The sequence below is a fragment of the Suncus etruscus genome, chromosome 11, assembly GCF_024139225.1.
Source record: "Suncus etruscus isolate mSunEtr1 chromosome 11, mSunEtr1.pri.cur, whole genome shotgun sequence".
NCBI lineage: Eukaryota > Metazoa > Chordata > Mammalia > Eulipotyphla > Soricidae > Suncus > Suncus etruscus.
In genome coordinates this window covers 63,783,176-63,855,264 of record NC_064858.1, presented here as the reverse complement: position 1 = coordinate 63,855,264, position 72,089 = coordinate 63,783,176, and the positions used below count along the sequence as shown (strand labels likewise).

Genomic DNA, 72,089 nt, shown 5'->3' with positions numbered 1-72,089 from the left:
AAAACTATAAAACTCTGCTCCAAGAAATAAGAGAGGACACATGGAAGAGGAAACGTATACCCTGCTCATGGATTGACAGGATTAACATAATCAAAATGGCAATACTCCACTAGGCATTATACAGATTTAATTCTATCCCTCTAAAGATACCCATGACATTCTTGAAAGAAGTGGATCAGGCACTTTTGAAATTCATTTGGAACAAAAAACACCTTAGAATAGCTAAAGCAATCATTGGGAAAAAGAATATGGGAGGAATTACTTTCCCCAACTTTAATCTGTACTACAAAGCAATAGTTATCAAAACAGCATGGTATTGGAATAAGGACAGGTCCTCAGATCAGTGGAATAGGCTTGAATACTCAGAAAATGTTCCCGAGACATACAATCACCTAATTTTTGATAAAGGAGCAGGAAATCCTAAATGGAACAGGGAAAGCCTCTTCAACAAGTGGTGTTGGCACAATTGGATAGTCACTTGCAAAAAATTGAACATAGACCCCCAGTTAACATCATGTATGAAGGTAAAATCCAAATGGATTAAAGACCTCGATATCAGCCCCAAAACTATAAGATATATAGAACAGCACATAGACAAAACACTGCAGGACATTACAGGCATCTTCAAGGAGGAAACTGCACTCTCCAAGCAAGTGAAAGCAGAGATTAACAGATGGGAACATCTGAGAAGCTGAGAAGCTTCTGCACCTCAAAGGAAATAGTGCCCAGGATACAAGAGCCACTCACTGAGTGGGAGAAACTATTCACCCAATACCCATCAGATAAGGGGCTAATCTCCAAAATATACAAGGAACTGACAGAACTTTACAAGAAAAAACATCTAAACCCCTCAAAAAATGGGGAGAAGAAATGAACAGACACTTTGACAAAGAAGAAATACAAATGGCCAAAAGAGACATAAAAAAGTGCTCCACATCACTAATCATCAGGGAGATGCAAATCAAAACAAGGATGAGATACCACCTCACACCACAGAGAATGGCACACATCACAAAGAATGAGAATAAACAGTGTTGGTGGGGATGTGGAGAGAAAGGAACACTTATCCACTGCTGGTGGGAATGCCATCTAGTTCAACCTTTATGGAAAGCGATATGGAGATTCCTCCAAAAACTGGAAATCGAGCTCCCATACGATCCAGCTATACCACTCTTTGGAATATACCCTAGGAACACAAAAATACAATACAAAAACCCCTTCCTTACACCTATATTCATTGCAGCACTATTTACCATAGCAAGACTCTGGCAACAACCAAGATGCCCTTCAACAGACGAATGGCTAAAGACACAGTGGTACATATACACAATGGAATATTATGCAGCTGTCAGGAGAGATGAAGTCATGAAATTTTCCTATACATGGATGTACACGGAATCTATTATGCTGAGTGAAATAAGTCAGAGAGAGAGAAAAACACAGAATGGTCTCACTCATCTATGGGTTTTAAGAAAAATGAAAAACATTCTTGCAATAATAATTTTCAGACACAAAAAAGAGCTGGAAGTTCCAGCTCACCTCAGGAAGCTCACCACAAAAAGTGATGAGTTTACTTAGAGAAATAACTACATTTTGAACTGTCCTAATAATGAGAATGTATGAGGGAAATGGAGAGCCTGTTTAGAGTACAGGCGGGGGTCGGTTGGGGAGGAGGGAGACTTGGGACACTGGTGATGGGAATGTTGCACTGGTGATGGGTGGTGTTCTTTACATAACTGAAACCCAACCACAATCATGTATGTAATCAAGGTGTTTAAATAAAAAAAAAAAAAGAAGTAGATTGCCTGCTTGGAATATGGGTGTGAGGAGAAGAGGAAAATGGGTGACATTGATGATGGGAATGTTGCACTCATGAAGGGGGTGTTCTTTTTATGACTGAACCCCAATTACAATCATATTTATAATAATGCTTAAATAAAGATATTAAAATTAAAAAATAAAACATTAAATTAAAAAATGCTTAATATGATGGCTAATCTGCCTTTGTTTTATGCTTCATTATAATTATTTGCCCTTAAATATTATGAATAAAATTAAAGATTTAATTTACTTAATTTCCTGTGATTTGACTATTTCATGTAGTTTTCAATCAATTGATATATAATTTGCAATTAGTAGCCATCAAATTTTGAAACTTGAGTGATCACTTAATATATTTCATAAATATCATATGCCTTGTAATGTCATATCACCATACAGTTATAAATTGCAATAATATTTTTCATTTATTTATGAAAATGAGAAAAATGGTGACTATGTTTAAAATAATCTTAATTATTTATAACTATAAAATTTATATAATGACATAAGAAACCTGATAATGCAACAGACATGAACATAAATTGATAGATTCACTGTTCTAGAGGAAAAAGCACTCATCAGTGCTAGGATGATACTGCAGGAATATGATGTATAGTTAAACTAAGGATTACATCAGATCAACTCTTACAAATGGTGCTCCATTGTATTTGATAATAAATAGGTTTTATTATCTACATTAAATTGCTCAGGTCAGTTCAGATATTTTGGAGAATAAAATATTACAAAGTATTTTTTGCTTCTTAGAGATGATAATGTTAGGTTATTTTTAACTATAAGGGAACTTTCATTTTATCATCTTAATGGGAAACACATAATAGATGATCATTGTTCATATATACAACACTTAAAATAATTTCATGGCCAAGATGTGACCATGAAACCTGGAAGGATGATATTGAAGCTCACCACAAAGAGTGTTGAGTGAAGTTAGAGAAATACCTATGCTGACAACTGTTGTGATGTCAATGAGTCAGAGAAGTAGAATGCCTGCTTGGAATACAGGTGTATTTTATTTATTTTATTAATAAATTTTATTTGTTTCGTAAATTTTATTTATTTAGTAAAATAAGTAATTTATTTTTGACACCCTAATATTTACACTTGTTTTATCTTTGACACCTCTGATTCACTTGAATAATCATTTAAGGAAACTATAGTTTTAAAACAATGAATCAAGTTGATTTGTTTTGTTAAGAGAAAAGACATAAGTTGTTTGAGGTAAGATCAGAAAGTAAGAGGCCAGAGTGCTAACACAGAGGTAGAGTGTTTGCCTTGCACGTGGGTGACCCAAGACAGACCCAAGTTTAATCCCCAAGGTCCTATATAGTCCCCCAGCCAGGAGCAATTTCTCTGCACATAGCCAGAAGTAAACTGCTGAGTGTCACTGGGTGTGGCCCAACCCCTGACACTCCAAAAATAAAAAAAAAAAAGATAAGGAAGTAAAAACTGTTCTTTTTGATTCCTTCAACTAATGGATATGTCACATTCTGTTGAAAATTTTGTTCTCCCTGGATATGGCGAAAATAAACTATTTACAAGAAGTAGCTTGTTGGTAGAATGTTTGCTTTGCACACTGCACACCTGGTAGTCTCTAGAGCCTGCCTGGAGCTATTTCTGAGAGCAGAGCCAAGAGCAATGCAGGCTGTGGCCCAAAAACAGACAAACAAAATGAGAGAAATGAGTAGTTCATAAATTCAGAACTAAATGAGAGATACAAAGCTCCATATCTTCAGTGATTCAATATGGTAGACAATATTTAAAATAAATATTGTTTGTTTATTATTTGGCTATGATAAACCAACAGAAACTCTGAGGGTAGAAATAATACTTTGTTTATAAAACACATACTTTGGTTTACCTGAAAACATTCAAACTTTGAATTACTGATATTTAAAATATATACCTAAATATAGAAACTATTATTTTTGGTAATGTTTTCAATTGTTTTCAAAAATGATTAATTTTTAAGCAAAATTACATAATATTAGAGAATGGTAACACCAGCTATGATAAATAATTTTAGTCCAGTACATATAATTTGGAGTTCATTAAATTAAATTAAATTAAATTTAGAATGCATTAGCAGAATTTAATAGTATGTCATTCAAAATTTTTGAACGTTTTATAGTCACTCCCCATTGAAAATCTTTTTCATTATAATTTTATACAAAACTACTGTAGTAATTTAGCTTCTGGAAAACCTAACTTACTTTATTTTACAATTAAGTTTAACTTTTTGAAGATCACTGTACTAAGATGATTAAAAACCAAATAAATTTTTTGGAATTAAATTTTCATTTATAATTTACTAATATATTAATTGTAGGTAAATTATAATTTAATATCATATGAAAAGAAAAAATATTACCCTAAATAAATTACTATTATTATTTTCTTAAGTGTAAATGTACTTAAGTTACTGGGTTTATTTTCAAAAATAGTGAATAATCTCTTTCTACTCTCCTGTACTTCTATAGTCACCAAAAACACATATCTATATTATTACTAGATGTAACTTTAATAAAAATCCGATAGCCTTAAAATAATGACAAATTAATCAAGATAGGTATTTTCGTTTTTGGAAAATGTATTCATTTTTTACTGACAACATAAATAAAAAGTAGAGTAACAATACTTAAATGTGGCATAATATAGTTATATTCAAAATGAGGAGGGACATATATATGTAGAGTATTTAAGGAGAAGAAAAAGAATATTTATTTAAATTGTGCAGAATTTGTGATATACATTGGAAACATGCAGAGATATCTGTGTAATATTTTAAAATATTTTTTTATAAAAAGGAGTATGCAATTAAAGTATGGATGGTCTAATATGGAAAGGACATTCATGGCATCTCTTCATTTGCAGTATTAGAAACTACAAAGTCACAAAAGAAAAAATGGGGAGGGGCTTGAAAAAGTGAGCAAGAGAGACAGAAAGAGACAGAGAAAATGACAGAGATTGAGTGAGTGAGTGAGTGAGTGAGTGAGTGAGTGAGTGAGTGAGTGAGTGAGTGAGTGAGTGAGTAAATAAAGTAAAATTCCTTCCTCAGAGACATGTGGGAGAGGGTTAATGGGAAGGAAGAGGACATCAGGGATTTTGAGAGGGAAACTGTTGACATTAGTGGCAGGAAATACACACTAATGAAGTTGTTATTCATTGTATGACTGTAATTCAATCATAAACAAATTTATCTGTAAAAAAACTATTACAAATAATCTTGTCACATAATAAATTCAAATTTTAGATGAATCATTGAAGAGATGACAGAATGAAATGTAATGGCAAAATAAGTTTAAATGAGAAATACTTTATTCTCAAATATTTACTTCTTTTATTTTTTATTTATTTTTTGGGGGGCCACACCTGGCAGCACTCGGGTTTCTCCTGGCTCTCTGCTCAGAAATCGCACTGACTGAGATGCAAATCAAAACAACTATGAGGTAACATCTCACACTACAGAGATTGGTACACATCACAAAGAATGAGAACAAGCAGTACTAGCGAGTATGTGGAGAGAAAGAAACTCTTATCCTCTGCTGGTGGGAATGCCTCCTAGTCCAACCTTTATGGAAAGTGATATGGAGATTCCTCCAAAAACTGAAAATTGAGTTCCCATACAATCCAGCTATAACACTCCTAGGAATATACCCTAGGAACACAAAAATGCAATACAAAAATCATTGCAACACTATTTACAATAGCCAGACTTTGGAAACAACCAAGATGCTCTTCAACAGAAGAATGGCTAAAGAAACTGTGGTACATATACACAATGGAATATTATGCATCCATCAGGAGAGATGAAGTCATGAAATTCTCCTATACATGGATGTACATGGAATTTACTATGTTGAGTGAAATAAGTCAGAGGGAGAGAGACAGATGCAGAATAGTCTCACTCATCTATGGGTTTTAAAGAAAAATGAAAGACATTCTTGCAATAGTTTTCAGAGACAAAAGAGAGGAGGGCTGGAAGTTCTAGCTCACGACATAAAGCTCACCACAGAGAGTGATGAGTGCAGTTAGATAAATAACTACATTGAGAACTATCATAACAATGTGAATGAATAAGGGAAGTAGAAAGACTGTCTAGAGTACAAGCTGGAGTGGTGTGGGGAGGAGGGCGATTTGGGACACTGGTGATAGGAATGTTGCACCGGTGAAGGGGAGTGTTCTTTACATGACTGAAACCCAACCACAATCATTTTTGTTATCAAGGTGTTTAAATAAATATATTAATTTAAAAAAAAAAGAAATCGCTCCTTGCAGGCATGGGAGACCATATAGGATGCCGGGATTGGAATATCTTTGGTCCAGGGTCTGCCGCTTGCAAAGCAAATGCCCTTTCACTGTGCTATCTCTCAGGCCCCATGTTTACTTCTTTTGATATGATTTTCTGATCCAATAATCAAAAAAAAAAGCCTTAAGTCTACATTTCGATGTCAATGCTCAAAATATATTTGTTAAACATCCTAGGGGATTGTGCAATTAATTCATTTTGTTCTACTTTAGATTTGAATTAGAGTAGTCTTGTGTTATGTGTCTATGTTTTAGAAGGTACAAGACTTTTGGTAAGTTGTGATTACCTTTATACCAGCAAGACAATAGATGTTTTATTCATATTTTAAACTTCAAATAGTAATATTCAAATTAAAAGTACAAACTTGAAGTTTTAAATGGCAAGTCATTTTATGTGTTTGTGATATGGAAGTCATAGCAGGCACTTCCTTGGAACTACTATTAGCTTCAGCAGTATTGGAGATCAATTTGTGCACAAATGAAAACCAGACCTCCAGATGCAAAGCATGTGCTTCAACTCTTTGAACCAGCAACCAGACAAATTCACTTTTGAGAGACCAGTGAAATCCCCAAGCAAACGATTAAACAATTCACAAGTTAAATAATATACACAGTTGCACAGAAACATCTGAGATCTATGAGTCTTATTAGCATTATGAATTTCAGAGTATATAAATATCTGATAAAAAACAGGTAAGAAGGAAACTGTAACTAAGAAGTAGTTTGTTAAGAAAGAGAAAAAAAAAAGGGGCCGGAGAGATAGCACAGGGTTAGAGCATTTGCCTTGCACGCAGCTGACTCTAGATGGACCTGGGTTTGATTCCAGTATCCCAGAGCCTGGAGCAGTTTCTGAGTGCAGAACCAGGAGTAACCCCTGAGCACAGCCATAAGTGCCCCTGCCCACACCCAAAACAAAAAACAAAAAACAAAAACAAAAAAATGAAAATAAGTTAAAAATGTATATATTACAAGTAATGAAAATGATACACATCTCTGGGTAAATAGATGATACAGACATGAAAAAGATTTGCTTCAAAAATGTAAAATGAAGTACTTTTGTTTCATACATTCTACTTGTATTGCATATAAAGTTAGATCATATATATATATTATAAGTATAAGTAATATATCTAGTACATAGATATCTTATTTATAGATCTATTTGAAGTTTTATTTAGGTACATAAATATGATTATAGCATATAACAAAAAGCAAAAAAGGCATTTTCTTTGAGATATTAAAATATTAAAAGCAATTAATCAAACAAAAGAAAGAAAGAAACAAACCATATTTTTTTGTTCTACCTAGCAGTGCTCAGGATCCACTCCTGGCTCTATGCTCAGAAATCACCCCCGGCAGGCTTGGGGGACCATATGGGAAACCGGGATTCGAACCACCGTCCTTCTGTATACAAGGCAAATGCCTTACCACTTTGCTATCTCTCCGGCCCCAACAAACCATATTTTTTTCCAGACTTTTTACTCATGAAAATTTCCCCAAAGTAGTAGCCAGATATTTATAGTATAGTGGGTAGGGCACTTGTCTTGCATGCAGCCCACCTTGCTTCAATCTCTGGCACTCCATATCATCCTCAGAAGCTTTGCCAGAGTGACTCCTGAATACAGAGCCAGCTAGGAGTAATCCCTGAGCATCACTTAGTGCTCCGCCAAAGTAAAAAAACTAAGTAGATTAAAAATTACCCTGAAGTAATAATCAGAGTAGAAATTTTTAAAGTTTCAAAATGTGAGCACTTTGAAAATTAGACTATAACAAGAGCTATAGATACTCTCTATTTTCTAATGAAAACATCACAGCATTGGTACATATTTTGGGTGAGTTCAATGGCAATTTTTGATAGTAATAGAAAACAGTAAACAGAAAATTAATAATAATTTCAAAAAATTCTAGGGACTGGAAATATAATTTTAAAGACTAAAGATCATACCCCGCATGCATGAGATTTGATACCCCTCAACATGAATGCACCCAAGAAACATTCAGTACTTAGAACCAAACATTGATCTGGCCTGACTGGTTGTAACATATGTGGCTCTCAGTTCTCTTGACCATTAGTTGGGGTCTTTCTGAAAATAAATAAAAATGATCATTAAATTTACTTAAAATTCTAAAAGTGAAGCTTATGGATTTAATGTCTATCTGTGTTAGTTTATAAATTATAACATGACTCTAGTTTCCTTTTACTTTCAAAAAATTTAGACTTTGTGAGAAAATAAATGTCCATTAGTTATTGCAATAGGAGAATTAGAAAAATCTATATTTCTAGAAAAAAATTAAAATGATTAAATTAGAATATTGTAGGTAATTTTTGGATGCTATCAAACATTTTTGGATGATATTAAAAAGATGGGTTAGATGGTATAATTAATGTGTAGCAATGTTTATCATTGTTACCAATCAAGAAACAGGACTTACATAGTTTTTGAGGAACTCCACCCTATTATGTTTTTATTAGATAACCAGCCTAAAAAGAAAGAAATATCTCTTGAATGTTATTTCAACTCTTATAGTCTAAAAGCAAAATAATTCCAATTTTACAGAAAAGGGACATAAGTTTCAAAGAGGTTCAATAATTCTTCATATCTGGAGACTGGTAATTACAGATTGTGGTTCCAACTCAAACCTGCTTGACTCCTCCTCTCCCAGTATATTTCATTTGAAGACCAAAAAGATACAAAACAAAATTTGTGTCATAAAATGTAGGCAGACTACTTGAACAATGCAACATTCTCTTCACATTGTTAGAAAATAATTAGTCCAGTATGAAAGAACTTATACAGGAATTTAAATCTTGTTTTATCAATAAACAAAGAATGTACATCACAGTCTCTGTGTTAACTGTCAGTAGCAAGAAATAAACAAGTGCAAACAGCCTTTAAGAATGGGTATTTTAGGCAAAGAAAGTTATACTCTTCTTAACTGTATTGATTAAAAGACATTAATGCTGAGTGTCATCTTCTAAAGAAGATGTTGGTGAATATAGTCATATTATTGGCAAATTTTGGGTAAATTCTATCATGTGTACATAGAAAACATAATGTTTTACTTACCATATATTTATGTTATAATAAATATATAATTACTTAATTTTCCATCATTATTTGACAACTATTTTACTTTATAAAAATTCTTGAGTAATTTCCCCATATCTTAGTAAGAAATGGAATATTCCTATTTCTGAAATATACCTACATGAAAGTAATAGTTCTAAATAACACATTGGAATTAAAATTGCATTTTATACCTGCAAAAAAATCTGCTTATAAATTTTCCAACATTATAGTTTTCTGAGGAGAATGCAAAAGTGCTTGCATTAGCAATTTTATGCCTTTTTATATTCACATTTGCTATTGCTACTAAGATATATAATATCTAAAATATCTATTATTATATTTTATTGTGCTTTGATGCTTTTTTTGATGTCCATACATTTTAAAGGCTTTATAGGAGAAAATATTAAAAGGAAAGAATATTTTAGCCAGTGTAAATTACATATATCATATATAGATCAAAATATTACCTAAGATCCATGCTGTATTTATGCTTAAAATCTGTCAAAACCCATTTCCATTGCAATAAAATAACTTGATTATATAGGATATATTTCATTCTCTTTTACAATGCAAGTATGAAAATAACATACAATTTACAAATGTTACTTTAAAGAACTAAATAAAATAACTAAATAACTAAATAAAATAAAAATTTATGACATTTTGTTCTTTGCTTCTAAAATAAGATCAATGGAACATTTTTCAAAAATAGATATATGAAATACAACCCTTAAACATGTTTTGTGACTATACTTTTTCTTTAGAAAAACATTTTATATATACTATAATATACAAATGTGTAAAGACATTTAAAAATTAAATATCGCAGAATGGTCTCTCTCATCTATGGGTTTTAAGAAAAATAAAAGACATTCTTGCAATAATTTTCAGAGACAAAAGGGAGGAGGGCTGGAAGTTACAGCCCTCTTCATGAACCTCACCACAAAGAGTAATGAGTTTAGTTAGGGAAATAACTACATTGCAAACTAGCCTAACAATGAGAATGTATGAAGGAAATAGAAAGCCTGTCTAGAGTACAGGAGGGGGTGGGATGGGGAGGACGGATATTTGGGACATTGGTGGTGGGGACTGGTGCTGGGGGTGTCCTCTTATATGACTGAAACACAATCACAATCATGTTTGTAACCAAGGTGTTTAAATAAAAAATATCATTAAAAAATTAAATATCAATGATCCTTTTTAAATTCTATTGGTGAATCTTCATTAAAATTTTTTAGAAAGTTGACTGACTTTCTATAAACTATAAAGAAACCAATTGACATCCTTGTAACTAATCAGCTCATTTATATCTAGTTTTAATAAGGAAAGGATCACATTTAAACTGAAGTGTGATCTGTTTGTATCATCTTTTCATTATTAATCCTTTAGAAAATATTTATTTTTTATTCTAAGCAATATTAAAATTACTTTAGCTTATGCCAGTGTTTTCAATTAGAGATAAAAGAATAGAAAAATAGGCCATTTTCTATATTTACCTCAATAGATACTGTCTTAATAATATATGATGTTTTTGTCTACCTTTTATCATTTAAAGGACTGAAAGGTTATGATTAACAATTTCTGTGGTAATGTATTAATATACAGAGCCACTCTTAAGAGGTAAAAAATTGCCAAGTGAACTGAAAATCTTTAGGTGTTTATCAAATAGCTTTTAACTGAAGACAAATATAACTTAGTGTTACTGTTATTGATGATTTCTTTTGCCTTTAAGACTTAGATTGACTCCAAAACATTAATATTTGTAAATTTGCACATAATACATTATAGCAACTGAATTCAAAAGTTAAATGCAATTGAAGTTATGATAATAAAAGAAAATATTTAAGATTTTAAATTTTCTTTCAAGTATAGCTGATCTTATGGAATAAATAAAATAATTGTAAATGTTTATTGAACAATAGCATAAAAATAAGTCCTAATGATTTTTGTTTCATTAGAATAAACCAGGAGAAATTTATTATTCCTTTATATCATTACAACTTTAGTCTTCACACAAATATAAATATGCACATATATTCATCAATATAAACATATAGTCGAGTGTCTGCATAAGAAGCCATGGATACTCATCTTCATAATTACCTTCTTTGTTGTTTTCATAAAAAATAGGACCGATGAGGCAAACTCAGTATATTATTAAAAAAATCAATAACTTTATGGTTCACTTATGTGGCCTAACTGCTTTAATAAAGAGTGTACACTATTATCTGACATCAATTGAAAATTAGGCATTTACTTATTATTTGGTTGTACGTATTCCAAGAAAACTAATTATGGCATTTGAGGATTTTTAAAGTATATTATAACTGTGAATACATATCTTCACTATTTAAAGATAGCTAAATTTATTAACTGAGATTTATATAGAAGAGAACAGAAAACATACAAGTATGAGTACTGATTATTGCACAATGAAAATACATGATCTTGATATAAAAATATGGTATCTTATTCTGTCTGTGAACTACTTCTGGATGTATAAAAGTCAATTACTTTATGTATTTTTATCTCTCATATGTCCCTTTAAAATATAAAAAATGTTTATGATAAATTACAAGTTCAATCACATACATTTTAATAAAAACATATAAAATCAATTAAAATTTTGTATATACTAAAATGTTTCTATGAATGAACTAATTTTAGGACTCCTTTCAATTTTCTTCATTACTTATAGGTACCAATATAAGAGTATAACTACTCTTTTTTGTTTGTTTGATTTTGGGGCCATACGCAGTGACTCTCAGGGGTTACTCCTGGCTATGCACTCAGAAATCACTCCTGGCTTGGGGGACCATATGCAATTCTGGGAATTGAAACTAAGCCCATCCTGTGTCAGCTGCGTGCAAGGCAAACTCCCTACCACTGTGCTATTGCACCAGACCCATAATCCTTTTCTTTTTAAACAGAGCCTAAAAAATTAATGCATCTCACAAAAAATTTGTTACAATATGTGTTCAATTAAATGTTCTCATACAATGAAAAATGTCCCTTATAAAGGAGAGCTATTTTTAAGTATTATTTTTCTTTTTGTTGCCCACATCTACTAACCAAACTTTTGCAAAGACATAACTTTTATGAAGAATTGCTCATTTGAGAAGTACATAAGTATATAAAACCTAAGTTAGTAAGAAAAACACACAGATTATCATTATATTCAACTGCATATTCACACTAATGAGTAATAAAAGTGAATTGTATAATAAGTAGTAGTACTTGATAAAATATATGCAGATGGCACTCATTTTTAAGACTCATTCAAGAAAGTAATATTTCTCATCTTATGCCTTCATATCACACTTTTGATATTCAATATAAAATTTTAAACTAATAAATTATATGAAAAATATAAATGGCATTAGTATAAACTACTGTGTCATAATAAATTTATAAATTAAAATAAATACAAATGTGTATCAGAGTAAAATTGTATTGACAATGTATAAATCAAAAGTACCCAGATGACTGACATTTCTTTTAAATATCCATCTATTGTTGGGCAAAGGTAGCCAAACACAAAGGTTCCATGAATAGGACCTATTCAGTGATTTTAGTTGGCTAAGTAGTCCAAATGCTAATACTCCTAATAATCAGCCATTCCTTTTGTGTTTTGGTAACATATATTCTAATACATTGTATATCAAATGGAACTTTCTGATTTACATCTGACAACTCAAAGTTTCCATTTTTGAACTCTCCTAGTCTTATGATATTAAGACAATGTTTCATTTGTTTAACTGACAAACTACTTTCTCCAACATCTAAGGCTCCATGATGTAAGATGTCATTTTGTCGATCTTCTGTTCCAGTACTTACTTTAATTTTCTTAATTATAATTGGATTTTCAAATGCTACCACGAAAACATCACCTGTTAAAGGCGATTTTCCCCAAAAGTATTCATCAACACTACTATAAGCTTTGCTTGCCTCATAATTTTCAAAAACATTGATGTTAGTATAAAAACTTGCAGGTGGGTTATCGGGGATGTCAAATGACTCATCCTCAAAATCGTCATCTTTCAACTTATTCTCAGTGCCTTTATATGAAGAATAATACCCCATATGCTGAAAGAGAGATGGTTTAAAACGGATGACATTTTTCTGAGCCAACAGTCCTCGGAAATGTGTCAATAGCCAATCACAAGGCATTTCTTGATAAAACATTAATAAAAAATGTGCCAAGCGTGGGAGATCATAAGAATGGTAAAGTTTTCCAATGTAACCAAGCTTAGAGAATTCCAGTGTCACCCAGTAAGTTCCTTCCAAGGATGTAATTACTTTTTTGATAGCAGTTAAGAAATTTTTCGAACATTGAACATCATCTTCAAGCATTACATAATAATCTGACATATTGGCACAAAAATTAAGCAGAAAGGCATAATCTACATTTTGCTTGGAGCGAAATCTAACTCGATCTTCTGGATCATTGTAATTTCTTTTAAGGCCATCCAAGATTGGATAATATTCCTCTGGAGCATGTATAACCATTAATCTTCCTGCAATAATATGGTGGGCAAATTTTTGTATAATGTCTTGGACCATGACCTCACACCAGGATGAATTAAAATCTGCTAGGTGAACCACCACTAAAATTTCTTTCAGTTCTTCATAGCTGGATTGTTCAAAAATAGACTTGATGGTCTCAAGTAAATAGTTTCCTTTCTTGCGTTTCACTGATGAAAGTCCAATTGTAAGAAACCCTAGTAAGAGTATCCAGAAGACAAAGGTAAATTTTTTTGAATAGCATGAAAAGGAGCATGCTCATGTTCCTTATACTTTAAGCTTTAATAAATAAATTAAGTAACATTGTTTATAACATTGTTTTAAAGTCTTAGGTAACATATTAAAAGGTCATAGTACTTTAAACATAATTGCTATTCTCAAAGAAAGAACATTGTATCTTAAACACAATAGAATATGAAATTGTTTTCACTATTTATTGATTTAATAGAAAATGAGAGTTAGATGAACACATTCCTATTAATGGATTAGGAGAATTATCATTAACATAATGGCAATTTTTTTACAAATCATTATACAGATTAAGCAAAGTCCTTATAAGTATACCCATAACATTTTTTTATTTGGGGGGGTCACACTGGCAGCGTTCAGGGGTTAATCCTGGCAGTACACTCAGAAATCTCACCTGGCAGGCTTGGGGACCATATGGGATATCAGGATTTGAACCACCGGCCTTTTGCATGCAAGGCAAATGCCTTACCTCCATGCTATCCATCCAGCCCTCCATAACATTTTTTCAATGAAATAGATCAAATACTTCAAAATTCTGAAATAACTATGGAGATATGCCCTTCTTCACCCAAATATTCAAATAAATTATTGAGGAAAATATATGGGAAATATGATTTTCTCCAACTTAAAACTGTACTATTATGTGGTAACTTAATAGTTACACAAAACAATAAATAATGTGAAACAAGGACAGGCTCTCAGAAAAATAAAATAGAACAAAAATTTAGAAATATATTCTCAAGCTTATGCTCAGATAAAAACTATATGAAGTGGAGCTACCTAAACCTCTTCAACAAAAGGTCTTGGGAAAGCTGCTTGTTCATATACAAAAAATTGAACTCAGACTTCTTCTTACTACCATACACATAGGCCAAATCAAAGTGCATTAAGAACTTCAATAGCATACCTAAGTTAATAAGGTATACAAAGGAATATATACAGAAATCTCCATAATATTGAAGCAAGGAACATCTTTAATAATAAAATGCTTTGACAAAACAAGGAGAAGTGAAGGAAGACAAACAAGATAAATAAGATTAGTTAAATAAATAAATTGCATTAAGTAGTTGATTAGGATCTGGGGGGAAAGAGATCATTTATTTGCTGTTTGGGGAAATGTTGATTGGTATAGCCTTTTTGGAAAATTTTATGAATATTTCTCAAAAAATCCCTAAGAAGTGAATTTCTATAACCCCTAGCAATTCTACCCCTGGGAATATACCACAATAATTCTAAAGCACCATACAAAATATATCCGCACTTCTATATATTGTGCAGCACTATTTACAAAAGATAAATTCTGGAAAAATCAAATGTCTGAGCACAGATGACTGGATAATATGGTACATATACACAATGGAATACAATGCATCCATAAGAAATATAAAGTCTTCCAATTTGCTGTTATAGATGATTCTAAAGAGTATTATGTTGAATAAAATAAATAATAAGAAAATAAACTTGGATTCATCTCATACGTAGTATATAAATAAATTTTAGGACATTATCTAATGCCTAAATTCAATAGAAATGAAGGGCAGGAAAAGTGGTAAGCAGGAAGATGACCAATGAGATAGGGTATGGGGGATAAGTTAGGGAAGGGGACACTATATCAATCTCAAAGAGGGTATATGTCTGTCACAGAGACAGACTTGGAAACTAGAGTAAATATTGGTGTATGGCTTTGTGTTGGAAATTGTATGCCTGAAACTCAATCACAAATATCTTTGTAAATTTATAATTCATAGTGATTCAGTAAAAATAAGTGTAAAAATATGCATAGAGAAACTACATTTTATGTTAATATGACAAACTACTCTAAAATGATGGAAATTATTAAGGTTAAATAATTCATTTAACCATGTCCAAATTTTACTTTCTTATATGAGAAAATATTGGTCATAATACATAATTTTATTATGAAGGAATGTATCAAGCATTTGGGGAGAAAAACATCAGGCCAAAAATCCAGTAGTTGTCAGGGCTCACTTTTGACTCTCTGCCCAGGAAATATTCCTAAAATGAGGTACCAGGACTGGATCAAACCAAGAATTGCCAAAGATAAGAACATTAGCTCCTATCCCATTTCTCTGACCCTGCATTAACATCATAACAAAGAATGTATTTTAAATGTAGTCTCTACAAAATTGGAAGTTAACCAAACTTAAATGATTCTAACATTCCAAAATTTTGCATATAAGAATTCTAATATAAGAATGCACATTTCAACTGGTGGTCTCTTACAATTAGAATTAATAAAACAAATATTTTCTTTTTTATTTTCTTTATTTTGGGGGCCACATTTAGTGTTGCTCAGGGTTAATCCTGGATCATCTGCCCTAGGAATTATTTCTGGCAGTATCTAGGGCCATTTAGGATGTTAGGGATTAAACCTAAATTAGGTCAGGCAACAAACACTGTATATTGCTCCAGCCCCAAAACTTATTATTTATTAATGATATATATAACTATATAATATATAAATTTTATTATGTATTTTATTTACATATAATATTTATTATTTATTATATATGTATTTATTTACATATAATATATAAAATATTTATTGTTTTGCTTTTTGGACCACATTCGGCGGTTCTCAGGAGTTACTCTTGGCTTTGAATTCAGAAATTGCTCCTGGCTCAGAGACAATATGGGATGCCAGGGACCAATCCCAAGTCCTTCTTAGGTCATCAGCTTGTAAGGCAAAAGTCCTAGTACTGTCTACCACTCTGGCCCCTTCTTAATGATATATTAACTGCAGTATAATATGCTTGAGAGCCTATTGTGTCTTCAAATTTATGAAGTATAGTGTTATTTTCTGTGTGCAAACTCTCTATACTGTGTATACATAAAACTGTGTATACTTAATTTTTCAGTATATGATTTTATTTGGAAATAGGGGCTTTTATTTGAATTTAAAGATTGAGAGATGAACTCATACTGAGATTTGAGTGGACTCTTCGCTGGTGCCCTTTTAAAAGAGAAGACATATATGGGGAAAATTTGGGAGGAAGGACATATGCAGATGAAGACTGGCATTGTTGTTCTACTGTTACAAATCGAGGAACATCCAATGCAAACAGAGATGGAAAGAGGCAATGACAAGTTTGTGGAACTTTTAAAAGGAGTGGGATGCCATCAGCAACTTCTGAACTTCTAGCTTCCTGAAAGGTGAGAGAACAACTTTCAGTTGTATCCAATCAACTAAATTGTGGTGATTTATTATAATACTTTATTGAATTAGCATAGTAACTTTTATTACCTGGAAATTAGTGATAAGTCATAAAACCAATCTATTAAAGCTTGTCAATGTAAATGTTTTAAAATAACTCAATTCTCCACACTTTCTGCATGGCTTTTAGCTAATTATTCCAAGTAAGTAGTCAACAAGTATTTTGTTTTATTTTTATATTAATCCATGTGGATCAATAGTAGCAAATCATAATTTTTGAAGAGATACTGGGATATTTTTCAAATAATGTCAGTAGTATCCTTAAACTTCAATACAAGTGAAACTAGATATCATTGTTTTCAAACAATTATTTCAAACAAAAACTACTTTATGTATTCTTCCTTTAGTAGTATAACAATACTGATAAGATTTAGTAATTTTATGCATTAATGCTATTAAACTCCAGCACTATCATTCCTATCTATGACAATAAAATTTAAAATAAACTAATAATAGAAGGTAAAGACACTCACGCTTTCTTTGTAAAGGCGTAGCAGCTAAGTAGCGATAGGTGACATTTATGGCTCCTGAGAAGTTTGATAAATCTTTAAAAGTATGCACGTAGCGTTCTGAATTCAGTTTATGGGTCGATGTTTCTTTTATCAGTTGTTTGTCTCCTTCCTTAATGTGAGGAGGAGGAGAAAATTAAATAGGTGAATGTGAATTGAATGAATATCTATTTGCATAACAATATATGGTTTGCTATATAATAAGGCATTTAATATTTTTCCTGTTTTTGACACCATAATTATTATTTTCAACTGAATTACTATAAGAATTTTTGTACTTACATTAATGATCAATAGTAGCATTTTCTGCATAAAAAGGCCATATATTTCCTTTGTCATGTGTAAATGAATTCAGTACAGTAATTAAAAATATTAGATGTTGAGAGCAATCTATTTTATTCTCTCAAGTAAAACTAGTAAACACTAAATGTCTTTTCTTTAATTTTTTTATTTAAACAACTTCATTACATACATGATTGTGTTTGGGTTTCAGTCATGTAAAGAACACCGTCCATCACCAGTGCAACATTCCCATCACCAATGTCCCAAATCTCCCTCCTCCCCTAAATATCTTACATTTGAGTTTTAAGCTATTAACTCTTATTTAAACCCTACACCACACTTTCTTATATTCTGTTATATATTCTGTTAAATCCAAGATCACATATTCTTATACTGGAGGTGAAGGTTCAAGTATGACTATGAAGATGCAACAGTAGGATGGTTAGAGAGGTTTTAGAGGTCCTCAAACTATGACCTGTGGGCCACATAGTGTATTTGTATCTGTTTTGTTTCTTCATTGCAAAATAAGATATATGCAGTGTGCATAAGAATTCGTTCATAAGTTTTGTTTTTACTATAGTTAGACCCTCCAATGGTCTGAGGGACAGAGAACTGGCCCTCTGTTTAAAAAGTTTGAGGACATAGTGTTAAACGGTCGCTATACCTGAATATCATTGTATGGAACTGAATCAGAGAACTAGCCAATCAAGGCTGATTTCTGGCAGATCCCTTCTAATCAGTATTATGAGCATCCTGTATCTAGATATGGAATAGAGAGAAAGAGGAGGACAATTGCATAGGCTCCAAAAGACAGCAAGGCCCTTACAGATAGTATTGTGTCAAGGTCACATTCCTTGCATGCAACTGACCAGACCTGATTGCCCTGACATTCCATACGACGTCTCAGCCACTTCTGGTAGTGATCCTTAAATGCAGTCAACAGAAATCCTTGAGGATAGCTGGTTATGGTCCCAAATGCAAAATAAAATAATAAAGGTACTGACTTAAAAAAGTTACTTAAAAAAATGAGGACAAGTCCTTGGGAGGACACATTGTTTTGTTCTTGTCTTGTAGGAATAGCTTCTTAGCTGTAAAAGTTTTCCTGGTAACTAACTGGTTTCCAATTAGCTATGATAATCTCAGATTTTATTGTTTTTTATGGTTTTATTTTGCTTCATGATTTTGTAGTGCTTTCCTTTGTTTTGGGTCACAACAGGTTAAGCTCCAGGGTTGCTTGTGGCTTTGTGGTCAGAAATTTATCCTGGAAGGCATCATGGGACCAAATGAGGAGCAGGATTAGTCCTTGCAAGGCAAACACCCTATCCTTTTTACTATCATTCAACTCCTTTCATCTAGCATTTTAAAAAGAGATTTTTTTACTATGAATACTTGTTTACGATCAAACTTGAGTTTTTCACTTTATTTTGTTTTGTTTATTTATTTGTTTAAGGAGCAAATTCTACAGGGGAAGGAACTTCAAGAACCATCAGGATTGGTCTGGAAGGATATTCTTAAGGCATTAAAAAGCAATTCTGCAGTATGTTTGGATTTGTGAGAATTAGGAGCAAGTTTTAGGAAATGAAGAGGTGATTCAAAGATTTATAAACATCATTCTGGAAGTTGAGGATATTCCTCAAAGCCATTGTGACTAAACTGAGAAATCACCTTAAGAAACACACAAATTGCCAAGGTTAATGAGGGAGGAAGGTTGAGAGAAACTCTTATAGGTCAAAGAGAAAACTAAAAAACGTCCATATATATATGACTAATATTTGGTATAATTTTCAGGAAAAAAAACTGAGGAGTCAGGGCCAGAGTGACAGTACAAGGCATTAGACCTGATAAACCCTACTTTGATCCCTGAAACTACATTTGGTCTTTTCCTTGAGTACAGAGCCAGAATACAGCCTGAACTATGAAGGGTATGGCTCAAAGCAAAGAAAGAAATAAACAAAATTAAAATTTCTTTGTAGAGTTCAGCATTACTTTTCAATGAGATTATTGATTATATTAATTATTCATTTTATATTATACTGATTTATATAATTTTATTTATATATTGTTAACAGCATAACAACTTTTTTCTTTTACAGATGATTTACTACCATTGACAATATCATTTGCATTAACCCCCAAATAAGTTTGAATGCAATTTAATAATAAAAATATATTTACACATGGGTATACTATACTATGTACTATAGTGTCCTATAGTTTTATTTCTATATGCCTATAAAGCAGAAGATAAGTTATACACAACCATTTGTGGATCTCTGTAAAAGAGATGAACAGCCATCCCAAAGAAGATATTTAGATGGCAAAGAAGCATATGAAAAGTGCACATTGTTATTCATGGTTATGGAAATACAAATAAAAATAACAGTGACATTTCACACTTGTGAGGATGACACATATCTAAAAATCTGGTAACTATGAATGTTGACAGGGTTGTAGTGAGAAAGGAACATTGTTTTACTATTAGGAACATTGTCTGGTGCAGTCTCCTGGAAAGATATAATGAAGATCTATACAAGAAAATAAGAATAGAGCTACCACACCACTTATGATACCACTTATTGGCACCTATCTTCAAATACAAAAGCATTAATTTTAATGTCTTTGTATCTGTGTTTATGCTGCACTTATCTAACTTCATGCTGTACAGTAGCTCAGATATAAAAGTAACCCAAATGCACAACTACAGATAAATTGATAATGTTGTGGTATATATGCACAATGGAATGATATGAAGCTTTAAGAAAGAACTAAACCACAAAATTTGCTGCAATATGGATGGAACTAGAGAATATCATGCTGAGGGAGCACAGTTAAAAGGAAAAGGATATAGATACAGAATTATATCTCTCATATGTGGGACTTAAAGATTCAAAGCAAGGTAATAATATGGGACCAAAGGAAAAATAATGGGAGATTTGATCCACACAATTGATTGTGTGTGTGTTTCTTTAGAAGTAAGGACATTGAGCTCCCCAGAGTGACTGCAGTACCCTGAAGCCTCTCCACCTGGGGCATAGGGACCCTGGTGACCGCGACCCCCGCCGTGAGTGCATTTCCCTAGGGCCCTTCCACATGGGCACTCGGAGACCTCCGTACATGCCAGCCTGCTGGCACAGAGACCCCATCACCCGCTGCCTCACTTTCCGGGCCCCAGAGTTCACCCCACCTGACCTGAGCTTAGACAGAGGAGGGCAGTTCCCTAGTACTTAGCCGGCCATAGTCACCTGCGCCACTGGGACAGGCTGGGACCAATAGACTGGGTGAGCTTGGGCCTGCTACCTGGACCTTTGGGTAACCTAGAGCAACCTAGCCCCCTGAGCCCCAGAGTGGACCTGAGACCCCCCCAAGGGCTGAGGGCAGCTACTGGGTGGGCTTGACTGTGGGAATTTCTTCTGCCGAAACTCGGAGGGAGTGGAGCTTCATTGACTCCCAGATAGTGGAGGGAACAGAGAGCTAGGCTCAACAGTGCCCACAACCAGTGTGGCCAGGAGCAGAACTGCACTGGCTGACAGGAATAAAGAGAAGGGTCACCAGAACCACTGAAGGAAGGCTGACTTCCAGGTAGTAGAGGAAGGGAGAAAGAGCTAGTCTCAACAGTGCCCTCGACCATTGTGGCCAGAAGAGGACCAGCACTAGCTGCCAACAAAAGGGCAAAGCAACAAATCAGGCCACATAAAGAGTACAGGAGGAGCCAAACCTCAACAAGCTCACCCAAAAGTCCCTCTAGAATGACCCTCAGGGAAGGGACCCATTTCCACACCACAGGGGATCAAAACAGGCGGAATTTAGAAGGCACAGCACTCTAAAGCACACCAATAAATACAAAGAAATATGGGTAAATTAAGGAGAATCCCAATAGCTGGAGATACAGAGACAAAGCCTATCAAGTTTCCAAGTACACCAAAACACACAGATCCATGGGATGAAGACCAAAAAGCAGCCATGAGGAAGGAAATGCAAGAATTCATAAAAAAAATGAAAGAAATCCTAGCTACCGAGTATAAAAAATTTATGGATGAACGAATCAGCCAAATTAAAGAAGAAATGTTAAAGAACATGAGAGATTCCATACAAAAAGAAGTGAAGGAGTTAAAAGACAAAGTAACAAGCCTTACAAGCAGAAACACAGAGTTGGAGAAACACATTGAAGAACTCGAAGGAAAACTGCAAACAAAAATTGATCAAGAAACCAACAAAGAAATAAAAGGCAAACCATTGGAAGGAAAAGTCCATTATCTAATGAACAAGGACAAAAGAAACAATCTAAGAATTGTGGGTATACCAGAAGGGGAGGAAATAGGCAAAGGGGAAGAACAAGTAGTCAGAGAGATAATAGCAGAGAACTTCCCCACCCTCTGGAAAGAAACTTCAATGCTAAAACAGAAAGTAAAAAGAGTCCCTAATAAAATAGACCCTAATAAACCAACACCAAGACATATACTAATCCAATTGGCAAGAGAGAGAGAGAGAGAGAGAGAGAGAGAGAGAGAGAGAGAGAGAGAGAAACTCCATAAAGCAATAAGGGAGAAAAAAAACTCAAGTCAAAGGTAGGGACATAAGAATCAAACTAGATCTCCCATTCGAAATAATTCAAGCAAGAAGACAGTGGAATGACATATTTAAACGACTGAATGAAGGAAATGTCCAACATAGGGTCTAATACCCAGCAAAACTTCATTCATATGGGAGGACAGACTAAAAACATTCTCAAACAAGAACGAACTTGAACTATTTGTGCAAATAAAACCAATCCTAAAAGACCTACTCAGAGATGAATTACACAATCCAAACCCCTAAATGTAACAAAAACCACCCTACACAACACAACTGCACAACAATCCTCTCTCTCAATAATATCCCTAAATGTTAACGGACTAAACTCTCCAATTAAAAGACATATAGTAGAGAACTGGATTAGGAAAAATAAACCAGATTTCTGCTGTCTGCAAGAAACACACCTACAGATACAGGATAAGCACAGGCTTAGAATAAAAGGATGGGAAGTAATTATTCAGGCCAATGGAAAACAAAAAAAGAGCAGGGACAGCCATTCTTATATCAGACCAAATTGCATTCAACCTCAAGAAAGTGATCAGAGACAAAGAGAGTCACTACTTACTGATCAGGTGAACATTAGATAAAGGAGTACTAACCCTGTTCAATATCTATGCACCTAACATAGAGCCAGCAATATATGTGAGGCATCTGCTAGCAAACCTGGAAAAACACATGAAGGGAAATGTGATAATAGTAGGGAACCTCAATACTCCACTATCACCACTAGACAGATCCACCAAACAGAAAAATATCAAAGAAAAGAGGGCTCTAAATGAAAAATTAGAAGATTTAAGGCTAATAGACTTATATAGAGTCAACCATCCCCAGAAAGCAGAATACACTTTCTTCTCAAACCCACATGGAACCTTCTCCAGAATAGACCATTTCTTAGGATACAAAGCCAACCTATATAAGACCACAAAGGTAAGGATCATTAGAAGTACCCTTTCAGATCACTATGCAACAGAGGTCAAAATTGATGGTAAGAAGAAGCAATGGAGAAAAACTAATAACTGGAGATTAAACAATATGCTGCTCAACAACAGCTGGATCAAAGAACAACTCAAGAAAGAAATAAAGAGTTTTCTTGAGACAAATGATAATAAAGAGACAACATGTCAAAATTTGTGGGACACAGCAAAAGCAGTAATTAGGGGGAAACTCATAGCAATACAGGCCTATGTCAAGAAACAGGAAAATAACAAAACCAACAGTTCAAAAGATCACCTCAAAGAATTGGGACAACAGCAACAGAGAAATCCAACCACAACCAGAAGGCAAGAAATAATAAAAACCAGAGCAGAAATAAACAAAATAGAAACTAAAAAAACAATACAAAAAATCAATGAGACCAAGAGTTGGTTTTTCAAAAAAATAAACAAGATAGACAAACTGCTGGAAAAACTCACCAGAAAAAAAGAGGGAAAACACCCAAATCAGTAGGATCACAAATGAAAGGGGAGAGATTACAACAAAACCCCAACAAATACAACATATCATGAGATCATATTATGAACAACTATACTCAGCTAGGATAGAGAACCCAGGAGAAATCGACAGATTCTTGGTAAAACACCCTCTTCCAAGACTGGACAAGGAAGAACTAGAAAGCCTAAATGGACCAATCACCTCAGAGGAAATTGAAGATGTAATTGAAAAACTCCCTAAGAACAAAAGCCCAGGCCCAGATGGATTTACAGGTGAATTCTATCAAACATTCCAGGAAGACTTACTACCACTTTTCCTTAGGCTCTTCCAAACCATAGAAAAAACAGGAATCCTCCCCAACTCCTTTTATGAGGCTAATATCACACTCATTCACAAAGAAGGCAAAGACACCACCAAAAAAGAAAACTACATACCAATCTCACTAATGAACATAGATGCAAAGATACTCAACAAAATCTTAGCAAACCGAATCCAGCACTTCATCAAAAAGATTATACATCATGACCAAGTGGGATTTATACCAGGAATGCAAGGTTGGTTCAACATACGCAAATCAATCAACATTATACATCACATAAACAACATGAAATACATAAACCACATGATCATATCAATTGATGCAGAGAAGGCGTTTGACAAAATCCAACATCCTTTCATGTTAAAGACACTCAGCAATATAGGGTTAGAAGGAACCTTCCTCAAGATAGTTACAGCTAATTATGTAAAGCCTACAGCCAACATTATACTTAATAGTGATGAACTAGAAGCATTCCCACTAAGGTCAGGAACTAGGCAAGGCTGTCCACTCTCTCCACTCTTATTCAATATAACCTTAGAAGTCCTAGCAATAGCAATCTGACAAGAGAAGGGAATCAAAGGAATTCAAATTGGGAAAGAGGAACACAAGTTATCTCTATTTGCAGACGATATGATGATATACATCAAAAACCCTAAAGAGTCCACAGTAAAACTCCTAGAAACAATTAACCAACCAATACATCAAAGTGGCTGGATACAAAGTTAATACACAAAAGACAGTAGCGTTTCTATATACAAACAATGAAGTTGAGGAGAGAGAGATTAAAAATACAATTCCATTGAAGATAGTATCAAAAAATATCAGGTACCTAGGAATCAACCTTACAAGAGAAGTGAAAGGGAAACTTCAACACACTTCAGAAAGAAATTGAAGATGATCTAAAGAAATGGAAGAACATTCCATGCTCATGGATAGGTAGAATTAACATAGTCAAAATGACTATCCTACCCAAATTACTATATAGATTTAATGCAATCCCTATCCAAATCTAGACACCATTCTTTAAAGAAATAGAACAATCAATCACAAAATTCATCAGGAACCACAAAAGACCCAGGATAGCTAAACACATACTGAAAAACCAGAAGCTGGGGGGTATCTCCTTGCCTAACTTGAAACTATACTATAAAGCTATAGTAATCAAAACAGCATGGTACTGGAACAGAGACAGGACCTCAGACCAGTGGGTCAGAACAGAATTCCCAGACACAAACCCCCAGATATACAGCCAACTAATATTTCATAAAAGAGGCAAGAGCCTGAAATGGAACAAAGAAAGCCTATTCAACAAATGGTGTTGGTACAACTGGAAAACCACATGTACGAAAGTGAAAACTGACCCATACCTCACTCCTTATACAAAAGTAAACTCAAAATGGATCAAAGACCTTGAAATCAGACCCGAATCTATAAAGTTTATTGAGAATAAAATAGGCAGAACACTCGAAGACCTATATATCAAAAAGGTCTTCGAGAATGGAGCACCAATGGCAAGAACTTTAGCATCAAACATAAACAAATGGGACTACATCAAACTAAAAAGCTTCTGCATGGCAAAAGAAACCCTACTTAAATAAGAAGACAGTTAACAGAATGGGAAAAAATCTTTTCATTCGACATATCAGATAAAGGGCTGATATCTAGAACATACAAAGCACTCAGAAAGCTGAGCCCCCCAAAAGCAAATAAAGCCATAGAAAAATGGGAGATGAAATGAATAGACACTTCTCTGAGGAAGACAGAAGAATGGCCAACAAACACATGAAAACATGCTCACCTTCACTCATCATCAGAGAGATCCAAATCAAGACAACAATGAGATACCACCTTACACCAGTGAGGATGGCTCACATCAAAAATACTGAGAAAAATCTTTGTTGGCAGGGATGTGGTATGAAAGGAACTCTCATCCACTGCTGGTGGAAATGCCCCTTAGTCCAACACCTATGGAGAACAGTCTGTAGAGTGCTCAAATAACTCAGAATTGAGCTGCCATTTGACCCAGCAATTGCTCTCCTAGGTATATACCCACAAGTTGGAAGTACATTCATTCCAAAGTACGTGTGCACCCCACTATTTATCGCAGAACTCAGTATAATAGCCAAGTCTTGGAACCAACCTAGATGTCCAACAACAGATGAATGGATCATTAAGATGTGGTATCTATACACAATGGAATATTATATGGCAGTCAGAAACGATACAATCACAGACTTTGCAACAACGTGGATGGACCTAGATCATGTTATGTTAAACGAAGTAAGTTAGAAGACAAAAGATAAACACAGAATGGTAGCACTATTCTGAAGCACCCAGAACATACATCTCAATCACAACTAATACTTAACAATCAAATAACAGGGTCTAACAGGGTAGAAACTCCAAACACTGTAATAGTCAACATATACTTGGGAGCAGTGCCCAAAATACATGAAAAAGGAACAACGCAAACTCTTGTCTACACATTATACCATAAAGAAAACAGCAACACCAGAAACAGCAGCATAGAGAGAACAGGTATGTAATCAGCCTTCTACAACAAAGGCACACAATAATCCCTTAGAGATCGTATACAGGAACACAGGTAAAGAATACCACGGGAAATCACTGACTCCAATGGAAACATCCCATAACACTACGTTTTAATGCCTTTATCTTACTATATTTAAAATAACCTCTCAGCTTTTTTGTCCACAGGCATTCTTGGATACAAATGGTGGACAAACTAAGATGGCAGCTCTGGATACCACATGAGATACCATACCTAGCTTGCACTATGAGATGGCCCCGAGAAAACTCTTTAACATACACTTTATCTCTAGGTTATACCTTCTTTTAGGAATTGAAGCACGTGACCAGTCAGACCACTGAAGCAGTAACTGCGACGTACAGACTTAAACTACAGGCTCTATTCATCGAACACATTCAGGCAAACTAGCATCCACTTGCTATTCTCTCCTCTCTTCTCACCACTTTCTTTTGTATTTTTTTTCTTTTCTATTCTTTTCTTTACTTTTTTTCTTTTCTCTTTCTAATGTATTTTCTCTTTTCTCCCTTCCTACCCCTTCCATATATACCTTACCCTTTCCCCCCTCTGGAAATCGAACTATCCCTCCACCCCTCAATACCATCCATACCTCCCACCATATTTAAACTCTTCACCCTCAGTCCTTAATCTATTAGGCAGCAAGATTGACTTCCTACCCCAACAAACCAGTACCCAACACCCAAGCGAAGGGACACCAAGTCAAAACCCACACCTCGTCTCCTGCAAGAAAAGGCAGCTAACTCCCCTGCAGACTCATGCTGTGTGGCCCTCCCTATCAACTCCCCCTAATGTGGACTGTTACTTGAAACCTGACTTAGTCTCAAAAGTAGCAAGAACTCTTCCAGGACCTCCCTGCCGCAAAACCTTTTGCCAATCTGAAGAAGGTCAGGGGCTGTGATGGAAAGGTGCCTGGGAACCCACACACCACAAGAAAAATCCAAAAGACAATGGGAAAACCTGTACTTCCAACATAAGCATAAGACCTGTATTACACCACCTCTTTACCTGCTTTTTCCCAAATGTAAGGTAGTCTTTTGCATCACTTTGATCCTTTAAATACTTCTTTATTTCGTTTTTTTATTTTTTTAAAAATGTCTGTCCTACATATACATATGTGAGCACATATATTTTTACTCCTAAATATATATATATATGTATATATACATATATATTTAGGAGTATATATATATATATATATATATATATATATATATATATATATATATATATATCTTCCTTGGGTATGTGACCTGTTTTTGTTTTCCATTCTGCCCACCCCTGAATGCACCGACAATTTAATGTAGCACCATTTCTCCCTGCAAAGGCACACTAAAAAAAGGGGAAATCTTACATATAAAAAAGAGCTCTTATCTACTACAGATAGGAACTCATAGTTGTTTACAATACAGGGATATCTCCTACCTCGAAAATATGTCATGTGGAATCAACTTAGACCTCAGGTGATTATATACCATCCATCCAGCCTTGAACCCTGGATCCCAGACATAGAAACGGCACAGTTCTCCACGACAGCTGCAGGAAATAAATCCCGTCCGGGACAGCCTTAATACTGCGGGGTCACCAACAAATGCCAGCTCTAATATGATATCCTGACAACGTGAAAAATGGGAACAACTTGATCTAAGAGCAGATTATCCTACCTTACCAGCTAACAATAAGACAAAATCAGAAGACTTGTCACCCTTTGTTAGGTCCAAAAGCCAAGATCGCGATTTACAGATGACTGGCTGCTAGAAACATGACCAGACGGTATACATCTTGGGACCAATAAAAAAGCCCTAGCCTAGGGTTTGAACTACGACCTGCACAATAACCATGATCCCCAGTTCCAAAGGTCTAGCAGAGACAATTGTAACAAAATGGGGCTTCTGGAAGCACAAAGAAAGACGTTATCCTAGGTGCCATCCTAGGTACAGTGCAAAGACCAAGACCACCAACCACAGAAGATGGATTAAAATGACACTGACTGAACAGAACTTCTAGAACCACAAAGACTGACTTCATCATAAGTCCCATCCCTGGATCTGTGCAGATACTGAGATCTTTAGACACAGAGGTCTGATTGTATCACCCAGGACAGAACAGAAGTCTTCCAAACACCACAAAAGTACCACCAGGAGAGTAAATGATCTTGAACAGAGTCTATAGTTAATCCCATGACAATATACTCCAAGAACGGAGAAACCCCATATCTCTTAGGCCAAGTGAATTCCTTTTCGAATGACCCCAATATTTACTGTACCAGGGCAGGAGGGAAAAAACAAAAAAGCAAACAGCACAAAACATTTTTTATTTTTTATATATTATTTTTATCTTCATTTATTTTTATTATTATATTTATTTACCTATCTATTTTTGGTCGAATTCTCTGTTTGGGTGTGGTTATTGAAGCTGTTGTCCCCAGTTATACCTATTTTTTTTTGTTCTTTTCTTTTCTTTCTTTATGTGCTATGCCATGTTTCTTATCTCAAGACCATGGCGTTTTTTTGTTTGTTTGTTTGTTTGTTTGTTTGTTTTTGTGTGTGTGTGTGTGTGGTGCTTATCATTATTGTTGGAGTCCTCACTGGATATTTGACACTTCTTTTTGTACTGGTGGAGTGTTTTATCTTATTTTTCTACTTCATCTCTCAAATCAATGATGAGAGCCTCTAGAAGGATTCCGCCCACTTTCAGAGTATAAGACTTTTACCCCAGTTTATTACTTTTCTCTTCTTCAAACAAAACCATGCAAATTGAACTAGCTAGTCCTGCCTCCCAATTAGAGGGGGAAATAAGGGAGGCACCAAGACCAAACAGGTGCAAGACTACTATGTAGTAGGATATGTACATAGGGGACCACATATTCTAGCAGCCCTGGGGGTGAGCGAAGAGGATATGGGAGACAGGACAAAAAAGGAGGTGTAGGGAGGACAATTTGGTGATGGGAATTCCCCCTGATTTTATGTACATATTTACCTAAAATATTATTGTCAACAATATGTAAGCCACTATGATCAAAATAAAAATTATATTAAAAAATAAAGTAAGGACATTGAGGTCCTTGAGGGAAAAATATGAATATACAGATGGTAGGTGTGGTGTTAGAATTATGTGCATGAGAAATGTTATTAACAGGATTTGGTTTGTTTGTTTTTGGTGGGTTGGCCACACCTACTGACACTTAGGAGTTACTCTGACAATGGCTCAGAAATTGCTCCTGGCTTGGGGGACCATATGGGGTTTTGGGGATCAAACCGTGGTCCTTCCTAAGCTAGCATGGGCAAGGAAGATGCCTTACTGCTTGTGCCACAGCTCTGGGTTCAGGATTTTATTCATCTTTTTAAAAATAATATCTTTAAGCACCATGATTAAAAGCATATTTGTAGTTCGGTTTTATCTACCTACCTATCTATCTATCTATCTATCTATCTATCTATCTATCTATCTATCTATCATCTATCTATCTATCTATCTATCTATCTATCTATCTATCTATCATCTATCTATCTATCTATCTAGCATGTTTGTAGTTGGGTTTTATCATCCATCCGTCCATCCATCCATCCATCCATCCATCCATCCATCCATCCATCCATCCATCCATCTACAGAACACCTCCCTTCAGCAGTGCAACCTTCCCACAACCAATGCCTCCATCACCCACCTCCCCAAACTCCTGCCTGTATTTGAAAAGACATACTAATTTCTCTCACTATAAATACTACAAAGAAAGTTATTACAGAAAACAATTTGGTCTTCAAGGAGCAAAGAAAACCTCAAATTATCAAGAGCTTGTTTTGCATATAAGATTCAAGGATACAGCCCTGCCAATTGAATATTTCCAAAAGTGACCTTCAGCACAGATACTAAATCAGCCCCTTACACCTGCTAGAATTGACCCCAAATGAAATAATAATTTGACCATTATTATATTATTCTGGAAGAAATATTAAACTAATATATATAAATATTATATCAGTTAAGGCTTTTTAGAATTTGTATTAGCTAAGATATAAGATAAAAAGGAGTCAATATACTTGAATCTCTATATAGCTTGGAACTCTCTTTGAGTAATACTGTGACTACTAGTCTATTTGAAAAGCTGTTGTTTGCATAATCATGATTTAGTCTAAATATCTTCTGTCTACTAAATTATGTTGAGTAAACCAATATTTGGCTTCTAAAACTCTATCTCTGTTTAATACTGTTAGTAATTTAGACAAAAAAGTAATTTACAAGATTATGTATATGTTTTTACTCAATCTTCTGAATTTCTAAACATAAATTCAATATTGTACAGTACATTTCTTGCAAATATAGTAATTGAATAATGCTGGTTGTATTAAATTGTCTATAATCATTTTTAGGTTTCTGAAAACCTATAAATTATCATTAAATTATTAAAACAAATACTAACACTCTTCAAAGTAATTAAGGAAGTAATAAAGCATCAGCTATTTTTCCAATAAAATGATGTTTTCCTGTAATCAATTTTACCTAGAAGGAATATTTGAAGGCAGACAAGCAACACTCATGAATTTAACATGCTGTTCTTATGGTATTTGCAATTTAAAGTAAGTTAAGAGTATTGAATATCTTTGGAATATTTTTTATTCATTCATACTTATTGAAGTACATTATGCAAAATAAAATAAAATACAATTTATATCAAAGCACTGAGTTATAAACTTTTTTAAATAATATTTTTTATTTAAACACCTTGGTTGTTTTAGCTATTCAAGGGTGTTTATTGTTCCAAATAAATTTCAATAGTGCTTGATCCACTTATTTGAAGAATATCATGGGTATCTTTAGAGGGACTTCATTAAATCTGGGGAGTATTGACATTTTAATGATGTTAATCCTGCCATTACATGAGTAGGGTATGTGTTTCCAATTCCGTGTGTCCTCTCTTATTATTTTGGAACAGAATTTTATATTTTTCTTTGTATAGGTCCTTAACATCTTTGGTGAAGGTGATTCCAATATATTTGAGTTTGTGTGACACTAATATGAATGGGGTTGTTTCCTTAATGTCCATTTCTTCCGTATTATTATTGGTGTAAAGAAAGGTCATTGATTTTTGTGTGTTAATTTTGTATCCTGCCACCTTGCTATATGAGTCCATTGTTTCTAGAAGCATTTTGGTAGAGTCTTTAGGATTTTCTAAGTAGAATATCATGTCATCTGCAAACAGTGAGAGCTTGACTTCTTCCTTTCCTATCTGGATTCCCTTGATATTTTTTCTTGCCTAATCTCTATAGCGAGTACATCCAGTGCTATGTTGAATAGGAGTGGTGAGAGAGGACAGCCTTGTCTTGTGCCAGAATTTAGAGGGAAGGCTTTTAGTTTTTCTACATTGAGGATAATATTTACCTCTGGCTTGTGGTAGATGGCCTTAACTATATTGAGAAAGATTCCTTCCATTCCCATCTTGCTGAGAGTTTTGATCAAGAATGGGTGTTGGACCTTATCAAATACTTTCTCTTCATCTATTGATATGATCATGTGGTTTTTATTTTTCTTGTTGTTGACGTTGTGTATTATGTTGATAAGTTTACGGATGTTAAACCATCCTTGCATTCCTGGGATGAAACCTACTTGATCGTAGTGGATGATCTTCTTAATGAAGCATTGAATCCTATTTGCCAGGACTTTGTTGAGAATCTTTGCATCTGTATTCATCTGCAATATTGGTCTGTAATTTTCTTTTTTCATAGCATCTCTGTCTGGTTTAGGTATCAAGGTGATGTTGGCTTCATAAAAGCTATTTGGAAGTGTTTCCGTTTGTTCAATTTCATGAAAGAGTCTTGCCAGGATTGGTAGTAGTTCCTCTTGGAAAGTTTGAAAGAATTCATTAGTGAATCCATCTGGGCCTGGGCTTTTGTTTTTCGGCAGACATTTGATTACCATTTTAATTTCATCAATAGTGATGGGCTGTTTAGATATGCTACATCCTCTTCATTCAACCGTGGAAGATTATAAGAGTCCAAGGATTTATCCATTTCTTCCAGGTTCTCATTTTTAGTGGCATAGAGTTTCTCAAAGTAGTTTCTGATTACCCTTTGAATCTCTGTCATATCAGTAGTTATCTCTGCTTTTTCAGTCCTAATACAAGTATCAAGTTTCTCTCTCTCTTTCCTTGTTACTTTTGCCAGTGGTTTATTAATCTTGTTTATTTTTTTAAAGAACCAACTTCTGCTTTCATTGATCTTTCAGATTATTTTTTGGATTTCCTCTTCGTTGATTTCTGCTCTCAACTTTTTTATTTCCTTCTGTCTCTCTACTTTTGGGTCCTCCTGTTGAGCACTTTCTAGTTCTATTAGCTGTGTCATTAAGCTACTCAGGTAAGCTCCTTCTTCCTTCCTGATGTGTACTTCCAAAGCTATAAATTTTCCTCTCAGTACTGCTTTTGCTGGTTCCATAAGTTTTGATAGTTTGTGTCTTTATTGTCATTTGTTTCCAGGAACCTTTTAATTTCCTCCTTGATTTCATCTCAGACCCACTGGTTATTCAGTATGAGGCTGTTTAACTTCCAGGTGTTAAAGTTTTTCTTCTAAGTCCCTTTGGAATTCACAAGTAATTTCAGAGCCTTGTGGTCAGTGAAGGTAGTCTGCAAAATTTCTATCCCCTTGATATTATGGAGGTATGTTTTATGTGCCAGCATGTAGTCTATCCTGGAGAATGACCCATGTACATTGGAGAAGAACGTGTATCAAGGTGTCTGGGATGGAGTGTCCTATATATATCCACTAGGCTTCTTTCTTCCATTTCTCTTTTCAGGTCTCATATATTCTTGTTGGGTTTCAGTCTGGTTGATCTATCCATTGTTGACAAAGCCGTGTTGAAGTCCCTCACAATTATTGTGTCATTATTGATATTATTTTTCAGATTTTTCAACAATTGAATAAATATTTTGCTGGCCCTTCATTCGGTGCATATATGTTTCAGAGAATTATTTCTTCCTGCTCTACATACCCCTTGATTAATATAAAATGTCCATCTTTGTCCCTTACAACATTCCTGAGTATAAAATCTCAAATCTTAGGTCTGAGCACGTAGCAGAGAAGACAGTCTAGATAGACATGCTGGGTTCAGATATCCAGCACAGTTCCTAGTGTGGTTTTTTTCTGTGTGTTGCAGTGGGGTTTGTTCATTAGAAAGAGTGCATAGCTGCATAGCAAAACAGAGTGACAGTGCTCTTCTAAAGCCTCTAGAAAAGCAATTTTGCTGGGACATTTTCAGCCCACTCACAGGAGTTTCAGGACACAGAACAGTAGAAAAACATGCACAGGCAACACTCACTGTCTCTCGCAGTTTGGAACCACTGGGCAGGCACAGATTGTGAGTTATATTCTTTAGAACACATTTCTCAGCCTGATGTCACACACAGGGCACCTGCCTATCTGCAATTTACTACTGACAGCCATTTTTCGCTTTTCGAAGCAACACTTCCTTGTTGTTCCAGCCCAGCCTGAATGCCTCTAGCAGAGCGATTTTGCTGGGCCCATTTTGGCCCACTCACGAGAGTTTCAGGACACAGAACAGTAGAAAAACATGCACAGGCAACACTCGTAGTCACCTGCAGTTGGGAACCACTGGGCAGGTGCAGATTCTGAGTTATATTCTTTAGAACACATTTCTCAATCCTGCTAAGCATAATTAATGTACCTTCTACCCGACTCAGTTTTGTGCCTGTATTCCAGAGGTACCTAAACTGTCAAACTCTCTCACTGGGCACCTTTTCCCTGCAGCTTCCAGATTATAGTGTATTTCTCAGTTATAGGACAAGGCTTTATGACAATCTATTTCTATATGAGAATGCAATTGGAGAGGCTAAGTTGATAGGGTATGCACTATATCTTCACTTTAGTATCTTGAAAGTACTTGTCTTTTGCTCTAAAACTCAGCAAACTTTTTTCACGAAACGGCACAACTGTCTCTACTTCGTAATTGATGCACTAAATTGTTATATGTTCCAGATTCTACATCATGGTTTATTTTCCAGCAAAATGGACTAAAATAAAATATACTAAGTAACTGCAGATACCTTATTAAGTCTAATTGTTTGACTTATTTTATTATAACTATTTTATTACAACTGTTACTTTCTTTAAAATAAGAAAAGAGAGGAAAAAACACCCTGACTTCTTCTTTTGGAAAACTTAATGCATCATGGCATTCTTAAGGAAGAAAATGAAGAATCATATCCACTCATGAAATCTATCAGTCAATGAAAAAATAAGACACTATAAGATCAATTGGCATATTATAGTGTAGTAAAGGAAGCAAATAAATACATAAGGGAAAAAGGATCATATATAGTGAAGAATGTAAATGAATTTTGATGTGAATTATTAATTTGGGGGGAGCTGAAGGGATGGAAGTGCCCAGCTAGCTCTATGCTCTGGCGTCAACTTGGTGAGTTCAGGATAACATATGGGGTTCAATGGATTGAACTATGATTGAGCTACATAAGGTTAAAATGTTCTACAATCTTTACATTGTTTTGGCACAGAGCTTTGAGATAAACTTTATAAAGCATATACAAATATTAATTTTCATAATTCCTACCTAGATGTAATTTCTATGATGCAATGTTAGGAAATTGAAATATATTGATAAATATTTTACATAGTAATGCTAGAGATAATATATTTTAGATAATTTGAGTATCCAAAAGAAAGTTGAAATAATAATTTATTTTCTGACAATGTCAGAAATAACTGGCCATATAGAAATAATTAAAAATACCTGTATGAGACATACATAATTAAGTACATACAAGCAAAATTATGAAAATAAAAAGAAAATAAAGTCAAATAATTTTATGTAAAGTAAAAAAAATAGATGAACAAGTCAAACTGAATACACACTGGAAAGCAATTGATTTATAACCTAGTAGGAGGTCAGTTTTTCATAAATATTAAACATTTTATAGAAAAGTTTGAACATAAATTTACTTTAGATATAATAATACTTAGAATATCTGTTTAGATAAGATATAAAATATAAGAATTACCAAATACAATGTAGTTTAGGTAAAAAATAATTATAGCTTCCCACGCTAAGTTGGGGGGCTCGCCTCAAAAAAACCATCTAGAATAAAGAACATTTTTAGATAGTGCTTTAAAAGTATATTTGTGGCTGTGCCTTTGTTCCCTCTGATGACTTCAAGGAAAACTTCTCCTGCGCCTGTCTGCCTGTGTTTCTGAATCCCTGAAGGTATCCTCAGAGGCCTAGGGAGCACACCCCCCAAAGAAACTGCATTTTGAAGCAGCCCAGTAAGTAAATTCTGGCTGTGGGGGTCGCCATCCAATAAGCTGAGCTCTCTGGTCTGCAGAGGCTCCGCCCTGCTGTGCCTTTGTTCACTCTAAGGACTTCAAGGGAAACTTCTGCGCCTGTCTGCCTGTGTTTCTGAATCCCTGAAGGTCTCCTCAGAGGCATAGGGAACACACCCGCAAAAGACTGTCAATTAGAGGCAGCAGAAGAGCGTGGCCGCTCTGCTTCACTTCGCAGCTGTGCACTCTTTCTAACCAATGAACCCCACCACAAAACGCAGGAAAAACCACACTACAAGCGTAACAATGGGGAAAACTCGCAGGCAAACACCATGCACAGAGAATGAAGACAAAAGCTTGGATGACCTAATAAATTCCAAACACCTGATTAACCTCTTGGATAAGGAACTTAAAATAGCAATATGAAAGATGTTTGTAGAACTCAAAGAAAGAAGATCGATCTGAACAGAATACAAAGACAGAAAACAGAAAACTTCAAACTGAACTAACAGATCTGAAAAACACGGTCTCTCCACTGAAAATCTCAATGGATGGCCTCGCCAGCAGGGTATCAGCAGCTGAGGAGAAAATCAGAGTACTGGAAGATGTGATGCAGAAAAATTCAACACAGCAGAAGAAATTGGAAAAGAACCCTAAGACAAATGATCAGGCAATGGAAAAAGTACTCAAGGAATGTGAACAGATAAAAGTAGAAGTCTTTGATAAACTCAGCAGAAACAACATCAGAATCATCAGAGTCCTAGAGGCCCAGGTAGGAGATATCCAGGAAGAATCAACTGTCAAAGACATCATCAAAGAGATATTCCCAGAGTTAAAGACGACATGCAATCAAATCCTGCATGCCCAAAGAGTGCCACTAAAAGAGACCCAAAGAAAAACACCCCAAGACCCATCCTCATTACAATGACAAATCCCATAGATAGAGATAGAATACTGAAAGCAGCAAGATCAAAAAGGGAAATTACATTCAAAGGAGCATCTCTAAGACTTATAGCAGACATGTCACAAGAAACTCTCAAGGCAAGAAGACAGTGGTGAGATGTTGTGACAAGACTGAATGAAATGAATGCCTCACAGAGAATACTGCACCCAGCCCAAATCATGTTCAGGTTTGAAGGAAGGATACATAGCTTCATGGATAAACAACAACTCAAAAACTTCACAGATGAAAAACCAGCCTTAAAGGAAAAACTTTAAAACAAGAGAGACCAACAAACACAGCAAACTTAACTACAAAGATGACATTAAATCCTATGGCAATCATCTCCCTCAATGTCAATGGACTAAATTCACCAGTTAAAAGACACAAAGTGGCAAAATGGGTCAAAAAGATGAATCCAACCTTCTGCTGCCTACAAAAAACCACATCTGAATAGTCTGAACAAACATAAACTCAAAATTAAAGGCTGGAGAAAAATTATCCAAGCAAACAACACCCTTAAAAAAGCTGGGGTGGCCATATTAATATCTCATGACACCAACTTTATACTCAGAAAAGTTGTAAGGGACAAAGATGGACACTATTACTAATCAAGGGATATGTGCAACAGGAAGAAATCAGACTATTAAACATATATGCACATAATGAGAGACCAGCAAATTATCTAATACAACTACTGACAAATCCAAAAGAAGATATCAATAATAACACAACAATTGTGGGAGTCCTCAACACTGCCATGTCAACACTTGATAGGTCAACCAGACTGAAACCCAACAAAAAATACTAACCCTGAAAAGAGTAATGGAAGAAAGAGGACTAGTATATATATATATATATATATATATATATATATATATATATATATATATATATATATATATATATATATATATATATATATATGACACTCCATCCCAAAAAATCTGGATACACATTCTTCTCCAATTTATATGGGTCATTCTCCAGGATAGACTACATGCTGACACTTAAAACATACCTCCATAAAATCTAGAGGATAGAAATATTGGAAGATACCTTTGCTGACCACAAGGCTCTAAAATTAGATGTGAACTACAAAGCCATACAGAAGAGAAATTTTAACAATTGGAAATTAAACACCCTGCTACTGAACAGCCAGTGGGTCCGAGATGAAATCAAAAAGGAAATAAGAACTTTCCTGGGAACAAATGATAATGAAGACACAAACTGCCAGAATCTATAGGACACAGCAAAAGCGGTCCTGAGAGGAAAATGTATAGCTCTACAAGCACACATCAGGAAGGAAGAAGGGGCATACCTGAATACTTAATGACACAGCTCAAAAAATTAGAAAATGATCAACAAAAGGAACCAAAAATAGGGAGCCAGAAGGAAATAACAAAGCTGAAAGCAGAAATCAATGAAGTTGAGAACCAAAAAGCAATCCGAAAGATCAAAGAATGCAGAAGTTGGTTCTTTGAAAAAAAAAAAAAAAAACAAGATTGATAGACCATTGGCAAAACTCACAAAGAAAGAGAGAAAGAGAAATCTGATAACCTGTATTAGAAATGAAAAGGGGGAGATCACGACAGAAATTGCAGAGATCCAAAGGGTAATCAGAGATTACTTTGAGAAACTTTATGCTACTAAACATGAGAACCTAGAAGAAATGGAAAAATTCTTGGACACTTATAACCTTCCACAGTTAAGTAAGGAAAGGAGGATGTAGCATATCTAAACACCCATATCACTATTGAGGAAATTGAAACTGTAATCAAACATCTGCCCAAAAAGAAAAGCCCAGGCCCAAATAAATTTCCTAAGGAATTCTTTCAAATCTTTCAAGAGGAGCTACTTCTAATCCTAGCCAATCTTCCATGAAATTGAAAAAAGGGAACACTCCCAAACAGCTATTATAAAGTCATCATCACCTTAATATCAAAACTAGACTGATATCAAAACTAAACTAGAGATACTGCAAAAAAAGAAAATTACAGACCAATATCCGTTATGAATGTAGATGCAAATATCTTCAACAAAATCCTGGCAAATAGGATCCAATGAATCATCAAGAAGATCATACATTACAACCAACTAGGTTTCATCCCCGAAATGCAAGAATGGTTTAACATCCGTAAATATATCAACATCATACACAACATCAATGGCAAAAATAAAATAAAAATCACATTATCAAATCAATAGATGCAGAGAAAGCATTTGATAAGGTCCAACACCCATTCTTGATCAAAACTCTCAGCAAGATGGGAATGGAAGGAACCTTTCTCAATCTAATTGAAGCCCTCTACCAGAAGCCAGTGGAAAATATAATCCTCAATGTAGAAAAACTAAAAGCCTTTCATCTAAATTCTGGTACAAGAAAAGACTGTCTGCTCTCAACACTCCTCTTCAATATAGTACTGGAAGTTCTTGCTATAGCTATCAGGAAAGAAAAAAATATCAAGGGAATTCAGATAAGAAAGGAAGAAGTCAAGCTCTCATTGTTTACAGATGGCATGATACACTACTTAGAAGACCCTAAAGACTCTACAAAAAGCTTTTAGAAACAATAGACTCATATAGCAAGGTGGCAGACTACAAAATTTACACACAAAAATCAATGGCCTTTTTATACACAACAATGATAGGGAAGATAAGGAAGTCAAGAAGACAATCCCATTCACAATATTGCCACACAAACTCAAATATCTTGGAGTCAACTTGACCAAAGACGTGAAGGACTTATACAAAAAAAGTATAAAGCCCTGCTCCAAGAAATAAGAGAGGACACACAAAAATCGAAATACATACCCTGCTTATGGATTGTCAGGATTAACATCATTTAAATGTTAATACTCCCCAAAGCATTATACAGATTTAATGCGATCCCCTTATAAATACCCATGACATTCTTCAAAGAAGTGGATCAAACACTTATGAAGTTCATCTGAAACAATAAACACCCTCGAGTAGCTAAAGCACTGCTAGGGAAAAGGAAAATGACAGGCATTACTTTCCCCAACATTAAACTGTACTACAAAGCAATAGTTATCAAAACAACATGGTATTGGTATAAAGACAGACCCTCAGATCAGTGGAATAGGCTTGAGTTCTCAGACATTGTCTTCCAGACATACAATTACCTAATTTTTGACAAAGGAACAAGAAATCCTAAGTGGAGCAGGGAAAACCTCTTCAACAAGTCGTGCTGGTAGAACTGGTTAGCCACTTGCAAAAACGCGAACATAGACCCCCAGTTAACACCATGTACGAAGGTAAAATCCAAATGGATTAAAGACCTTGATATCAGACCTGATACCATAAGGTGTATAGAACAACTAAAGGCATCTTTAAGGAGGAAACTGCACTTTCCAAACAAGTGGAAGCAGAGATCAACAGATGGGAATACATTAAGCTGAGAAGCTCTGCACCTCAAAAGAAATAGTGCCCAGGATACAAGAGTTACCCACCAAATGGGAGAAACTATTCACCCAACACCCATCAGATACGGGGCACTGATAGAACTTTACAAGAAAAAAACATCTAATCCCATCAAAAAATGGGGAGAAGAAAGGAATAGACGCTTTGATAAAAAAGAAATACAAATTATCAAAAGGCTCATGAAAAAATGCTCCTTATCACTAATCAGGGAGATGCAAATCAAAACAACGATGAGATACCACCTCACACCACAGAGATTGGCGCACATCACAAAGAATGAGAACAATCAGTGCTGCTGGGTATGTGGACAGAAAGGAACTCTTATCTACTACTGGTGGGAATGCTGTCTAGTCCAACCTCTATGGAAAGCAATATGGAGATTCCTCCAAAATCTGGAAATTGAGCTCCCATTTGACCCAGCTATTCCACTCCTAGGGATATACCCTAAGAACACAAGAACACAATACAAAATCTCCTTCCTCACACCTATATTTATTCCAGCACTATTTACAATAACCAGGCTCTGGAAACAAGCAAGATGCCCTTCAACAGACAAATGGCTAAAGAAACTATGGTACATATACACAATGGAATATTATGCAGCTGTCAGGAGAGATGAAGTCATGAAATTTTTTATACATGGATGTACATGGAATCTATCATGCTGAGTGAAATAAGACAGAGGGAGAGAGAGAAAGACGCAGAATAGTCTCACTCATCTATGGGTTTTAAGAAAGATAAAAGTCATTTTTGCAACAATTCTCAGAGACAATGAGAGGAGGGCTGGAACTTCCAGCTCACTTCATAAAGCTCACCACAAAGAGTGGTGAGTGCAGTTATAGAAATAACTACAGAGAACTACCATAATTATGTGAACAAATGAAGGAACTGGAAAGCCTGTTTAAAGTTCAGGTGGGGGTGGGGTAGGATGGAGGGAGATTTGGGACATTGGTGGTTGGACTGTTGCACTGGTGAAGGGGGTGTTCTTTACATGACTGAAACCTAATCACAATCATATATGTAATCAAGATGTTTAAATAAAGAAAAAAAATTCAAATAAAAGGAACATAAAGCAATATAGAAATAAAGGAAAAAAAAAGAAATAATTATAAGGCCGGAGAGATAGTTTGGAGGTAGGGCATTTGCTTTTCATGCAGAAGGTCATTGGCTCAAATCCCGGCATCCCATGTGGTCCCCCAAGTCTGCCAGGAGCGATTTCTAAGCCTGGAGCCAGGAGTAACCCCTGAGCACTGTCGGACATGACCCAAAAGCCAAAAAAGAAGAAGAAGAAGAAAAGAAGAAGAAGAAGAGGAAGAAGAAGAAGAAGAAGAAGAAGAAGAAGAAGAAATAATTATTAATGAAAAATAAAACTAAAAATTAATCAAAATAACACTATGAAGAATATGTGTTCTTGTATGTAAAATTTAGTTTACTTTTACAAATTTATTAAATAATATTTCATAATTTCAATTTTTGGGGGAGCCACACTGGGTGATGCTCAGACGTTACTTCTGGCTATGCACTCAGAAATAGCTCCTAGCTTGGGGGACCATATGGGATACTGGGAATCAAACTGCAGTCTTTCCTTGGCTAGTAAGCAAGACAGATGTCTTACCACTTGTGCTACTGCTCCGGCCCCCATAATTTCAATTTTTAAAACTAAAATATTTACTACAATCTTGGTTGATCTTAATTTTAACATCATTTGCTGCATATATGTTTAGAACAGTGATTTTTTTCTTAGTATAAAGGAATCAAGTAATCTTGATTAATAATAAATGCCCATCTCTGTTTTTTATAATATTTTTATGCATAAAGTCTATGCTGTCTAAAACTAATATGGACACCCCACTGTTTTTTAGTGGGTTGTTTGCTAAATGACTATTTTCCAACTTTTTACTTTTAGTTTGTTTGCTCTGACTATTCATGTGTGTTTATTTTATGTAGCAAACTATTGGGTTCAATGTTTTTTATTCATTTTGTCACTCTGTCTTTATCTGGTGTATTTAGTTTTTTGACTTTCAGAGAGAAAATTGTCATGGGATTAAGTGTCATCTTTTTTTAGGAATTTACTGTGTTTTGAGTTATTAAAGTTTCTGGATTAAAAGAATATATTCTGAATTAAAAGTATATATTTCTAATACAGGTGGAGAAAATCTCAGTAAGGAGATTCTGTTCGAGTTAATTTATTAAATTATATTACTTATATTAGTAAGATGGTTAAATAGCTTTTTTGGGGGGGGCATCACAGCCGGCAGCACTCAGGGGTTACTCCTGGCTCTATGCTCAGAAATTGCTCCTGGCAGGCTCGGGGGACCATATGGGATGCCGGGATTCAAACCACCATCCTTCTGCATCTAAGACAAATGCCCTACCACTGTGCTGTATCTCTGGCCCCATGCTTAAATAGCTTTTTATAAAAAAAAATCCAAAACACTACACTTCAAATGCTTCCCTATATCATTAATTTAATAGTCAGGAAATTACGTTGATTTAGTAAAACCAAGCATTTTATTGCAAAATGAATGTGAATCTAACTTTTAATTTTTTATTTTTGAAATGATTAAATATTTTTGAATCTTTATATTTATATAGATATAGTTATTGTATTAAAATATTTCTTATTTTTAAAGTATGCAGACATCTATATAAATATTAAACTAATTTTTATTGTTATGTTCTTTTTTGGAGGGAGTCATACCCTGCAGTGTTCAGGGGTTACTCCTGGCTCTATGATCAGAAGTTGCTCTTGGCAGGCTTGGGGGACCATATGGGATCCCAGGATTTGAACCACTGTCCTTCTGCATGCAAGGCAAATGCCTTTCCTCTGTGTTATCTCCGGCCCCTACTATGTTTTTTTTGTTTGTTTTTTGGGCCACACCCGTTTGATGCTCCGGAGTTACTCTTGGCTAAGTGCTCAGAAATTGCCCCTGGCTTGGGAGGACCATATGGAATGCCGGGGGATTGAACCAAGGTCCTTCCTTGGCTAGCGCTTGCAAGGCAGACACCTTACATCTAGCGCCATCTCGCCAGCCCCATATTTTCAGCTAAAACTTAGAAATATAAATAAACAGGACCATCCATTTTATTCTACATAAAATTTTAGAGATGACAAATAGTAGAAATATTTGTATTTCTTATAATTATCCAGAGCAAGTTATTATGTACATTTCTATGCTTACTTAAATTACAGTATTTAATAGACTCATTTTATTTTTAAATTACCAGATAATTTTTAAATTAATAACTAAGTCTTGAATTTTTATATAATTCTTCAGTGAATATAAATATATAACATAGTTGACATATGGTAAAATATTACTTAACAAAATTGCAGATTATATCATTAATTAAACAATAATTTTGAAAAATGTTTGACTCATTAGAAAATAAGATTTAACATTTTTAAACTAATTTTATTTATTCTAATGTTATGAAATAAATGATTATTTCATAATATTTATTTTTTAGAGTGACAAGATAATTTAACTCCAACCATTTGTACATATTTGAATCAAAACTTTCATTAAGAAACATTTACAGGGGGCCGGGCGGTGGCGCTAAAGGTAAGGTGCGCCTGCCTTGCCTGCGCTAGCCTTGGATGGACCGCGGTTCGATCCCCCGGTGTCCCATATGGTCCCCCAAGCCAGGAGCAACTTCTGAGCGCATAGCCAGGAGTAACCCCTGAGCGTTACCGGGTGTGGCCCAAAAACCAAAAAAAAAAAAAAAAAAAAGAAACATTTACAGGGCCGGAGAGATTGCATGGAGGTAAGGCGTTTGCCTTTTATGCAGAAGATTGATGGTTCAAATCCTGGTATCTCATATGTTCCCCCGAGCCTGCCAGGAGCGATTTCTGAGCATAGAGCCGGAGTAACCCCTGAGTGCTGCAGGTGTGACTCAAAAACCAAGAACCAATAAAAAAAAAAGAAACAGTTATAATATCTATTCTAATCATTGTAATCGGTAACATTAATATACAAAGAGTAAAAAATATACAAGCTATAACTTTGCTCTTTCAACAGACAGTATCAAAGGATACTACAATTAAGATTAAAATGATGACACAGCGAGGCTATGTTTTGTTTTATTAGGTACAACTATAAAGTCCTATGACCTGTGCAAATACCAAGATCTCTAGCTACAGAGTCCTGATTTTAGCATCCTCAACTGAGTGGAATGTTTCCTGGCACCATAAAAAGACCTTGGGGTGTGGTAATGAGCATGTAAGGAGCCCATGCTTCTTCCCATGGCAGTATGCTCCAAGAGCAGAAAAACCTTGAATCTCTTAGACCAAGGGAACACTTACTTTGCCTATGCAAAAAAATAAACACAAAAAAGAAAAAACAAAAAAACAACAACAAATAAAATAGCCACACAGCACTGCTTCATTTTTTCTTTTTATTTATTTTTTTTCTCTTTTTCCTTCTTTTTTTCCCTTTATTTTCTTTGTCTATCACTCTTGTGGTCATTATTTGGTGATTTTTGTTGCTGTTGTTGTTGTTGCTGTGTCCTTTTTCTTTTTTGGTAGTAACTAATTTTTGTCCCCTTCCAGAAGAACCACACAACTTGATTCACCTTTTTCTACCTCATAAATCGAGGAGGAAAATAAAAATGAATGGTACCAGGACCAAACAGCCATATGAATATTGAATGGAAAAAAAGTGATCAGACTTAAACACCAAACTCAAAGTTAACAACAACAGAATTGATACCCTATCTACAACAAACTATACACAGAGGGGAACAGTTACACTAGCAATCTGAAGGGCAAAGGAAGAAGATATGCTGGGAAAAGGGGTAGAGGGAGGACAACCCTGGTGGTGGGAATGGCCCTGATTTATTGTCACTATGTACCTTAAGTATTACTGTGAAATATTTATTATTTACTTTTAGTCACAATAAAAATTATAAAATAAAAGAAAAAGAAAAATCAGTAACCTCATGAACTTACCAGCACATAGCTATCTTCAATGTATAAATTCATAAATAGAAGAAAAATGACAAGAACTCCGAAGAATGACACAGTTGAACGTTTTCGAAGGCATCTCATTTTATCCAGATATTCAAAAAAATGTTTCACTTGAAATAATTTAAACATTCTCTCCTGTGGGAAGAGGCAAAACATCAAGGCATATTTTTTTTGCAAGTTTTTCATCATATATACTTAAAATTTTATCAGCAAAAATTTTTTATCAGCAAATTGTTTCCAACTGTATACATAAGATTTGAAATATTGATATGCTAATAGAGGTGTATATTGCAAAGATAACTAAGTGACTAAAAAAGGAAAAGAACTGAGAGAAATCTAACTCTAACACAAAGAAGTCTTAAAACCGATGTACAAAATAGAATTCAACAGAAAAATCATTGTGTGATCTCACTAGCGATAACAATACACTGTTTCTGGGAAATTTCCAGGTTGAACATGGAGCTACAGCCAATAGTGAAAAAAAAAAAAAAAAAAAAACAGGTCCCCCGGGATGAGGTGAGGGTAAGCTAGTAAGGAAAAGCCAAACTTCGAACCAAGAACAGGGATAGGTGAGTTTATATCAGCAGTCAGAACAGAAATCTCTATTCTCAAATGGAATAATACAAGAAATGTGCGATGTTATACTTTTAGTGCTAAGAAGAAAAGGAATTGGATACTGACAAAACTATGTTATCACTGGTGCAAGGGGTGTCTGGGAACAGGCCCTCCTAGAGTGAACCCCAACTCACAAATCATACTAGCTCAGACTTTGGCACACATATAGAATTCATTCACATAGAATGAAACAAATTGAAATTTTTTTAATTTATTTTTTTTTTGTTTGCTTATTGGCCACATCCAGTGACTCTCAGGGATTACTCCCGGCTATGTGCTCAGAAATCGCTCCTGGCTTGGGGCAACATATGGGACGCTGGGGGATCAAAAATCATGGTCCATCCTAGGCTAGTGCTGACAAGAAAGACACCTTGGAGGGGGAGGAGAAGAAAGACACCTTACTGCTCCGCCCCACCACTCTGGCCCAGATATTTTTAATTTTTTAACACTTCTAAATGGCCAATATTATACTAATGCTAAAGGTAAACAGAGCTATTATTAAAAATATATCTATAGATTGATTACTTCTGATAACATGAGACAGAAATGATAAACAAAATATTAGCAAATTTACTCGATCAATATATCAGAAGTATCTTATACCATTATTAAGTTGGTTTAATTATTTGGTACAAGGATGCTGCAGTCCTGGTTCAGGTGATCAGGTCTGAGGCAGAGTCCCATGAGGTTCAAGGAAATAAGACAGACACAGGAAATAACTAAAGAGAAAGCATGAGGGTCAGGGGGTTAACTGCCTCATAGACAGAGAGCCCTGACTGTCCTCTCCATTGGATATTTATTGTTCAGCCATCATTAGTCATAGAAAGAAGAGTAGATAACAGATTCTCATTAAACCTGAGGGAGTTTACAACTTCAATAAGGAAAAATAAAGACTAAAGAGATTTCAAGTAATAATTTCTGGGGATTGTCTTCCTGCAGGGAAGGGTAACAGATAAGAGATTGTGTATAAGGACTCCTATCCTAGAAAATTTCCTCAATGGTGTAGGAATTCCTATAATTTGAGTTAAGAGCCCTTCAGTTTATTATTTGTATTTTTTTTCAGAATTCCTGACTTCTAAAGATTTGGGTTTGTTTTTTTTTTACTACTTATATTTCTAACATATAGTAGCTTCCTACTACACAAGGAGAGTTCAATGCACTCAAATAAATTAATATTATATACTACATTAATACAGGAAAGCTCAAGCCAATATCATGTTAACATATGTAGAGAAAATGTTTAACAACATCCATTCATGGTCAAACTCCAAAGAACGTTAGAAGGAAGGTACCATCATGTGCTAAAGGGCATATACAGTAAACAGCTAATATACAGTTAATGTCAAAATACAATGAAGAAAATAAAAGGAACTAAAAACATTTCAGTACTCTGGAAAATAATATGGGAGTTGAAAAACCTTAAATTTTACTTTTTTTTTAATGACCAGTTATTCTGCCAATCAGCCCCCAGGTGAATCCAAAAGACACCGTTCTCTGGAAATGAGAATTATTCAAGAATCAAGGAAATTTCCTTGCTTTTTCCAGGTCAATCCCTAGCACCACAAAATATAGCAAAATATAGCAATATAGTATCACAAAAATATAGAGCCAGGAGTAACCTTGAGCATTTCTGGGAATCGTCCAACTTGCTGTTCCCAAATATGACATGATATATCAAAAAAAATAAACTTTTACATCCTTTTTCACAATAAAGTAGTAATTAGAATTTTTGAGGTCTGAGTTCAGGAAATCTGAAGGATCACTGCTATATAAAGATTTTTGTGACCATAATATAAATATAACTGTTTAATTAAAGCATGCTATAAAAGACTCATAAATGTTATAATGACAAAGGACAGACAGATTTTTAGTAAATACCAGCAAGAATATACTGTAATTTAGAAATAAGATATACCATGTGGATGATTACATTATTATAAAACATATATATACCCAGTTATTACCATTATACAGTATTTAATTATCAAATAAAGATATATATATATATACATATAAAGATTCAAAAAGTAAAAGCTTTAGCACTCACAGTTTAAGTAAAAAAATGGTCAATTCTGGGGCCCGAGCAGTGGGGCAAGCAGTAGGGAGTTTGCCTTGGTATACATTAATCTAGGACAGACAGTGGTTTGATCCCTCTGCATCCCATATGGTCCCCAAAGCCAGGAGAAATTTCTGAGTGCATAGTAACCCCTGAGCATCACCGGGTGTGGCTCAAAACCAAAACCAAACAAAAACAAAAACAAAGGTCAATCCTAATGGTAGATATTTCTGAAGCTAAGACCTTTTAGAAACAGGAACATAAATGGATAGATATGAAAAAAATGTTTATTTTATTGTCTCAAATTAGACATCTTTATAAGTTGAAAAATTAGCAGAGATAAAGTCTGAATAAGCCGTAACCATCTATTAATGTTTTAATATGTATGATTTTCTCAACAGAATATATGTAATACAAAATTTGAATCTATGTTCTGTCTGATCATGAAACAATGTACTTCTTTTTTTTTTTTTTTTTTTTTTGGTTTTTGGGCCACACCCGGTAACGCTCAGGGGTTACTCCTGGCTATGTGCTCAGAAGTCGCTCCTGGCTTGGGGGACCATATGGGACACCGGGGGATCGAACCGCGGTCCGTCCAAGGCTAGCGCAGGCAAGGCAGGCACCTTACCTCTTGCGCCACCGCCCGGCCCCGAAACAATGTACTTCTAATTAATTTAACAGAGACAGAGGTAACCACATTCTTTAAAATTATGCTGTAATCTAAAAAACGAGAGATTACTATAATGATGAGAGATTTTAAAGTAAAGTAACTCCTAGAATTCTAATAATAGAGTAGCCATTTAAACATTTTAATTCATAGATGATTTGTTTTGTTTTGGGGCCACACCCTGTGACACTCAGGGGTTACTCCTGGCTATGGGCTCAGAAATTGCTCCTGGCTTGTGTAGACAAATAATTTTTAACAAAATAATCTAAAAATGTTAACAATCTGAGCGTGTTATTAAAATTAATTATCTGTTGAAAGAGTTAACCTAAAATAGTTGACACTAGGGGAACTTTTAGAGAAAGTACAAATTTGGTTTAAAATTTTTAAACTGGTGGTTATGTAAGCACATTATAGTAATATATAAGATTCAATGTTCCATCCTCTTATTTGAAAATACAAATTACACATTAAGAATTAATTACATGAACAGTATTTGTTTTCAATTTTAAATGCTGCTTTAATAGAAATTTTCTACTGTCATGAAGTAATCTTAGAAAGAACAAATATGTTTTAGTTGATTACTAAAATTTGATTTCTTTAGAAAAATAACTCGTTTTCACTGTGCAACTAAACTGGTTTCTGAGGTTGCTATATGTTTATATATCCTAAATGTCACCAGATGATTCATTTTCTAACAATATATGCTTACAGAGTAGCACATTTTTTGTAGTGACAATGAAGAGAATTCAAATATGTTTTTAAAAGTTTTGACTTCATACATAAAATTTCCCCTTTTATATTATGCCTTTAATAAAAGGATTGGTGCTATATTATATTAATTATATTATATTAATTATATTATAAATATATTATATTATAATTAGTGCATTTGGGGGTAAGAATGACAGGCTACACAATATTTGCGCTCTGGTTTTGACCTGAGCTTTTATTCCAGGCAAGACTTTGTCTTCTAGGTTTTCAACCAAGCAGAACCAAAACAGATGAAGTTAAAGAAAAATATATTAAAATAAAAAATAAAAGAAAGAAATAAAGATATAATTTTAAAAAGTAATTAAAAAAGTGATGTAACAGGCTACCTTATGTTTCGGAATAAACTAAAAGGTATTACTCTAGAGGTATTAAACATATAAGGGAAATATAGGCTTCCTCATTAAGTTTTTCAGCTATTATTGTGGGGGCTAAAATCCAGGGCATATTTTCATCACACATCGTGGTCTTGTTGACTTTGAGAAATGATTTGCAGCACTAAGGGAACAGGTAGTATAATTGAGCTGGAGGTCCTTCTGGAGCTGAATCCGGTAGCCTGCAACAGTTCATATTTGGGAGTATGGGTTTGAAAGAAGGGCCACAAAGCATGAGTCAGCAGTAGCATTGGTTGTCGTTTCTTGCCAGGGCATGAGATGTGGGGTTGATAGAATGTTCTTTCACTTTAGGAGCTTGGTGGTGGCTTATTGGGTCAGAAGGTCGGTTTCAGTGTATAGTGAGTTAAAAACTGAAGGTAAAGAGGGTTAAATAAGGAGGAATATGGACTCAGAATATGGGGATAAAAGGATAGAAGGATTTCTGAATGGGGGGAGAAGGGATAACATATAAGAGGGGTGCTATACACTTTAGGCATGGATTATTTACGATTTAGGTTTGGCAAACACTGTTTACAAAGTCATGCCCACATAAAGACAGATATTAGTGATCTATTCTTTTTGTTTTGGGGCCACACCCATTTGACGCTGGCTTGGGGAATCGAACTGCGGTCTGTCCTAGGCTAGTGCTTGCAAGGCAGACGCCTTACCTCTAGTGCCACTGCACCAGCCATGTAATAATAATAAATCTTACCTTACCTCTAGTGTCACCGCTCTGACCCCAATGATCTATTAAGTTCCTGGCCCTCATAGGATGGTTTTGAGCTCTTAAGAAATAATTGAATTAAAGGTTGCAGCAATGGCACAAGTGGTAGCACATTTGCCTTGCCTGTGCTAACCTATGATGGACCATGGTTTGATCTCTTGTCATCCCATATGGTCCCCCAAGTCAGGAGCAAATATCCAAGACTAACCCCTGAGCATCACTAGATATGGCTCAAAAAAGAGAGAGAGATAATTGAATTAAGAAAAGATAAATAATTCACTAATATATAGATTAGGAGAGAAAGAGGGGGAAAACGAAAGATAAGAGAAAAGAGAGAAGAAAAATAAGTAAATATGGTAAAATAAGATTAAAAAATTAGGCTTGTGCATAGTTTCTAGATACTTCATCACTGGCGGGGGTGGGCTTTGCTAAATGAAGGTTTCAGGGGGTTTCAGGGTTAGATTGTGGCTTGAGCATTGTAGGATAAGTATACTTTTCATGTCTAGAGTACTAAGCTATGTGGTAATGAGGTATATAAAAGGTGGCTACCCTAAAGTATTGTCTGCTGCATCTTATATATAGAGGTTCCTTTCCTAAAGAGAAAATGACAGTGTGGGCTTTATTTAACATAGATTGAATTGTTGAAGAAGAAGAAAGGAGAGAAAGAAAGAAGGTAAAAAGAGAGAAAGAAAAGGAAATGGTAATTTGCAAAAAAATGTATTCGATGAGTGGGATCTGTATTGCAAGTCTGGTGTGACATTGACTGTTTCAGTGATCAAAATGATCATATGTATTAGGTCCTAATAGAAGACATAAACAAAAGGAAATGGGTAAATTGGCATATTTTATCAAGACATTGTCATAATGAGCACTGTATATGGTATTTAGTGAGATAGAGCACCAAGACATAAACTTGTTTCCAAGAACAATTGTGGACAAAGAAATCGAAGGATTATTTTACACTTGGTAAAATTATGGCATTGAAACAATGTTAGTAATCACTGATGCGGGAGTCTCTGGCTTTCAATCATGTTCTGCACTTGGTTCTGTGGATAAAGACATCACTACATTATTATAGGTCTTTGTAGTTAGAAGTTGACTGCGTACTTGTTCACTCAAAACTGCAGTTTCCATTATTGCTGGTTTCTTTATGGTATAATGGATAGCGGAGACTTTGTGTTGCCCCTTTACCACTTGATTTAAACATTTCTCCTCACTTTATGCTGACAGCAACAAGCTCTTATCTACTAAGGATAACAACCCATACATTTAATAATACAGGGGCAACTCCCACCACTCCCATCATGAACATGTGTTATTTGGACCCAATTGAGACTCCATGTGATCAGAGTGTGAAGTCTAATCCCAAACCCTAGATCCCAGACAGCACCAGGAACAGCACCAGAAACCAAACTCCTCCTGGGAAATTCATAATACTGCTCTGGCACCAACTTGAGCAAATTTTGATATGACATCCTGATAATGAGAAAATAGCAACAACTTGATCTAAGAGCAGGTTGTTTTATCTCATCACCTAATGGATCTGTGCAAATCTAAGATCTCTAACTACAGAAGAATGACTTTGACAAAAATGACTGGGCAGAACTTATCCTGAGATCAATAAGAAAGACCCTCGTCTAGTCTTTGGCCTAGGATTTGTACAATGACCAAGATTTCTAATTCAAGAGTTCTGACTGACAATTGAGACTGAGCAGAAATTCTGGAACCATAATGAAAGATTTTATCCTAGGCTTCGTCCAAGGATCTGTGCAAAAACCAAGCCCACTAACTAGATAAAACAGATTACAACAACAGTGATGGAACAGAATTTATAGAACTATAAAGAAAGACTATCCTATGTTTCATCCTATGACCAGTGCAAATACCAAGATTTCTAGTTACAGAGGCCTGATTTCATCATCCCCCAACTAAGAGCAAAGTTTCCTGGCACTATAAAGAGAACTTGGGGTGTAAAAATGAGAGTGTATGGCGCCTGCAGTTGTTCCCATGACAGTATGCTTCAGGGAAAAAGAAACCTTGTATCTATTAGGCCAATGGAATTCCCTTTCTAATTTCCCTAATAATTATTGTACCTCTGCAAAATAAATAAATAAATAAATAAATAAATAAATAAATAAAAGCAAAAAAACCTTGCCATACTACCCTCATTCCTTTCTAAAATTTTTGTTCTTATTTTTATTATTTGGTTATTGTTTTTTGTTCCTGTTGTGCTTTTTTGTAGTTGTTCTTTTTGTTGTTGTTATGTTTTTCTTCTTTTTTGTTTCTTCTTTTAAATTGTTATTTTAACTTCTAGACAGACTCTTCCCAGTTTTTTTCTTCTTTTATTTTTTTAACAGAACTTGAATCATCTTATTTTGCCTCATAAACTGAGGTGAAAAAATAGATGGTACCAGGATCAAATATTCATATGAACACTGAGTAGAAACAAAAAATGACTGGACTTAAACTCCAAACCTAAAGTCAACTACAACAGAATTGATACCCAATCTACAACAAGCTATACATAGTGGACCAGTTAACTAGCAGTCCTAGGGGCAAAGATATGGGATGCATGCTGGGAACAGGGGTAGAGGGAGGACAACATTGGTGGTGGGAATGCCCCCTGATTTATTGTCACTATGTACCTTAAATATTATTGTGAGGGATGTGTAATTCACTTTTGTCGCAATAAAAATACTTTCAAAAACGTGTAACTTCAATTTGGGGGGGGGGCATCCTTGGTGATGCTAAGGGGTTACTCCTGGCTCTGAGCTCAAAAATCGCTCCTGGATTAGGGGACCAAATGGGATGCTTAAGGATCTGTCTTAGGTCAGTCTCATGCAAGGCAAATGCCCTATCGCTGTGCCATGATCCAGCCCCAGACTTTAAATTTTTCTAAAAGATCTCTTATTGTCAAAGGCTTATCAACCAACAACTTTATAAAGAACTTGATTGTTTATATTTTTATGGAAACAAGGATATATTTATAATCACATTCTATCAACTTCAAAAAATTTAAATTAGCTTATCTGTTCCCATTACACTTCTTTATTTGAAGTTCCTGTAGAATCACATTGTTTTTGTAAAACCACACTACTGAATGTCTTCTATGTAAGAAACTGCAATAACCAAACATCTACATATAACCACTGAAAATAATTTTTATGACATGTTAATAAATAAGAAATCGTCTTTAGTGTATAGTTTCCTTATTAAAGATGAATATATAGAAATATATAGCCATTTATTTGCATATTTTATAAATTTGAAATTTCAACAGGAATGAAAGCTCAACTGGATCTTACTTTGAAATAAAATATGGAATGACATTAGCCCTGTGTTTAATGTAAAGCTGAGAAACGTTATAAGTCAAACCCAATTTACATCTTATATATGGATTCATCACCTTGGTTAATGAAATATAGAAATTAAATAAACAAAATATTTAGAGACACATGATAAAGAAGATAAAGTTATTAACTGCAATAAGTTATAAGTTGTTTGTTTTACTTTTCAATATCCTGCTCAAATTTTTATTATATATGGAAATACTTTCTTTTTTTTCTTTTTTTTGGGGGGGCCACACAAGGTTAATTAGGAAGGCTGGAAGGGCTGACCCACAATATAAAGCTTACCACAAAGAGTGGTGAGTTCAGTTAGAGAAATAACTACACTATCAACTATCATGACAATGGTAATAAATGAGATAAATAATATTCCTGCCTTGAATACAGGCAGAAGGTGGAGGAGGAGGGAGATTGGAGCATTGGTGGTGAGAATATTGCACTGGTGAAGAAAGAGTATCTTCTTTTATAACTGAAACCCAACTACAAACATGTTTGTAATCTTTGTGCTTAAATAAATATATTATTAAAAATCAAAAACCTCAGCCAACAAAATGAAAAATTTATGAGAGTGAAACTAACAGAAACTTGGATCTACATTTATATACAAAGCTGACTTATTAGGTCTAAGTGCTTAGGGAAATAAAATCCAAAACAAAAATGTATTTCCATATCTGAAGCTGGAGTACAGTGGAGAAGGTGTAAAAAAATTGGGCTGTAGACTGATAGGGTGTACAACAAATAGGGTGATTGTATTGCATACAACTGACATAGGATTCATTCCATAAGCACCACTTATAGTCCACTGAATAGTGCCAGGATTTATCCCTGACCAGAGATTGAAAAATATTTTGAGCACTGTCCCCAAAGAAGACAGTAAACAATTACTGTTCTGTGTGTGATTGCAGACTTCTTAGATTGAAAGAAACACTTGGACTTGGGATTGTAAAATCATTGTTATCCCAAATTTTTATAAACATTCTCTCAACTATTCCACAAAGCAAAACATATTTCAAGAAAGATAATGGTAGGTTTCATGGATAGTAGTCAGAAGTCTTGGGAATGTAGAAAGTGTAAGGTGAGGTATGTGGACATATCGAGGACATAGTCCCAAAAACATGTCAGTGTGAGACTCATTAACCAAATACTTAAATGTGCCTGTCAAGAATGTTGACTGGTGTATGGGAAAGAATCTGTGAGCACTGGTGGAGGAAAATTGACACTGATGGAACTGGTGCTACAGTTTATAGGCCTAAAACTCTTCAATGAGTAACTTTGTAAATCAAAGTGACTTAATAATACTATTAAATATTAAGTAATAAAATTCAAGAATTTTTTTCTGCCTTTCTCCCTCTCCCTCTCTTTCCCTCCCTTTCTCTCTCCCTCTTTCTTCCTCCCTTTTTCCCTCTCCCTCTCTCTTTTACTCCCTTCTCTCTCTCTCCCTTTCTCTCTCTTCTTCTACCTCTCTCCCACCTCCCTCTCTCAGAGAAAATTAATTTCTTTGCAATTAGCCAAATTTACAATGTAATCTTGTAATAATATTCTTTTGGGGGGGTCGAGCCACATCTGGCTACGCTCAGGGGTCACTCTTGGCTCCACACCCAGAAATCGCTCCTGGTAGGCTCAGGGGATCACATGGAATGCTGGGATTTGAAACATCATCCTTCTGCATGCAAGGTAAATGCCCTACCTCCATGCCATCTCTCTGGCCCCTGTACTTCTTAACAAGCATATCAAAATAACTTTGGCCATTATCAAAGCACCATAAATTTTTTTAATCATTTTATATGTTTGGAGAGAGGATATGCTATTTTTTAGGTTTTTTTGTTTGTTTGTTTTGGGGTCACACCTGAAAGCGCTCAGGTGTTAGTCCTGGCTCTACGTTCAGAAATCACCCCTGGTAGGCTCGGGAGACCATATGGGATGCCAGTATTTGAACCACCTTCCTTCTGTGTGCAAGGCAAATGACTTACCTCCATGCTATCTCTCCGGCCCCATCTACTTGTTAATTTTATTTAATCTATTAAAGTTTTTAAAACTAAGTAAACAAGTTTAATATGTTCAATTGAAAAAAAATGACTTCTGGGGCTAGAAATTAGTACAGCAGGTACAAGAGGCCAATTCGGATTCTATCTCTGGTATCCCATATTGTCCCCCTTAGCCTGCTAGGAGTGATATCTGAACGCAGAACCAGGAGTAACACCCAAGAGTGGCTGGGTGTATTCTAAAATCCAAAATTAAAAAAAAAAGGTACCTTTGGAGACCAGCAACAAAAAAAACTTACTTTGTATATTATACAGATAAAAATCATATATCAATCATATTAATATATTATTAATTATTTAATATTAATTTATTGTTTGTAATATTAATATATTAATCATATGATTGATAATATATTAATCATATCAGAAGTTAGATAGTATGTAAAATGTTAATATTTATGTAATTGGAGACAATCTTTACATATATACTGACGTATATGTTTGCATATACAGTACATATATACTTATGGTTAATCTTTAAGGTTCTTCAGAAGAAATTCAGAATTATATGAGTCAAAAGGATATATAAAGTGCATATTATTTATCTCAAATAACTGCACATCAATAAACATAAGATATTAATTATTCTTTATTTCATACATTTGTCCAAAGATATTTTGTAGAAATTTACATGCAGATTTTCTAGAATCCAAGAAAAATGCTTACTTCAGAAAATGATATGAATATGAATTGACAAATGAGTACAATGTAAAGCTGTATCCTTAAAGTGTATATGTTTTACAGTTTATTACTATCATATATTATTAGATTAAAATTTATACTATAATACAACAACATACCATATGTTACTCAGATCAGTTTTCTGTTTCTAGCCTTTTTTAAAAAAATTAATACCTTTACATACTGTGATTACAAACATGACTGTAGTTGGGTTCAGTCACAAAAAGAACACCCCCCTTTTTACCAGTGCAACAGTCTCACAATCAATGCCCTCCAACTCCTTCCCCCAAACTCCTGCCAGTATTTGAGAGAGGCATTCTACTTCTCTCACACATTAACATTATCATGGCAGTTGCTAGTGTACTATTTATCTAACTGCACTCACCCCTCTTTGAGGAGAGCTTCATACCATGAATTGGACCTTCTAGCCATCATCTCTGAGCATTTTTACAATAATGTCTTTTATTTTTCTTAAACACATAGATGAGTAAAACTATTCTGTGTGTATCTCTCTGACTTATATCACTCAGCATAATAGTTTCCATGTCTATCTATGTATAGAAAAAATTCATGAGTTAATTTCTCCTGATGGCTGCATAATGTTCCATTATGTATATGTACCACAGTTTCTTTAGCCATTCATATGTTGAAGGGCATCTTGGTTTTTTCCAGAGTCTGGCTATTGTAAATAGTGCTGCAATGTATACAGGTGTGAGGAAGGGATTTGTGTATTGTATTTTTGTGTTCCTAGGATATATCCTAGGAGTGGTATAGCTAGATTATATAGGAGCTCAAGTTCCTGTTTTAAAAGGCTGGCATAGACAACATTCCCACCAGCAGTGAAAAAAAGTTCCTTTCTCCCCACATGCCCGCCAGCATTGATTGTTCTTGTTATTTATGATGTGAGCTAGTCCCTGTAGTGTGAGATGGTACCTTATTGTTGTTTTGATTTGAAACTTCCTGATAATTATTTACAGGGAACATTGTTCATGTGCCTTTTGGCCATTAGTATTTTGTCTTTGAGAAATTGTCTGTTCATTTCTTCTTTCCATTTTTGATAGGGTTAGATTTTTTTTCTTGTTAAGTTCTGTCAGTAAGTTGTATATCTTAGATATTAGCACCTTATCTTATGGGTACAGGGGAGATAGTTTCTCCCATTCTCTGGGTGGCTTTTGTATCCTAGACATTATTTCCTTTGAGGTGCAGAAGCTTCTCAGCTTAATATACTCACATCTGTTTACCTTTATTTCCAATTGTATGGGGAGTGTGTTCCTCCTTGAAGAATCCTTTAGTCTCAATATCATGTTTTACCTATGTGTTGTTCAATATACATTCTGGTTTCAAGTTTGATATCCGGGTTTTTAAACCAGTTAGCTTTGACTTTGGTACATGGTATAAAATGGAGGTCTGAGTTCACTTTTTTTTTTTTTGCAAGTAGCTGACCAGTTGACCCAATACCACTTGTTGAAGAAGCTTTTATTGCTCCATTTTGCATTTCTTGCCTCATAATCAAAGATTTTATGTCTGGGAAACATTTTCTGAATACCCATATCTATTCTACTGATCTTATCTTTATTCCAATACCACACTGTTTTAATTACTATAGCTTTGTAATACAATTTGTAGTTGGCAAAATTTATGACTCCCCTACACCTTTTCCTAAGAGTTATTCTAGCTATTCGTGGGTGCTTATTGTTCCAAATGAATTTCAAGTGTTTGATTCACTTCTTTGAAGAATGTCATGGGTATACTTAGAGTGATTGCATTAAATCTGTACAATGCTTTGGGGGAGTATTACCATTTTAGTGATGTTAATCCTGCCAGTTCATGAGCAGAACTTGTGTCTCCATTTCCTTATGTCCTTTTGAAGCAGGGTTTTGTAGTTTTCTTTGTATTGGTCCTTCACCTCTTTAGTTGACTCCAAAATATTTGAATTTGTGTGACACTAATGTGAATGTTTTTTTTAATATCCATTACTTTTCTATAATTATTGGTGTATAAAAATGCCATTGATTTTTGTGCATCAATTTTGTAGACTGCCACATTGCTATATAAATAGATTGTTTCTGGAAGTTCTGGTACATTCTTTAGGGTTTTATAAATGTAATATCATGTCATCTGCAAACTGTGAGAGCTTGACTTCTTCCTTTTCTATCTGGATACCCCTGATATTTTTTTCTTTCTATATGGCAAGAACCTCCAGCACTATGTTGAATAGGAGTGGTGAGAGAGGGCAGCTTTCTCTTGTACCAGATTTTAGAGGAAAGGCTTTTAATTTACCACTATTAACAAAAATATTTGCCATTGACTTGTGTAGATGGCTTTGACTATATTGAGAAATGTTCCTTTTATTCCCATCTTGATGAGAGTTTTTATCAAGAATTGGTGTTGGACATTATCAAATGTTTTCTCTGCATTTATTAATAAGATCATATAGTCTTTATTTTTTGTTTATATGGTGTATAATGTTGATTGATTTTCATATTTTAAATCATCCTTGAATTCCTGGAATTAACTTCTGCAATAACTACTTGGTTGTGGTGTATGATCTCATTGATGAGGCATTGGATCCTATTGGCCTGAATTTTGTTGAGGATCTTTTCATCTATGTTCATCAATTATATTGGTATTAGTTTTCTTTTCTTGCAACATCTCTGTCAGGTTTTGGTATTAGGGTGATGTTAGCTTCATAAAAACTTTGGGAGTTGGCTTCTGGAAGCACAAAGAAAGACACTGTCCTAGGTGCCATCCTAGCTTCAGTGCAAAGACCAAGATCACCAACCACAGAAGATGAATTAAAATGACACTGATGGAACAGAACTTCTAGAACCACAAAGACTGACTTCATCATAACTCCCACCACAGGATCTGTGCAGATACTGAGATCCCTAGACACAGAGGCCTGATAGTATCACCCAGGACAGAGCAGAGGTCTTACAAACACCACAAAAGCACCACCGGGAGAGTAAATGATCCTGAACAGAGTCTATAGTTGATCCCATGACAATACACTCCAAGGGCGGAGAAACCCCATATCTCTTAGGCCAAGTGAATTCCTTTTCGAATGACCCCAATATTTACTGTGCCTGGGCAGGAGGGAAATAAAAACAAAAAGCACAAATCATTATTTTTTTATATATATATATTATTTTATTTTCATTTATTATTATTATTTTTATTTACCTATCTATTTTTGGTCAATTTCTCTGTATGGGTGTGATAATTGAAGTTGTCCCCAGTTATACTTATTCTTTCTCTTCCTTTCTGTTCTTCCTTTGTATGCTATGCCATGTTTCCTATATCAAGACCATGACATTTTTTGTTTGTTTGTTTGCTTGTTTTGTTTTGTTTTGTGTTTGTTTTTGTGGGTTTTTATTTTTGTTTTTTTTTTTTTTTTTTTTTTTTTTTTTTTTTTTTTTTTTTTTTTTTGGTGCTTGTGCATATTGTTGGAGTCCTCACGGGATATTTGACACTTCTTTTTGTACTGGTGGAATGTTTCACCTTTTTTCTCTCCTTCATTTTTCAAACCGATGTTGAGAGCCTCTGGAAGAATTCTACTTATTTTCGGCGTATTAGACTTTTACCCCAGTTTATTACTTTTCTCTCCTTTAAACAAAACCATGTAACTTGAACTAGCTAGTCCTGCCCCCCAATTAGAGGGGGAAACAAGGGAGACACCAGGACCAAATAGGTGCAAGACTACTATGCAGTAGGCTAGATACAGAGGAGACCACACATCCTAGCTACCCTGGGGGTGAGGGAAGAGGATATGGGTGGTAGGACAAAAACGGAGGTGTAGGGAGGACAACTTGGTGATGGGAATCCCCCCTGATTTTATGTAAATATGTACCTAAAATATCATTGTCAACAATATGTAAGCCACTATGATCAAAAAAAAAAAAACTTTGGGAGTTTTCCTGATTTTTTAATTTCATGACAGAGCCTGAAAATAATTGGCAGTATTTCCGCTAGAAAGGTTTGAAAAAATTCTTTAGTGAATCCTTATGGGTCTGGTATCTTCTTTTTGGGAAGTTATTGATTATTTTTTTAATTTTCTCAGCATTTTTTAAATCTATTTAGGTATGCTAGATTATCCTGGTTGAACTGTATAAGATTGTTGGAGTCTAAGAATGTATCCTTTTCTTTCAAATGCCTTACCTCCATGCTATCTCTCGGCCCCTTTTCCTATTATTTTTGTATTTTTCTACAGAAGCAGCATCTGGAAGTGCTATGGACTTACTCCTGCTTTGTACTCAGGTTACTATCGTTAGCACTTTGTGGACCATATGGGGAGCTGCAGATGAAATCCAGAGTCACCAACATGCAACTCAAGTCTTCTATCTTCAGTAATATAATTCCGACTTATGCATTTTTTTCTGTTTACTAGTTATTTGAAATTAGCTATCACATATTAAATGCATTCATGTTTCTCTCTAGACACATTCTATTAGATGAGTACCTTGTTGACACACAAGAATTAATAATAATATTAAAGAATTTACATTTTTATGACAGTCACATTTATAATGGACTTTATCATGAGAAATAATAGATAAAACTCCTTTTATAATCTCCTGTGTCTCTGAATTTTGCAATATTTTACTTATGTTGTCTTATTGATGTTGCTATTCTTTGGAGCAGAGGGTCTCAAAGGCTGTGCTCAGGCAGGCAACAGACCATCCTAACAATTCCAGTTACCAAGATGCAAATCCTATGGGAGGAACCAAGGAGAGATGCTGTCCAGATCTGGTGTTATAGGGACCTTCAGGACACATCTAGCAGATTGGTGAACTTTAGGGTTATTTTCTCCGTGATGGTCATACTTTCATGTGTCTCCAGAAAATGCAAGAAGGGCCAACTAGATGGCAAGCATAGCACTTAACCTCTCTCTCTCTTCTTTCTGATTTCCAATACTTCAATTTTTCTTGAACTTGCTTTGCATACTCTCAAACTGGAATAAATGGGAGGAAAATGTTGCATATATTTTGGAAAGATTACACTATAAATATGTATATAGATTTAAATTTATAGAACAATGTCAATATTTGAATATAAAATAAAAACAAATATCTATAAAACAGCTAAAAAAGGAAATTAAATTTTAATATAATTTTTATTTTGATCATAGTGGCTTACATATTGTTGACAATAATATGTTAGATACATATTAACATAAGATCAGGGGGATTCCCATCACTGAATTGTCCTCACTACACCTCCGTTCCCTTCCTACCTCTCTCACCCCCGGGGCTGCTAGAATATGTGGTCCCCTCTGTGCCTAGCCTATTACTTATTGGTCTTATACCTGTTTAATCTTGGTACCTCCCTTATTTCCCCCTCTAACTGGGAGGTGAAACTAGATAGTTCAAGTTATGTGGTTTTGTTTGAAGAAGAGAAAAATAATAAACTGGGGTAAAAATCAAATATGCTGAAAATGGGTGGAGTCCTTCTAGAGGCTCTCATCATTGGTTTGAGAGACGAAGAGGAAAAAGAAGGTGAAACATCCCAACAGTACAAAAAGAAGTCAAATAAAATATCCAGTGAGCACTCCAACAATAAAGATAAGCACCACATAAATGCCATGGTCTTGAGATTTGGGACACACCCGGTGACTCTCAGAGCTTACTCCTGGCTCTGAACTCAGAAATTGTTCCTGGCTTGGGGATCATGTGGGATACTGGGGGATTGAACCATGGTTCATCCTAGGTCAGCGCGTGCAAGGCAAATGCCTTATCACTTACACCAATGCTCTGGGCCCAAGAAATTTAATTTATTTTATTTTATTTTATTTATTTTGGGGGAGGGTTAGAACACACCCAGAAGCACTCAGGAGTTACTCCTGTCTCTGAACTCAGAAACTGCTCTTGCAGGCGTGGAGGACCATATGGGAGGCTGGTGATTAAAACTGGTTGGCAGCATGTAAGGCAAAAGAACTATATCTGTGCTATTGCTCTGGCCCTGAAAATGAAAAATTTACAATAAAATCCTCAAGGTTCAAATGTCTTTTTTTTTTTCAAACTAATAGCAACGTAAGAAATAATCTGTGTTCTAATAGTATTGGCATGGTCCATATAATGTACGAAAAGAAAAAAACATTCAGATAAATAATCTAATATTTTATTAAAATGTGTACAAATAGGTATTGTTGCTCCCAAATTAAAGTAACTTACTACCCTAAGTATTATTTAAATTTACTTTCTAAAAATTTAAGGCTCACTCTGGTTTCATACAATCTTTCCTCTCTCTATATGTAAATGTATTACAACTAAATTCAATTATTCATTTATAGTCCATATATTATGTGTACAGCTGATTATGTAATATGGATCAAGACACAAGACAGCCAAAACTCTTTGAGAGATTTATTGTTAATGAAAAAGAAAATGTTAAATTAATGTTTTAGCTACTGATGTGGTCAATTATCAAAGTACACAAAACACACTTTTTTGATTTACCAAAAAGTTTAAGTAAGTAAAATATAAGGAGCATATGATGTCTGAAAAGTTCTATGACTTTCTATTTCTATTGCATTTTTTTGAAAAGCTATTGTTTCTTAAACATAACTACTGAATTTTGTCCTTCACATAATTTTCCCAGCTCACTGGGGCAAACTAAAACCTTTGGGGAAACAGGCTGTGGAAATGGTTTCAATTATTGAGTAATTTTTAGTCATTCTCTGGCTTATTGTTAAATAGCTATAACAATCTATTTATATTCACTTTGTAAAACATATGGAGAACTGTTGACTAGTACTGATTTATCTACTCTATGCCAAATGTTTACTGGCTGAGTTTATAAATAGTAGCAATTTCCATAAAACATGGAAGCTTGGGATTTTATCTAAGAAAGAATCCATTTAAAGTTTTATCCAAAGATGTTTAAGGATAAATATTAAAGAAAACTAGTAGAAATGTGATAATGATGCCCTGTGGGAGAAAATGTTGTTCATAAATTTGGTCATAGTAAGATAAAAACTAAGGCATTTTGAACAGAAAATGTCTTTGTACTCTAATGTTAAATACAAAAATGTTATTAGTGAAAGAGGGCTATTCAATTCCTGAGAAGTTCTTTTTATCAGGAATGAAGGCAAATAAAAGAAATAATTAACCTGCAGTGATGAAAGGATTATAATCAAATAAAATTTTCTTTAATATTTTATATTTCAATTTATAATAGCTTACTAGAAATATCTCATGCAATAGGCTAGTGACAATATATATCAAAAATAGCTTTTCTATGTATATCTCTTAGTTACTATTTATTTGTAGCTCTTTGGCATAGTTAATATTGAAATAAATAGAAATTCAAGAAAGGAAAAAGTGATCAAAGAATTTCACATGTTTATAGAATAAAAGGGAAAAATCAGCTAGATATAATACAGTTATTTGAGTAACAAAGAATAACAACTTTTAATGGCTTGCATGTATTTTTGGAAAGTTATAGAAAAAAAAGGCTCCAGATAGACTGTTCAGTTATTTAGAGCATGCATCTTATATGAAGATGGACCCAACTCTAACTTTAGCAACATGTATAACCTTAAACACAACTGGCACAGTTTTGGAGGCTCTCTCAAGTATTTCTGGGAGTGACCTGGGTGATATCTAGCACCACGAGGTCAGAGCTTGAGCAATCAAAGGTTAGTTTGTGAGTGTTGTCAAAAGTGGCATTTGTACATCTGAGATTTGTTGAAAAACCACCCTCCCCTTTCTTGAAAACAAAAATAATAACAACAATAATAAACAATTTTTGAAAATGAATTCATTATGGATTTAAATATATGTCTTAAGTTATCTTCTTCCCCCACAATGAGTGCATAAAGTGCTTTTGCAATATTATTTCATATTGCCTTTTCTAAAAAAATTTTAAAAATCCTGAAATTAAAAGTACTGTCTTACGATAAAATAAATATGTTTTGTTTTTGTTTTTGTTTTTTGTTTTTGGGCCACATCGGTGACGCTCAGGATTTACTCCTGGCTATGCTCTCAGAAATCGCTCCTAGCTTGGCAGACCATATGGGACGCTGGGTGATCAAACGGTGATCCGTTCTAGGCTAGCATGCCCAAGGTACCTTATTGCTTGCGCCAATGCTCCAGCCCCAAAATAGATATGTTTTTTATTTTAAAATGTGGATACTGCAATACTATTTTCAAGAAATAAAATTTGCTAATTTAAATTATTCTGAGGGGGTGGAGTGATAGCACAGCGGTAAGGTGTTTGCTTTGAACGAGGCCAGCACAGGATGGACTCCGTTTAAATCCCTGTATTCCGTATTGTCCCCTTAGCCTGCTAGGAGCGACTTCTGAGCACAGAGCCAGGAGTGTCTTCTGATTGCCGCCAGATGTGACCCAAACACCAAAATAAATAAATAAATAAATAAATAAATAAATAAATAAATAAATAAATCATTCTGAAAGTTCAAGTCTCAGAAAATAAAGATAAATTTGAAATGTTTATACAGAAAGAACAAATAACTTTTTTTATATACAGATTTCACAAGCATGTAAAGCCCTTTCTATGTATTCTCTCTCCTATTTGAGTCTCCTTTTCCAAGTAAAAGAGAATCTGAGTGGACATATTCAATAGCAAACATTTATAGTCATTACAATAATCAAAAGCTATCATATTAAGTTGTATACTTGATTAGTTTAAAAAATGCGAACAAGAAATTATCCTTTTTTATTTTGGTTAAAAGGACACACAAACAAAAAGTCATGCCTAATTTCAATGTGATAATATTTTATAATTTAGCAAGATTCAGTATCAGAGTCCTTGCTTCAGGAAAAGAAGTAGAAGTATAAAGAAATTGGAACAGAAACAGCTTTGTAAATCAAAGTAGTAAAAAATGATTTTTATAACTAATTTTAGCGGAGAAACATTATTTAAGTTGAGTCAAAGTGAAAATATCACCATTTATATTGTTGGTAAAGAAAATTATTTTTTCGTTTCAATCAGTTTTTCTTAGTGAAAATATAAAGAGAACAAAATAAAATTATATTAATATACACATGTTTGCATGTATAAGTATATATACATTTGTTACATATATTTATAATAAATATGAATGTAAAATATTTATATAAAATATGTAAATATAAATAAATAATATAATATAATATAATATAATATAATATAATATAATATAATATAATATAATATAATATAATATAATATAATATAATATAATATAATAAATATTATAAAATTTATAAAAATAAATATAAATAAATAATATAAAATATAAATAAATATAAATTTATATATTTAGATCTGACATGGCAGAAAGCAACGTGGAGCTACTTATAGGAAAAGCCAATTTGGAACCCTGAGAGGCAGTAGTCAATGCTAAAGGTAAGGACTCTTAGATTACCTTGAGAAGATTAAACTTTTCTTTCAAGTGCTTCATGAGAAACAAAGTATTAGTTACAATCCAAAACCCTCTCTAGTGGTAGGAGAAAAAGTAGATAGGATTTTTGCCTTGCACATGACCTACCTAGGTTCAATCCCCAGCTCCCTTATTGACCCCTAAGAGCTTTTAGGAGTTATTCCTAATTGCAGGAGTAAACCTTGAACATTTTCAAGTGTGGTCTCAAATAAATAAACAACAAAGAAACAAAAATTTTCTTCTTCATCATAAAATTAGTAATAAATTTAAGAGAAAATGATTCTGCAAAAATTAAATGGCACTATCTAATGCTAAGTGGGGGGTAAAATAATTCATAAGTTTTCATCATTTGTCTAAAATATAAATTCATACTTTATGTTTGGTCAAAAATATAGAACATGTTTGAACATCAAAATAGTATGTGGTGGCCAAAGTAATAGTACAGCAGGATGGGCTCTTGTCTTGCATGCAGTTGACTGAGGGTCAATCCCCAATATCTTATATGATCCCTTGAGCTCACCAGAAATGGTCCCTGTATACAGAGCCTGTATTAATTGAGCACAGCTCTATAAGGCCAAAACAAAAACAAAAACAAAACGAAAACAAAAGAATGCAATATATTCCTATATGAATGCCTTAGTAGCAATCTGCCTGCTTTGCAATGAGGTTGAGAAATGGAAAAGTGTGAGTTTATGCCTGGTGATGCCATATGCACTGGGCCAGTCCCTGTGTCTCTCTGTGGACTCACAACTCCACATAAGTTTAAAGCATTAGGGAATTACATTCAGGTATATGTGAGAACAACAGCTAAAACAGTTGAACCTTATGGCCACCACAACTAAGTATCACAATCTAGTAGTGTGACACTCATCAAGCATATATGTTAATGCTCTAAGGAACCCTGGCTAACTCTGCGTTCAGAATATTATAGCAACAACATACTTGAATGAGGGTGGCCTCCCCAAAACACATGCATAACATCTGCAACTCAAATAAATGACCCAAAATTAGCATGACTGAAAGTGCAGTTTCTTTCAATAACATAAGCAAAAAATGTGTGTGATCTAGTTAAAAAAGAAAACAAGTACTAACCTTAAGTGAAAGGGAAAAGCAAATGCGCTCCTGGGTCATTGTGTTTCTGTGTGATGTGAAGAAACAAGTACTGTGAGAAAAGAACTCGGAGTCTAACATGAAAATTGTGTGTGAATTACACTCTCCAGACTTGAGATCATAGTAAAGACCCTTAAATAAAAGGAATTTACAAGTAAATGTGTAAATAAACCCCCCAAAATACAGATGCACTGCAATCAGAGACATGAAATTAATGTAAAGGCTTGAAGTGAACTTAAGAACAAGATATATGCTCATCAGGTGAGTAAAATATCAATGACTTTTAACTTAAAATAATAAATATTCCAACAAAAATTATTTTAATCAACATCTCTATTTCAGCACCATAATTACAAACATGTTTGTACATTTGTATGGGATTTTAGTTATAGAAAAGGATACCCTGTGCCCGGAGAGATAGCACAGTGGCGTTTGCCTGGCAAGCAGCCTATCTAGGACCAAAGGTGGTTGTTTGAATCCTTGTGTCCCATATGGTCCCCCATTCCTGCCAGGAGCTATTTCTGAGCAGACAGCCAGGAGTAACCCCTGAGCACCGCTGGGTGTGCCCCCCCCAAAAAAAAAGAAAAGAAAAGGATACCCTTCCTTCACCAGTGCAATATTCTCACAACCAATGCCCCCCATTTCTTTTCTCCCCAACTCCAGCCTGTATTCAAAGCAGGCATTCTACTTCTCTCACTCACTACCTTTGTCATGATAGTTGTCATTGTGGTTATGTCTCTAACTGAATTCTCCACCCTGGTATGTTTCATACTGAGGGTCAGTACACAGAGACAATTGAAATGAGGGCTACAAAAATTTAAAATTAGTAGTAATAGACAATGAAATTAGAGAACATAAGTAAAATAATACAATTCAACAGAATTCTAAAAATATCTAAAAGAATGGGTGGGAACAGAGAGATTTTGTAGTGGGTAAGTCACTTGCCTTTTATGCAGCCAATCCAATTTTGCTCTCCAGCACCACATACAGTCCCTTGAGCCTGCCAGGAATGATTCCTTAAGATACAGATAAGAGTAAACCCTGAGCACTGATAGGCATGACCCCCAAAACAAAACAAAATCCAAGAAAGCTAGATGGAAAAACTGTCAATTAAAGTATCTATTTACATATATAGCTAAGGACACAGAAAATAGCTAGAAGAACTTTAAATTAGAGACAGGAAAATACACAGAGAGATATAACAAGTAGACAGTCAGTTTATCTGGCTATGTGTTCAAGGATCATGTTTGACTTGTCTTGGGGAACCATATGGGGTGCCAGGGTTTGAGCCTGTGTTGGGCATGTCTACTATTTGTACTATCATACCAGTTCTAACTTCCTTCACATTTTAGATTTAAGGGGAGTATACTGTTCAAAAAACAGAAATTGTGCAAATAAAACTAAGTATCATTTTCAGTTAAAAATGGGGAGAAGAAATGGACAGACACTTTGACAAAAAAGAAATACAAATGGCCAAAAGACCATGGAAAAATGCTCCACATCACTAATCATCAGGGAGTTGCAAATCAAAACAACTATGAGGTACCACCTTATACCCCAGAGATTGGCACACATCGCAAAGAATGAGAACAAGCAGTGTTGGCAGGGATGTGAAAAGAAAGGAACTCTTATCCACTGCTGGTGAGAATGCCGTCTAGTTCAACCTTTATGGAAAGCAATATGGAGATTCCTCCAAAAACTGGAAATAGAGCTCCCATACGAACCATGTATACCACTCCTAGGAATATACCCTAGGAACACAAAAATACAATACAAAAATCCCGCCCTTACACCTATATTCATTTCAGCACTATTTACCATAGCAAGACTCTGGAAACAGCCAAGATACCCTTCCACAGATGAATGGCTAAATAAACTGTGGTACATAAACACAATGAGATATTATGCAGCTGTCAGGAGAGATGAAGTCATGAAATTTTCCTATACATGGATGTACATGGAATCTATTATGCTGAGTGAAGTAAGTCAGAGAAAGAGAGAGAAAGACGCAGAATGGTCTCACTCATCTATGGGTTTTAAGAAAAATGAAAGACATTTTTGCAATAATTTTCAGACACAAAAGAGAAAAGAGCTGGAAGTTCTAGCTCACCTCATGAAGCTCACCACAAACAGGGATGAGTTTAGTTAGAGAAATAACTACGTTTTGAACTATCATAATAATAAGAATGTACGAGGGAAATAGAAAGCCTGTCTAGTGTACAGGCAGGGTTTGGGTGGGGAGGAGGGAGATTTGGAACATTGGTAATGGGAATGTTGCACTGGTGAGGGGTGGTGTTCTTTACATGACTGAAACCCAAACACAATCATGTATGTAATAAAGTTGTTTAAATAAAAAAATAAAATAAAAGACAAAAATTTTGTCTTGAGACACTAATTTTTGTCTCAAGATCTAAGTTGTGATGCAGGTAACTGTCACAGAGAATAGTATTTTGTTTAGTGTTGGTTTGACAGCTTAGTCTTCTGAGTTAGGAACCAATGGTCAGTTAGTTATTATATGGTTGTATGTTGTTATCCTGTGATAAGTAAACCAGTCTATGAAAAAAAAAAGATGTGCAATCACCCTTAAACCATGTGACTTGCAAAATATCTGAGATATTGTATATTTTAAAAATATGCCCTTTGATCAAAAATTTCACCTTAAGAAAGATTCTGTTACAATCTTGCTTGAACAGAAAAAATTCATACACTGAAAAAAAGAAAATTTAGTGTTATTTATGAAACCTTCTAACTTATAACAAAAGTCAAATAAAATGTGATAAAGATAATTTTGATTCTCCTGAAATTGTATTACATATAGACATTTCTTCTTAATTAAAATAAAATATGGAAGTATGTGGCTATATACTAATGCATGCACTGTATTGGTATAGGCTATAATTATAGAATTATACATATACTTATATATGCGTATATCTGTACACTTATATTTATATACAATATACTTATAAATAGCATATAAGTATTACAGTACCAGATATATATCAACTAAACATATTTATTAATAGTTCTTATTTATTTATTTTTAGATTTGGGTCACACCAAGTGACTCTCAGGGGTTACTCCTGGTTATGCGCTCAGAAATTGCCCCTGACTTGGGTGACCATATGGGATGCAGGAGGATCGAACACTGTCTGTCCTAGGTTAGCGCATGCAAGGCAAACACCTTACTGCCTGCACCACCGCTCTGGCCCCATATTTATTAATAGTATTGAAATTAAATTTGTGTAACATACATTTAAGTTGAAATATATACTTTTCTTTTAGCTTTACTATTTGCCTTATTTGTGTGATTAAATAAAAGTTTAGTTCCATAGTATTCTACTAAAGCACAGATTTACTTGCTCTAAGAAAGCAACTTCATTATCTAACTTTATCCACATAGGCTAGCTTCTTACATGTTTTTCCATGATATTGATTATCCCATCATATATAAAGACGTAAAACATTGAGGAGATTGCCTCTGCTACCGCATTATAAATTCATTGGGTGGAAAACAGATTTTTATTGAATGGCTGCCAAAATAAATTATCAAATAAATTTAGGAGAAAACTGTAGCTCTAATGCAATGAATGCAAGAATCAAGGTTTCTAAAGACAATTTGAGAGATATGTTAAATCTCTAAGAAAAGATCGACTTAAGGAATGAATATTGTATGTGTTCCTTTTTTCTATAATTAAAAGTATTGTTTTTAAGTACTTATGTTAATTTGAGCATTTAAATCTCTCAAAATAGCTAATGACATTTTCTTGAATTTGATGCTATAAAATCTTTATCTTTGACTGTGGTTAAATGTGAAAAATTCACACAATCTTGAGACACAAATTGTCCCAACTTATCTTAACTTCTTCACCAACATTTTTTATGCTTATTTTCGTATGGTGTAGCCAGCTTTTTGGATCAATACCTAAGTCCTTTTATTGTAATTGCCACATTTACTTATTTTTCTCCGTATGTTCTTTCCACATACATCAAGAACATTAAATTAAATATATATTTTTAAAATTAATATATTTAAAGTTAATTAATTTTCTTAAGGCATTGTAATTTACAAAGAAAGTTATGATTAAATTTCAAACATATAATGTGCAAATGTCAGCAAAGGTAAATGAAGGCAGAGTGTGTTTTTTTTTTTTTCTGGAGTCTGGCTATGTTTTGCTGAGGAAGTAGAATTAGCTAAGCAAAGAAAAGATCTTTATGGATCCATAAAGATGTTCGGCTTCTGTGCCAATATGCCTATAAATGAAAACTCCCCCATTTTATGCTGACTTCTAGATAAGCAACAGTGACTATTTCTAAACCTAAACATTTGCAAGAAAATTTGGTATGTTGCAGAATCTTTACTTCAAACATGCATATGTCTTTAAAACTGATGATCACATTATGATCATTGAACATTTCAGACTTAAAGGCAATATGTTGTGAGCAACAAATACCAGTTACTTTTTTATCTTTATTAAGCATAATAATTACAAACATAATTGTAGTTGGGGTTAAGTCATAAGAAGAACACTACCCTTAAAATGATCAAGTAGTTGAATAAATAATAGAAAAATAGATTTAATGGATAAATATTCAACATCATAATTTCCAATATTTATTTATCTTTGTATAAAATACAGCATTTAAAAATATTTATATTATTAAAATAATGTCTTTTATTTTTTTGAAATCCCTTAGATGAGTGAGAATATTCTGTTTCTGTTTCTCTCCCTCTGTCTTATTTCACTCAGCATAAGTTTTCTTGTCCATCTATATATAGA

At 34.5% G+C, this 72,089-nt stretch overlaps 1 protein-coding gene across 1 annotated transcript; it reads right to left on the bottom strand.

The window, feature by feature from the left end:
* Positions 1 to 12,618: 12,618 nt before the first annotated feature.
* On the bottom strand, positions 12,619 to 45,682 carry MGAT4C (MGAT4 family member C). Its single transcript, XM_049783190.1, has 3 exons — positions 45,525 to 45,682; positions 17,700 to 17,847; positions 12,619 to 13,939 (listed from the first exon to the last, which is right to left on the bottom strand). Exons 1-3 carry the CDS (start codon positions 45,669 to 45,671, stop codon positions 12,798 to 12,800), a joined length of 1,437 nt encoding a protein of 478 aa, XP_049639147.1. The 5' UTR covers positions 45,672 to 45,682; the 3' UTR covers positions 12,619 to 12,797.
* Positions 45,683 to 72,089: the final 26,407 nt, after the last annotated feature.

What these genes read in the sequence shown, in the direction of transcription:
- MGAT4C (XM_049783190.1), bottom strand. Translation starts at nt 45,671, where the DNA reads ATGTTTAAATTATTTCAAGTGAAACATTTTTTTGAATATCTGGATAAA. An exon ending in TTGAAGATAGCTATGTGCTG is followed by an intron (nt 17,848 to 45,524) that starts GTAAGTTCATGA and finishes CCTCACATTAAG; the next exon opens with GAAGGAGACAAACAACTGAT. An exon ending in TACGCCTTTACAAAGAAAGC is followed by an intron (nt 13,940 to 17,699) that starts GTGAGTGTCTTT and finishes TACTCTTACTAG; the next exon opens with GGTTTCTTACAATTGGACTT.